This window comes from Ursus arctos, unplaced genomic scaffold, assembly GCF_023065955.2.
Source record: "Ursus arctos isolate Adak ecotype North America unplaced genomic scaffold, UrsArc2.0 scaffold_5, whole genome shotgun sequence".
NCBI classification, from domain to species: Eukaryota; Metazoa; Chordata; class Mammalia; order Carnivora; family Ursidae; genus Ursus; species Ursus arctos.
In genome coordinates this window covers 7,872,017-7,930,601 of record NW_026623067.1, presented here as the reverse complement: position 1 = coordinate 7,930,601, position 58,585 = coordinate 7,872,017, and the positions used below count along the sequence as shown (strand labels likewise).

The following is a 58,585-nucleotide window of genomic DNA, read 5'->3' as shown; positions in this document are numbered from 1 at the left end:
CCCCTGCCAAAGCCCTCAGTTTGTTTCCCAGAGTCCATAGTATCTCAGGGTTCATTTCCCCTTTTGTTTACCCCCGTTTCTTCTTCCTTTTCTTCTCCTACCAATCTTCTTACTTCTTATGTTCCATAAATGAGTGAAACCATATGATAATTGTCTTTCTCTGCATGACATATTTCACTTAGCATTAATCTCCTCCAGTGCCGTCCATGTTGAAGCAAATGTTGAGAACTTGTTCTTTCTGATAGCTGAGTAATATTCCATTGTATATATGGACCACATCTTCGTAATCCAGTCATCTGTTGAAGGGCATCTCGGCTCCTTCCACGATTTAGCTATTGTGGACAATGCTGCTATGAACATTGGGGTGCATATGGCCCTTCTCTTCACTACGTCTGTATTTATGGGGTAAATACCCAGTAGTGCAATGGCTGGGTCATTTTTAACTTTTTTAAGGGACCTCCAAACTGTTTTCCAGAGTGGCTGTACCAACTTGCATTCCCACCAACAATGTAACATGGATCCCCTATCTCCACATCCTCTCCAACAATTGTTATTTACTGCCTTCTCAATTTTTGCCATCCTAACTGGCATAAGGTGGTATCTCAGTGTGGTTTTGATTTGAATTTCCCTGATAATTAATGATTTTGAACATTTTTTCATGTGTCTGTTAGCCATTTGTTTGTCTTCATTAGAAGTGTGTCTGTTCATATCTTCTTCCCATTTTTTGATTTGAAATCTTGTTTCATGTGTATTGAGTTTTGGAAGGTTTTGGCGATCTTGGATACCAGTCTTTTATCTGTAGTGTCATTTGCAAATATATTCTCCCATTCTGTGGGCTGCCTCTTAGTTTTTTTGACTGTTCCCTTGGCTGTGCAGAAGTTTTTATCTTGATGGAGTCCCACAGGTTCATTTTTTCCTTTGTTTCTCTTGCTTTTGGAGATGTGTCATGAAAAAAGTTGCTGTGGGCGATGTCATAGAGGTTGCTGCCTATGCTTTCCTCTAGGATTTTGATGGATTCCTGTTTCATATCGAGGTCTTTCATCCATTTGGAGTTTATCTTTGTGTATGGTGTGAGAGAGTGGTCAAGTTTCATTCTTTTTCATGTAGCTGTCCAATTTTCCCAGCACCATTTATTGAAGAGACTGTCTTTTATCCACTGGATGTTTTTTTCTTGCTTTGTCAAAGATTAGTTGCCCAAAGAGCCAAGGGCCCATTTCTTGGTTCTCTATTCTGTTTCATTGGTCTATTTGTCTGCTTTTGTGCCAGTGCCATGCTTTCTTTGTGATCACAGCTTTGTAGTATAGCTTGAAATCTGGCAACGTGATGCCCCCAGCTTTGTTTTTCCTTTTCAACAATTCCATGGCGATTCAGGGCCTTTTCTTGTTCCACACAAATTGAAGCACTATTTGTTCCAGTTCTTTGAAAAATGTCATTGGTATTTTGATTGGGATGGCATTGAAAGTGTAGATTGCTCTGGGCAGCACTGACATTTTAACTATGTTAATTCTTCTGATCCACATGCATGGAATATTTTTTCATCTTTTTGTGTCTTCTTCTATTTCTTTCTCCTGAAGCTGTTTCAAAAAATAGAAATAGAAGGAAAACTACCAAACTCATTCTATGAGGCCAGTGTTACCTTGATCCCCAAACCAGGCAAAGACCCCATCAAAAAGGAGAATTACAGACCGATATCCCTGATGAATATGGACACCAAAATTCTCAACAACATCCTAGCTAATAGGATTCAGCAGTACATTAAAAGGATTATCCATCATGACCAAGTGGGATTCATCCTGGAATGCAAGGGTGGTTCAAATTTGCAAATCTATCAATGTGATACATCATATCAACAAGAAAAGAGTCAAGAACCATATGATCCTCTCAATAGATGCAGAATAAGCATTTGACAAAATACAGCATCCTTTCCTGATTAAAACACTTCAGAGAGTAGGGATAGAGGGCACATTCCTCAATTTCATAAAAACCATCCAGAAAAGCCTACAGCAAATATTATTCTCAATGGGGAAAAGCTGGAAGCCTTTCCCTTAAGATCAGGAACAAGACAAGGATGCCCACTCTCGCCATTATTATTCAACATAGTACTAGAAGTCCTTGCAACAGCAATCAGACAACAAAAAGGGATAAAAGGTGTCCAAATCAGCAAAGAAGAAGTCAAAATATCTCTCTTCACAGATGACATGATACTCTATATGGAAAACCCAAAAGAATCTGCCCCCAAACTACTAGAGGTTATAGAGCAATTCAGTAATGTGGTGGGATACAAAATCAATTCAGTTGCATTTCTATACATGAACAATGAGACTGAAGAAAGAGAAATTAAGGAATCCATTCCATTTACAATAGCACCAGAAATCATATGTTATCTCGGAATTAACTTAACCAGATACGTAAAGGATCTGTATTATAGTCATTCTGACTTATGTGACGTGGTATCTCATTGTGGTTTTGATTTGTATTTACATGATGCTGAGTGATTTTGAGCATTTTCTCATGTTTCTTGGCCATTTGTATGTCTTCTTTGGAGAAATGTCTCTTCATGTCTTCTGCCCATTTCTTAACTAGATTTTTTTGTTGTTGTTATTTTTTTGCGTGTTGAGTTTGATAGGTTCTTTATAGATGTTGGATACTGCCCTTTATCTGATAAGACATTTGTACTTGGTTTATTTTATAAGTTATAACTTCATAATTTATTTTTATAATCTATCCTTTATATGTGAGTTATTTTGAATTGTCTGTTTCCTCATGCATATCATATATAGGACAGGTAATTTTGGTTCCTCCTTTCCTATACTTACATTTTGAGTTTTTTTCCTCTAGTTTTATTAAGGTATAATTAACAAAATAAATTATTTATATTTATGGTCTGTATAAATAACCATGGAAATCAATGTAATTAACATAGCCATCACCTCACAGAATTACTTTTTTTTGTCCTTTCTTTTGTGATGACAACACTTGAGATATGTTTTCTTAGCTAATTTCAAGTATACAATAGATTGTTATTAACTATTTACCATGCTGTACATTACATCCTCAAAACATCATCTTGCTTACCAGAAATTTTGTATCCATTAACCAATATTTGTCATCTCCTCCTCATCTCATATTCCCAGAACCTGGCAACCACCATTTTTATGTGATGCTTTGATGAATTTGACCACTTTAGATTTCACATATAAATGAGATTATAACATTATTTGTCTTTATGGGTCTGGCTTATTTCATTTAGAAAAATGTCCTCCAGATTCACCCATTTTGTCATAAATATCATGATCTCCTTGATTTTAAAGGCTAACCTATCTATATCTATATATCTATATCTGTATCTGTTTCTTTACCTAATCTATCAGAATGTCTTTAATTTATCCAACTCTCCATAGATAATTAGGTTGTTTCCATATCTTGGCTATTGTGAATAATGCTGTAGGAAACATGGGAGTGGAGATATCTCTTTAAGATATTGATTTTATTTACTTTTGAGGTATACTTAAAAGTGGGATTGCTGGATCATAAGGTCATTATGTATTTAATCTATTGAGGTAACTCCAAATTGTTTCCCACAATGTTCTTGATATTGGTTTGGCAGAGATTTTTGGATATGACACCAAAAACAAAGACAATAAGAGCAAAAATAGACAAGTAGGGTAGCATCAAACTAAAAAGCTTCTTTACAGCAATAGCATGTCAACAGCATGAAAAAGCAACCTATGGTGGGAAAAGTACTTGCAAACCATATATGAAAAGAGTTAGTATTCTGTGTATATATAAGGCATGAAAAAGAAGTCCATGAAAAAATATTTGCAAACCACATATGAAGAGAGTTAATATTCAGTATATATAAGGAAGTCTTTTTGTTAAAGGTTTTATTATTTATTTATTCATTTATTCATTTATTTATTTATTTATCAGAGAGAGAGAGACAGAAGGAGCGAGCACAAGCAGGGGGAGAGGCAGGCAGATGGGGAGGGAGAAGCAGGCTCCCCGCTGAGCAGGGAGGCCAATGTGGGACTGGATCGCAGGATGCTGGGATCGTGATCTGAGCTAAAGGCAGATGCTTAACCAACTGAGCCATCCAGGCACCCTATATAAGGACGTCTTACAACTCAAAAACAGAAACAAACAAACAAATCCTAATTAACCCAATTTAAACATGGGCAAATGACCATAATAAACCTTTCTCAGAATACATACAGATATATGGAAGTGTGTTCAACATCACTAATCATCAGGATCAGTGCAAATCATATTAATGCAAATCAAATTAATGCAAATCAAAACCAGGGTAAGATATCATCTCATTCCTGTTAGGATGGCTATTGTCGAAAAGACAAAAGAACAATTGGTGACGAAGTAGTGGAGAAAAAAAGGCCCTGGACCATGTAAGCTTTTTAAATATTTTCAATATTTTTTCTAATCTTCAGAGTAAAGAAAGCTTTCCCATGAAATAAATTATGATTATTTATCTTTCTCATTTATGATAAAATGTGATATAGGCAAATATACTGAGTGAAGAATCAGAGCCAATAACAAAAAGGGAACCTCTGTGGCTTTCATTAATGCCATGAGTAGTGAGTTATTATAACAGTTTAATCTGGAATTCAGAATTACTCTGTTAACACATTTGTTTATAGGTTTTCTGTTTGTTAGTTTTATTTCATTTTATTATTTTATATTATATTATTTTATTTTATTTTATTTTATTTTATTTTATTATTATTTTATATTCTTCCTTCTGCACTGGCTAGATTGTCCACTATATGTTGAGTAGAACTGATGATAATGAGTAGCTATTTTTTTTTTCTTTATTTCCTAATCCCACAAAAACTTTTCAGGTTTCAAAATCAAGCATGGAGTTTTCTGAAGGGTTTGTTTAATTTTAACTTTATCAAATTAAAAAATTTTACTGTTCAAGAAAGTTGAGTTTTATCAAATATTTTAATTCATTTTTGAGACCACTCAAACTGCTTTAATTTGTTCTATTAATGTTGGAAATTATACTGGTTGAGTTATAATGCAATGACAAACTGGAAAGAGCTGAGCTGTCCATTAACAGATGAATGGAATAAGAAGATGTGGTTCATATATACAATGGAATTTTACTCAGCCAACAGAAAGGATGAATACTTACCATTTACATTGATGTGGATGGAACTGGAGGATGTCATATTGAGCGATAAAAGTCAATTGGAGAAAGACAATTATCATATGGTTTCACTCACATGTGGAATATAAGAAACAGCTCAGAGGATCATAGGGGAAGTGAGGGAAAATGAAATGGGAAGTCATCAGAGAAGGAGAAAAACCATGAGAGACTCTTAACTATAAGAAGCAAACTGAGGGTTGCTGGAAGGGAGGTGTGTGGGGGGATGGGGTAATTTGGTGATGGGCATTAAGGAGGGCATGTCATGTGATGAGCACTGGGTGTTATATACAACTGATAAATTACTGAACACTACATCTGAAACTAATGATGTACTATAATTTGGCCAGCTGAATGTAAATTTTAAAAGAATCCAACGGTGAACTGTATTACTAAATTGAAACCGACAGAGCATCATCACATATTTTCCATTTCAAATATTTCTAGATTTGCTTATGAATATGTTTATTTATGTATTCACTCATATTTATTTTTGTTATTTATGCTCTTCATATACGATTTTTATTCCATGTTCACGCCAATCTCATTCAATTAGTTGGAGTGTGTTCCCTAAATTTCATTCAATTAGGAAGATTTTGGGAGAGCTAAAAAGGTGGGGTAGTGGGAGGATCTTAAGCTTGTCTTGTCTCTAGAACACAAAGAGATAACTGTCAAATAATTCTGAATACCCAGGAAATTGAGGGAGAGAAGAAGCCACATCCAGTAAGGTAGGATGTGTGAAGACATGGTTTTAGGAAGAAACTGATCACAGGTATTGCAGAGGGGAGGGATCCCTGTCACAAAGAAAGGCAGGAGAGAGAGAGGCACACAGTGGAATGTACAGGATAACATTTTCCCAAAACCACTGGCTGGGAAAATGAGAAGGGATGATTTTTACGATTTTTTTTTCAACCAGTGGGCTCAAAGACTGGAGTTTTAAAGGTCAGAAGGTTTGGATGGAATAGAGCCCTGAGAGTTCCGCCCCATTCCTGTAAAAAAGGCAGGCAAACAACCCAAGGTAGACAGCATGATCTGAATGCCTGAGGCCCATGGGGGAGAGAGAGTTTGCTCTTTTTGGAGTGCAGCTGTGATACGTGGCATTCACAAAGATAGCTCTCCAAGGACAATAGAGCCTTCTGGTGCCATTTCCCTCCCTCAACCTTCAGAGTAGGTACAGAGACACCAGCTGAGGGCTTCTTGCCCCAAAACTGGCTGCCTCAACTGAATGCTCCAACAACCACGTCCCTGAGCTCTGGTGTGACTGTCCTTCTTGGTCAAACCTCTTTCAGTCCCAGTGTGCCAACAGCCTCTCACAGAAGTCACATCACATAGTCACAACATTTCCCTACGTTTTGGGAAGTTTTGAATTTTGACTTTTAAAAGTCAGCAGGCTTTGCTGGGATAAAGCCCAAAGTGCACTGCATTGCCCCAGGCAGACAAGGAACCCAGAGACAGAAGGCATGGAAACTGTGATTTGAAAAATGTTGAGGAGGCACAAGGGGATTATTCATTCTTTTGGAAGTACTTCCCTTAGACTATCAAGCACAGAGGCCCCTCTCCAGGAACAAAGGAGCAGACTGGTGTCATTTCCTCCCCCCACCCATCAGCAAAAACCAGCTTCATTAAACAGCACTGTGATAACACTGGCTGCCTAACTTGCTTACACCAAGTCCCACCCTTCTGCTTTTTGTTGCTACTGCTTTTCTCAGGCAAGTGGGCCTAAGTCCCCAAGCAGTGCATCCCTTCCCCAGAAGACCAGCAGAAAGCTGTGCACACACCATGTCTCCCAATCAGTGAGTTCTGAAAGGCTTCATTTCTACTGAAATGGTATCAGGTCTCATTTAACAAGCAGACCAGAGCAAACATAGTTGAAACTCACCACATTTTGGCCAAGGTCCAAACACTGGGCACTGCAGGTAACGAGAGTCCCTGCAGATGACTGGCCTGAAGGATAGAGCAGCTAAAACACAGCAGCAGAGTGCTGACAGCACAAACTGGAGACACTCCCTGTAATGCTAGGCCCTAGACACTATATGACCTCTTCATATAGCCATTACGTTCAGAAGCAGGAAATATAAAGGGCTTTTCTAAAAAGAGAGAAGAAAGCAGAGACTTAGACAAAATACCAAGATGGAAGGATTCACCCTGAAAAAAAGAACAAGAAATGGTCATACCCAGATATCTAATTGAAAGGGATATAAGTAATATGCCTGATGGAGAATTTAAAGCGACAGTCATAAGGATACTCACCAGGCTTCAGAGAAAAAAGGAAGACATCAGGGAGATCCTTACAATAGAGACAAAATAATTTCTAATTATAATAATGTTTTTATTATATTATGTTAGTCACCATACAGTACATCCCTGGTTTTTGATGTAAGGTTTGATGATTCATTAGTTGCATATAACACCCAGTGCACCATGCAATACATGTCCTCCTTACTACCCATCACCAGCCTATCCCATTCCCCCACCTCCCTCCCCTCTGAAGCCCTCAGTCTGTTTCTCAGAGTTTTTTAAATAAAATTTATAAAAGGAAATCAATTAGAAATTAAAAAGCAACTGACGTACTAAACAGATTGGATGTAATGACCAGAAGGTTAGAAGAATCAGATGAATGAATAAATGATATAGAACACAAAGTAATGAAAAATAATGAGGCTGAACAAAAGAGGGTAAAAAAGAACTATGGATCACAAGAATAGACTTAGGAACTCAATGACTCCATCAAACATAATAATATTTGTATCATATAAATTCCAGAAGAAGAGAGAGCAAAAAGGACAGAAGGTTCATTTGAGGAAATAAAAGCTGAAAATTCCATAATCTGGGGAATGAAAGAGGCATTTGAATCCAGGAGTAGCAGAGAGCTCCCGTTTAAGAAAAAAAAAAAAAAAAGCAGGCCAACACAGAGACACAATGTACTTAAACTTGCAAAATATGTGTATAAAGAAAAAAAAAATCCAAAAAGCAGCAACACAAAAGAAGTCCATAACTGAAAAGGGAAAATCCATAAGGCTAGCTGCAGATCTCTCCGCAGAAACTTGGAAAGCCCGTAGAGTGGCATGATATATTCAATGAGCTGAATGGAAAAATCTGCAGCCAAGAATATTCTATCCAGCAAGGTTATCATTCAGAATAGAAGGAGAGATAAAGAGTTTCCCAGAGAAACAAAAATTAAAGGAGTTCATGATAACTAACCCAGACCTGAAAGGAATATTAAAGGGGTCCCTTTGAGTTAGAAAGAATGACCAAAAGTGACAAAGACTAGAAAGGAAAAAAGAAAAACTCCAGAAACAATGACAAAGCAAATAATAAAATGTCACTAAATACATATCTATCAATAATTACTTAAATGTAAATGGACTAAATGTTCCAATCAAAAATCATAGGGTTTCAGAATCAATAAGAAAAAAACCCCATCTATATGCTACCTATAACAGACTAATTTTCGATCTAAAGACAACTGCAGATTTAAAGAGAGGGGATGGAGAAGCATTTATCATGCAAATGGAAGTCAAAAGAAGACAAGTAGCAATCTTTATATCAGACAAACTAGATTTTAAATCAAAGATCAAAGCGAGAGAAAGGCATTATATCATAATAAAGGGGATAATCCACCAAGAGTATCTAACAATTGTAAATATTTATGCCCCTAACATGGGAGTACCCAAAATTATAAAACAATTAATAACAAACATAAAGGAACTTATTAATAATAGTACAATAATAGTAGGGGACTTTAATATCCAGCTTACATCAATGGACAGATTATCTAAGCAGAAAATCAATAAGGAAACAATGATTTTGAATGACATGGTGGACCAGATGAACTTAATAGATATATTCAGAACACTTCCAGGAGGAGACAACTTTTTTTAAAAAGCAGAATACACCTTCTTTTTGTGCACATGGAACATTCTCCAGAATAGATCACAGATGAGGTCACAATCAGGCCACAACAAGTACAAAACATTGGGATCATAGCATGCATATTTCCTGACTAAAATGCTATGAAACTTGAAGTCAATCACAAATACATGGAAGGTATAGAACATGCTACTAAAGAATGAATGGGTCAACTATCTTATCAAAAAAGAAATTAAAAAAAATACATGGAAACAAATGAAAATGGAAACAAGATGGCCCAAAATGTTTGGGATGCAGCAAAAGCAGTCCTAAGAGGGAAGTGTATAGCAATACAGGCAAACCTCAAGAAACAAGAAAAACCTCAAATAACCAACCTAACCTTACACCTAAAGGAGTTAGAAGAACAACAAATGAAGCCTAAAGGAAGCAGAAGAAGAGAAATAATAAATTGCAGAGCAAAATAAATTATATAGAAATTAAAAAATATAATAGAACAGATCAATAGAACTAGGATATGTTTTTTTGAAAAAATAATGAAACTGATAAACCCCTAGTCATATATATCAAAAATAAAAGAGAAATGACCTGGATAAATAAAATAGCAAATAAGAGAGAAGATATAATAATACCACAGAAATAGAAGAAATTTTAAGGTAATATTATGAAAAACTATATGCCAACAAATTGGACAGTCTGGAAGAAGTGGATTAATTCCTAGAAACATATGATTTACCAAAACAGAAACAGAAAGAAATAGAAATCTTGATCAGACTGATAAGCAGAAAAGAAGTTCAATCAGTGATCAAAAATCACCCAAGAAACAAAAGTCCAGGGACAGATGGCTTCACAGGGTAATTCTTCCAAACATTTAAAGAAGAGTTCAAACCTATTCTCAAAATATTCCAAAAAATAGAGAAGGACAGAAAACTTTCATTCATTCTCTGTTGCCAGGATTACCCTCATGCCAATTCAGATAGATGCCACCAAAAAGAGAACTCTTAATCCCTGATTAATATGGATGCAAAAATTCTCAACAAAATTGCTTACAAATTGAATCCAACAGTACATTAAAATAATTATTCACCATGATCAAGTGGGATTTATTCCTGGACTGCAAGGAATTTCTGTGGTTCCATATTCAAAAATCAACTGTGATAAACCAGATTAGTAAAAGAAAGGATAAGAACTACATGTGTTGGATAATTGAATTTAAATTAAAAAAAAAGAACTATATGATCCTCTCAACAGATGCAGAAAAAGCATTTGACAAAGTACAACACCCATTCATGATACAACCCCTCCACAAAGTAGGGATAAAGGGAACATGCTTCAACATAATAAAGGCCACATGTGAAAAACCCACAGCTAATATCCTCAATGGGCAAACACTGAGAGCATTTCTTCTGTGGTCAGGAACATGGCAGGGATGTCCATTCTCACTATTGTTATTTAACAGAGTACTGGAAGTCCTAACTTCAGTAATCAGACAAGAAAAAGCCACCCAAATTGGCAAGGAATAAGTCAAACTTCAACTATTTGCAGAAAATAGACACATATATCAATGGAACACAATAGAAAATGCAGAAATGAACCCATAACTATATGGCCAATAAATCTTTGTCAATGAAAGAATATCTAATGGAAAAAGACGATTGTTTCAACAACTGGTGTTGGGAAAAATGGACAGCAATATATAAAAAATGAAAATGGACCGATTTTTACACCACACACAAAAAATAAATTCAAAATGGATGAAAGACATAAATGTGAGACAGGAAACAAAATTCTAGAGGAGAACATAGGCAGTACCCTCTTCAACACTTGCTGTAACAACTTCTTACTAGATATGCCTCAGTGTCAAGGGAGACAAAAGCAAAAATAAACTATTGGGACTTCATCAAAATAAAAACCTCTGTTTAGCAAAGGAAACAATCAACAAAACCAAAGGGCAAACTATGGAATGGGAGATGATATTTGCAAACTGAATATCTGGTAATGGGTAAATATCCAAAATATACAAAGAACTTATAGAACAAAACATCCAAAAACCAAATAACCCAGTTAAAAAATGGGAGAAGGTATGAATAGACATTTTTCCAAAGACATACAGATGGCCAACAGTCACATGAAGACATGCCTACCATCAGGGAATTACAAATCAAAATTATAATGAGATATCGTCTCACCTGTCAGAATGGCTGAAATTGACAAATGTTTTATATAGGTGGATGTCTCTAATGTGTCTTGCATAACAAACTACAAGGACCGGCATGTACACAGGTAAGGTAATGAATGTAGTTCCTGACACTTGTGCTGCAAGAATGACCTTGGGAGCCTGATTATTTGAAATTGGTATCTGGCCTCCAGGTCAGAACGGGCCTTTTTTTTTTTTTTTTTCTGGACACCAAGAGCTATAAATTTAATTCACATCCATCCTGCTCCAGGCTGGGCTGCCCCCCAGAATGAAATCCAGGAGGGGAGGCAGACACACGTAGCTAGGCTCCCTGACAATATAAAAACATGATATCACAGAAATGCTGCTCACTCCAAACTGCATATAGGTGAACAAATGTTTAACTTCAAACCCTGTTATTTGTCCTGTAAGTGGGGATGGTTCACCAGGCCTCTCAATCGGGAATCTAGCCAGGCTGTATCAACGGGGCTTCCCCAGATACTGAGGTTGGATGTTGTAAGTACCTGATCTGATGTAACTTTATCTCATTCTCATTTACTCCTTGCTATTGCCCTGACCTATGTGTAGATTTCCCTTTTATTCTGTTTCTAGCAGTTTCTTTTTGTTTTTTATAATATCAATAAAGTGTTTTGTTTTGTTTTGTTTTCTCCTTCAAAACCAAAAACATGGCTGTTGTATAAATCTTTTTCCCTGATCAACAACACAATAAACCACAGGTGTTGGTGAGGATGCAGAGAAAGGCGGACCCTCTTACATTGTTGGTAGGAATGCAAAAAGGTACAACCATTCTGGGAAACAGTATGGAATTTCCTTAAAAAGTGACTGTAGAACCATGCTATGATCTAGCAATTACACTAATAAGTATATATCAAAGGAATGCCAAAAATGATTCAAAGGAATACATGCACCTGGATGTTTATAGCAGCATTATCAACAACAGCCAAATTTCAAGAAGAACCCAATTGTCCAAGTACTGATGATTAGATACAGAAGTGGTATACATGCAGTGGAATATTACTCAGCCATAAAAAATAATAAAATCTTGCCATTTGCGATGAGGTGTATGAAGCTAGAGAGTATTATGCTAAGTGAAATAAGCCAGTCAAAGAAAGACAAATGCTATATGGTTTTACTCATATGTGGAATTTCACAAGCAAAACAGTTGAACACAGAGGAAAAAGACAAAAAAAGAGAAGCAACAGAAAACAGGCTCATAACTGTAGAGAACAAATTGAGGGTTACTGGAGGGGAGGTGGGCAGGGCTGTGGGTTGAAAGATAGGTGGGTACTGAGGACAGCACATGTGATGAGCAATGAATGTTGTATGTAAGAGAGGAATCACTAAATTCTACTCCTGAAAAAAAAAATTACACTTTATGTAAACTGACTGGAATTTAAATAACAATTTAGAGAAGAAAAAGGAAAAAAATATTATGGAAGATTTGAATATTCATTTTGTATTACAGTTCTTATTGAAATCATTTAACCTGAAATTTTCTCCATAAGTTTCCATATTTGTTGCTTATTTCAACTTTCTTTCTTTCTTTTTTTTGTTTTACTTGTTTATTTTATTTATTTATTTTTATATAATAATTTTTACTAGATTATGTTAGTAACCATACAATATCTCTCTAGTTTTTGATGTAAAATTCCATGATTCATTACTTGCGTATAACACCCAGTGCAACATGCAATACAGGCCCTCCTTAATACCCATCACCAACCTATCCCAATAACCCACCCCTCTCCCCTCTGAAGCCCTCAGTTTGTTTCCCAGAGTCCATAGTCTCTCATGGTTCATTCCTTCTTCTGTTGACCCCCCCCTTCTTCCCTTTCTTCTCCTACCGATCTTCCTACTTGTTGATGTTACATAAATGAGTGAAACCATATGATAATTGTCTTTCTCTGCTTGACTTATTTCACTTAGCATTATCTCCTCCAGTCCCATGAATGTTGCATCAAATGTTGAGAAATCGTTCTTTTTGACAGCTGAGTAATATCCCATTGTATATATGGACCACATCTTCTTTATCCAGTCATCTGTTGAAGGGCATCTCTGCTTCATCCACAATTTAGCTATTGTGGACAATGCTGCTATGAACATTGGGGTGCAATGGCCCTTCTCTTCACTATGTCTGTATCTATGGGGTAAATACCCAGTAGTGCAATTGCTGGATCATAGGGTAGCTCAATTTTCAACTTTTTAAGGGACATCCACACTGTTTTCTAAAGTGGCTGTACCAACTTGCATTCCCACCAACAGTGTAAGAGGGATCCCTTTCTCCACATCCTCTGCAACATTTGTTGTTTCCTGCCTTGTCCATTTTTGCCATTCTAACGGACTTAAGGTGGTATCTCAATGTGGTTTTGATTTGAATTTCCCTGATGGCTAATAATTTCAAACATTTTTTCATGAGTCTGTTAGCCATTCGTATATCTTCATTGGAAAAGTGTCTCTTCATATTGTCTGCCCATTTTTGATTTGATTATATGTTACACATTTATTGAGTTTGAGAATTTCTTTGTGTATGTTGGATACTAATCTTTTATCTGTAGTGTCATTAGCAAAATATCTTCTCCCATTCCGAGTGCTGCCTCTTAGTTTTCTTGACAGTTTCCTTGGCTGTACAGACACTTTTTATCTTGATGAAGTCCCACAAGTTCATTTTTTTCTTTTGTTTCTCTTCCCTTTGGAGATGTGTCAACAAAAAAGTTGCTGTGGCCAATGTCAAGGAGGTTGCTGCCTATGTTCTTCTCTAGGATTTTGATGGATTCCTGTTTTATATCGAGGTCTTTCATCCATTTGGAGTTTATCTTTGTGTATGGTGTGAGAGAGTGGTCAGGTTTCATTCTTTTGCATTTAGCTGTCCCATTTTCCCAGCACCATTTATTGAAGAGACTGTCTTTTATCCAGTGGATGTTTTTTTCTTGCTTTGTCAAAGATTAGTTGCCCAAAGACCCGAGGGCCCATTTCTGGGTTCTCTATTCTGTTCCATTGGTCTATTTGTCTGGTTTTGTGCCAGTACCATGCTGTCTTTGTGATCACACCTTTGTAGTACAGCTCAGAATCTGGCAATGTGATGCCTCCAGCTTTGTTTTTCCTTTTCAACAATTCCTTGGCAATTTGGGGCCTTTCTGGTTCCACACAAATTTAAGGGCTCTTTGTTCCAGTTCTTTGAAAAATGTGATTGGTATTTTGATCAGGATGGCATTGAAAGTGTAGATTGCTCTGGGTAAGATAGATATTTTAACTAAATTAATTCTTCCGATCCATGAGCATGGAATATTTTTCCATCTTTTTGTGTATTCTTCAAAGTCTTTCTAGAGTGATTTGTAGTTTCTAGAATATAGATACTTTACATCTCTGGTTAAGTTAATTCAGAGATAACGTTTGATTTTTGGTGCTATTGTAAATGGAATGGATTCCCTAATTACTCTTTCTTCAGTCTCATTGTTCATGTATAGAAATGCAACTGATTTCTAAGCATTGATTTTGTATCCTGCCACAGTATTGGAGTGCTCTATAACTTCTACTATTTGGGGGTGGAGTCTTTTGGGTTTTCCATATAGACTGTCATGTCATCTGTGAAGAGAGACAGTTTGACTTTTCTTTGCCAATTTGGATAACTTTTATCCCTTGTTGTTGTCTGATTGCTGTTACACGGACTTCTAGTACTATGTTGAATAATAATGGTGAGAGTGGTCATCCTTGTCGTGTTCCTGATCTTAAGGGAAAGTCTTCCAGCTTTTCCCCATTGAGAATTATATTTGCTATAGGCTTTTAATAGATGGTTTCTATGAAATTGAGGAATGTACCCTCTATCTCTACACTCCTAAGTGTTTTAATCAAGAAAGAATGAAGTGTTTTGTCAAATGCTTTTTCTGCATCAATTGAGAAGCTCATATAGTTCTTGACACTTTTATATTGATATGATCTATCACACTGATCGACGTGTGAATGTTGATACACCATTGCATCCCAGGGATGAATCCCACTTGGTCATGATGGATAATCCTTTTAATGTACTATTGGATCCTATAAGCTAGGATCTTGTTGAGAATTTTGGCATCTATATTCGTCATGGATATCGGTCTGTAATTCTCCCTTTTGATGGGGTCTTTGCCTGGTTTGGGGATCAAGGTAATACTGGCCTCATAAATGATTTTGTTAGTTTTCCTTCTGTTTCTATTTTTTGAAACAGCTTCAGGAGAATAGGTAGTATACCTTTTTGAATGTTTGGTAGAATTCCCTGGTGAATTCATCAGGCCCTGGACTCTTGTTTTTCAGGGGTTTGATTACTGCTTCAATTTTTTCATAATTATTTGGTATGTTTAAATAATCAATTTCTTCCTGTTTCAGTCTTGGTAGTTATAGGTTTCCAGGAAGGCATCCATTTCTTCCAGCTTGTTTTATTTATTGGCATAAAGCTGTGGATAAAAGCTTGTAATGTTCCTTCCTATTTCATTGGTGTTGGTTGTGATCTCTCCCCTTTCATTCATAATTTTATTGATTTGGGTCCTTTCTTTATTCTTTTGAATAAGTCTGGCCAGTGGCTTGTCGATCTTATTTATTCTTTCAAAGAACAAGCTTCTAGTTCTATGATCTTCTCTACTGTGCTCCTGGTTTCTAATTCATTGATCTCTGTTCTAATTTTCATCAACTGTTTTCTTGTGCATGGGTTAGGCCTGTTCCTCTGTTATAGCTCCAGCTTCTTGAGGTAAGAATATAAAAACAGCATTTTAGATTTTTCTATTCTTTTGAATGAGGCTTGGATGGCTATGTATTTTCCCCTTAGGACTGCCTTTGCAGTGTCCCATAGGTTTTGGACTGGTGTGTTTTCATTCTCTTTGGTCTCCATAAATTGTTTAAATTGATTTGTAATTTCCTGGTTTACCCAATTATTCATGAACAAGATTGTTCTTAGTTTCCAAGTGTTTGAGTTTCTTCCAAATTTTTCCTTGTGATTGAGTTACAATTTCAAAGCATTGTGGACTGATAATATGCAGGGAATAATGTCAGTCTTTTGGTATCAGTTGAGACCTGTTTTGTGACCCAGAATACGGTGTATTCTGGAGAACTTCCATGTGCATTCGAAGAGAATGAGTATTCTGTTGTTCTGGAGTGTAGTGTTGTATATATATCTATGAGGTCCATGTGGCCTAAATGTTATTCAAAGCTCTTGTTTCTTTGTTGATTTTCTGCTCAGGTGATCTGTCTATTGCTGAGTGTGGAGTGTTGAGCTTCCCTACTATTAACATATTTTTATCTTTATGTCTCTTTATTCTGGTTAAGAGTTGTGTTGTGTATCTAGTTGCTACCCTGTTGGGGACATAGATATTTATAATTGTCATATCCACTTATTGGATACATCCTTTAAGAATAATATAGTGTCCTTCTGTATCTTTAACTACAGGCTTTAGTTTAAAATCTCATCTGTCTGATATGAGAATTGCTACCCCAGCTTTCTTTTGAGAACCATTGGCATGAAAAATGGTTTTCCATCCCTTCACTTTCAGTCTGTTTGTATCCTTAGGTTCAAGATGAGTCTCTTGTAGACAGAAAATGGATGGGTCATGTCTTTCTATCCAATCTGCATCCCTGTGGCATTTATGGGAGCATTCGGCCATTCACATTGAGAGTGATTATTGAGAGATATGATTTTTTAAATATTTTTTATTATATTATGTTAGTCACTATACAGTACATCCCTGGTTTCTGATGTAAAGTTCGATGATTCATTAGTTGCGTATAACACCAAGTGCACCATGCAATAAGTGCCCTCCTTACTACCCATCACCAGTCTATCCCATTCCAACACGCCCCTCCCCTCTGAAGACCTGAGTTTGTTTCTCAGAGGCCATAGTCTCTCATGCTTCATTCCCCCCTCTGATTACCCCCACTTTCTTTATCTCTTTCGTTCCCTACAGATCTATCTAGTTCTTATGTTCCATAGATGAGAGAAATCATATGATAGTTGTCTTTCTCTGCTTGACTTATTTCACTTAGCATTATCTCCTCTAGTGCCGTCCATGTTGTAGCAAATGTTGAGAACTCGTTCTTTCTGATAGCTGAGTAATATTCCATTGTATATATGGACCACAACTTCTTAATCCAGTCATCTGTTGAAGGGCATCTCGGTTCCTTCCACGTTTTAGCTATTGTGGATAATGCTGCTATGAACGTTGGGGTGCATATGGCCCTTCTCTCACTACGTCTGTATCTTTGGGGTAAATACCCAGTAGTGCAATGGCTGGGTCATAGGGTAGCTCAATTTTTAACTTTTTAAGGGACCTCCACACTGTTTTCCAGAGTGGCTGCACCAACCTGCATTCCCACCAACAGTGTAGGAGGGATCCCCTTTCTCCACATTCTCTCCAGCAATTATGTTTCTTGCCTTGTCAATTTTTGTCATTCTAACTGGCGTAAGGTGGTATCTCAGTGTTGTTTTGATTTGAATTTCCCTGATGGCTAATGATTTTGGACATTTTTTCATGTGTTGTTGGCCATTTGTATGTCAACATTGGAAAAGTGTCTGTTCATATCTTCTGCCCATTTTATGATTTCTTTATTTGTTTCTCGTGTATTCAGTTTGAGAATTTCTTTGTAGATCTTGGATACCAGTCTTTTATCTGCAGTGTAATTTGCAAAAATCTTCTCCCATTCCGTGGGCTGCCTCTTAATTTTTTTTGACTGTTTCCTTGGCTGTGCAGAAGCTTTTTCTCTTGATGAAGGCCCACAAGTTCATTTCATCTTTTGTTTCTCTTGCCTTTGGAGATGTGTCATGAAAAAGTTTACTGTGGCCGATGTTGTAGAGGTTGCTGCCTATGTTCTCCTCTAGGATTTTGATGGATTCCTGTTTCACATTGAGGTCTTTCATCCATTTTCAGTTTATCATTGTGTATGGTGTGAGAGAGTGGTCAAGTTTCATTCTTTTGCATGTAGCTGTCCAGTTTTCCCAGCACCATTTATTGAAGAGACTGTCTTTTATCCACTGAATGTTTTTTCTTGCTTTGTCAAAGATTAGTTGCCCAAAGAGCCAAGGGCCCATTTCTGGGTTCTCTATTCTGTTTCATTGGTCTATGTGTCCGTTTTTCTGCCAGTACCATGCTGTCTTTGTGATCACAGCTTTGTAGTACAGCTCAAAATCTGGCAACGTGATGCCCCCGCTTTGTTTTTCCTCTTCAACATTTCCTTGGTGATTCAGGGCCTTTTCTGGTTCCATACAAATTTAAGGACTATTTGTTCTAGTTCCTTGAAAAATGTCATTGGTATTTTGATCGGGATAGCATTGAAAGTGTAGACTGCTCTGGGTAACATGGACATTTTAACTATGTTAATTCTTCTGATCTTGAGCATGGAATATTTTTCCATCTTTTTGTGTCTTCCTCAATGTCTTTCAAGAGTGATTTATAGTTTCTAGAATATAGATCCTTTATGTCTCTTGTTAAGTTAATTCCAAGTAAGTTATGGTTTTTGGTGCTATTGTAAATGGAATGGATTCCTTAATTTCTCTTTCTTCAGTCTCTTTATTCGTATATACAAATGCAACTGATTTCTGAGCATTGATTTTGTATCCCACCACATTACTGAATTGCTCTATAACTTCTAGTAGTTTGGGGTTGGTGTCTTTTGGGTTTTCCATATAGAGTATCATGGCATCTGCGAAGAGAGACATTTTGAGTTCTTCTTTGCCGATTTGGATACCTTTTATCCCTTTTTGTTGTCTGATTGCTTTTGCAAGGACTTCTAGTACTATGTTGAATAATAATGGCGAGAGTGGACATCCTTGTCGTGTTCCTGATCTTAAGGGAAAGGCTTCCAGCTTTTCCCCATTGAGCATGATATTTACTGTAGGCTTTTAATAGATGGTTTTTATGAGATTGAGGAATGTACCCTCTATTCCTACACTCTGAAGGGTTTTAATCAGGAAAGGATGCTGTATTTTGCCAAATGCTTCTTCTGCATCTACTGAGAGAATCATATGGTTCCTGAGTCTTTTCTTGTTGATATGATGTATCACACAGATCAATTTCCAAATGTTGAACGACGCTTGCATCCCAGGATGAATCCCACTTGGTAATGATGGATAATCCTTTTAATGTACTGTTGGATTCTATTAGCCAGGATCTTGTTGAGGATTTTGGTGTCCATATTCATTAGCAAAATGGGTCTGTAATTCTCCTTTTTGATGGGATCTTTGCCTGGTTTGGGGATCAAGGTAATAATGGCCTCATAGAATGAGTTTGGTAGCTTTCCTTCTGTTTCTATTTTTTGAAATAGCTTTAGGATAATTGGTATTATTTCTTCTTTGAATGTTTGGTAGAATTCCCCAGGAAAACCATCCGGGCCTGGAGTTTTGTTATTTGGAAGGTTTTTTATCACTGACTCAATCTCGTCATAATTAATTGGCCAGTTTAAAAAAATCAATTTCTTCCTGTTTCAGTCTTGGTAGTTAATAGATTTCCAGGAAGGACTCCATCTCTTCCAGATTGCTTAATTCTTTTGGTATAAAGCTGTTGATAACAGTTTCTAATAATCCTTCCAATTTCATTGGTGTTAGTAGTGACCTCTACTTTCTCATTCATAATTTCATTAATTTGGGTGCTTTCTCTATTCTTTTGGATAAGTCTTGCCAGTAGTCTGCCAATTTTATTGATTCTCTCACAAAACCAGCTTCTAGTTCTGTGGTCTGCTCTACCATACACCTGGTTTCTAATTCACTGATTTCTGCTCTAATCCTGGTCAACTGCTTCCTCGTGTGTGGATTAGGCCTCTCCCTCTGTTGCTGTTCCAGCTTCTTGAGGTGAGAATATAAAAACTGCATTTTAGATTTTTCTATTCTTTTGAGTAAGGCTTGGATGGCTATGTATTTCCCCCTTAGGACTGCCTTTGCAATATCCCATAGGTTTTGGACCAGTGTGTTTTCATTCTCGTGGGTCCCCATAAATTGTTTACATTGGTTTTTGATTTTCTGGTTTATCACATCATTCCTGAGCTAGATGATTCTTAGTCTCCAAGTGTTTGAGTGTCTTCCAAATTTTTCCTTGTGGTTGGGTTCCAATTTCAGAGCGTTGTGGTCTGAGAATATGCAGGGAATAATTTCAGTCTTTTGGTATCAGTTGACACCTGTTTTGTGACCCAGAACATGGTCTGTTCTTGAGAATGTTCCATGGGCATGAGAATAGAATGAGTATTCTTTGGTTTTGGGGTGTAGTGTTCTATATATATCTATGAGGTCCATCTCATCGAGTATGACATTCAAAGCTCTTGTTTCTTTGCTGATTTCTTGCTTAGGTGATCTGTCTATTGCTGATAATGGAGTGTTGAGGTCTCCTACTATTAGTGTATTTTTATCTATATGTCTCTTTATTGTGGTTAAGAGTTGTCTTTTGTATTTTGCTGCTCCCATGTTGGGGGCATATATATTTATAATTGTCATATCCCCTTTTGGATACATCCTTTAAGAATAATATAGTGTCCTTCTGTGTCTCTAACTATAGTCTTTAGTTTAAAATCCAATATGTCTATCTTCCGATATCTGTGCACGGTTTACAGCTACCCTCTTCGTACCTCAATACCAATGGAACAGAATAGAGCCCAGAAATGGACCCTCAGGTCTTTGGGCAACTAATATTTGATAAAGCAGGAAAAAACATCCGGTGGGAAAAAGACAGTCTCTTCAATAAATGGTGCTGGGAAAATTGGACAGCTACATGCAAAAGAATGAAACTTGACCACTATCTCACACCATACACAAAAATAAACTCCAAATGGATGAAAGACCTCGATGTGAGACAGGAATCCATCAAAATTCTAGAGGAGAACATAGGCAGCAACCTCTACGACATCGGCCAAAGCAACCTTTTTCATGATACATCCCCAAAGGCAAGAGAAACAAAAGATAAAATGAATTTATGGGACTTCATCAAGATTAAAAGTTTCTGCACAGCCAAGGAAACAGTCAGAAAAACTAAGAGGCAGCCCACGGAATGAGAGAAGATATTTGCAAATGACACTACAGATAAAGGACTGGTATCCAGGATCTACAAAGAACTTCTCAAACTCAATACACGAGAAACAAATAAACAAATCAAAAAATGGGCAGAAGATATGAATAGACACTTTTCCAATGAAGACATACAAATGGCTAACAGACACATGAAAAAATGTTCAAAATCATTAGCCATCAAGGAAATTCAAATCAAAACCACACTGAGATACCACCTTACGCCAGTTAGAATGGCAAAAATAGACAAGGCGAGAAACAACAAATGTTGGAGAGGATGTGGAGAAAGGGGATCCCTCCTACACTGTTGGTGGGAATGCAAGTTGGTACAGCCACTGTGGAAAACAGTGTGGAGGTCCCTTAAAAAGTTAAAAATAGAGCTACCCTATGATCCAGCCATTGCACTACTGGGTGTTTTCCCCAAAGATACAGACGTAGTGAAGATAAGGGCCATATGCACCCCAATGTTCATAGCAGCAATGTCCACAATAGCTAAATTGTGGAAGGAGCCGAGATGCCCTGCAACAGATGACTGGATTAAGAAGTTGTGGTCCATATATACAATGGAATATTACTCAGCAATCAGAATGAATGAGTTCTCAACATTTGCTACAACATGGACGGCACTGGAGGAGATAATGCTAATTGAAATAAGTCAAGCAGAGAAAGACAACTATCATATGATTTCTCTCATCTATGGAACATAAGAACTAGAATGATCAGTAGGGGAAGAAAGGGATAAAGAAGGGGGGGTAATCAGAAGGGGGAATGAAACATGAGAGACTATGGACTATGAGAAACAAACTGAGGGCTACAGAGGGGAGGGGGGTGGGGGAATGGGATAGGCCAGTGATGGGTAGTAAGGAGGGCACATATTGCATGGTGCACTGGGTGTTATACACAACTAATGAATCATCGAGCCTTACATCGAAAACCGGGGATGTACTGTATGGTGACTAACATAATATAATAAAAAATCATTATAAAAAAAAATCCAATCTGTCTGATATGAGAAGTCCTACCCCAGTTTTCTTTTGAGGTTCATTGGCGTGAAAGATGGTTTTCCATCCCTTTACTTTCAGTCTGAATGTATGTTTAGGTTCAAAATGAGTCTCTTGTAGACAGTAAATGGATGGGTCATGTCTTTTTATCCAATCTGCAACCCTGTGGCATTATGGGTGTATTTAGGCCATTTACATTGAGACTGATTATTGAGAGATGTGATTTTAATGATGCCATGTTGCCAGGAAAGTCTTTGTTTCTATAGATTGTGACTTTCTGTTCTGTATTACTCTTGGGGCCTTTTTACTCTTATAGAACCCCCCTTAATATCTCCTGTAGGGCTGGTTTCGTGGTTACAAAATTGGTCAATGACTGGTGATTCTGGAAGGTCCTTATTTATCCATCAATTCTGAATGACAGCCTTGCTGGATAAAGGATCCTTGGCTGCATATTTTTCTCTGAAAGAACTTTAAAAATGCTCCCCCAACACTTTCTCTCATTCCAGGTCTGTGTAGACAGGTCTGACATAATTCTGATATCTTTGCCTTGGTACGTGAGAAATTTCTTTGCCCTGGCCGCTTTCAATACTGTATCCTTGGATCTAATATTTGCGAATTGCGCTATGATGTGACATGGTGTAGGTTTGTGTGGTTGAGCTTGGGAGGGGTCCTCTCTGCCTCTTGGACACGATGTTTGTTTCCCTTGCTAGATTAGGGAAGTTTTCAGCTATAATTTGTTCAAATACCATTCAAGACCTCTGTTTTTCTCCACCCCCTCAGGGATGCCAATGATTCCAACATTGGAAAGTGTTAGTCAGTAATCTCCCGTAACATACACTCCTGAGCGTGGAATTTTTTGAGTCCAGATTCTATATTAGTTTTCTCTTCTACTAACCCATTTTCCAATTTGCTGATACGTTCTTCTGCCTCCTTCACCCTGGCCATCAGAGCCTCTAGTTTTGACTGCATTTGGCTCATAGAATTTTTAATTTCTGCCAGATTCGCTCTCTTTTCTGCCCTTAGAGACTCTACATTCTCATTAATATTTTCGTTAATACTTTTTTCAAGTCTACACATCATCTTGGCCATTGTTACTCTGAATTCCATTTCTGATAATTTGGTTATATCCATATCCATTAGTTCTGTGGCAGAGGGCACAGACTCATTGTCTTTTCTTTGCTGTGGGGGATTTCTCCTTCTCGTCATTCTGATGAGGAGAGGTTGTGGGGTTGTCCAGAGCCCAAATTATTGCTGGGACCCAGGCCGTGCGCCTTTGTTTTATAGGAATCTTAGGGATGTGGGCTTCATGATTTTTCAGCCTGCCTTCTGGGGGAGAGGCCTGCCGCACTGATACTCAGGCAACCCTGTTTTTGTAGAGTTTCTGTGTCCCCTGCGAGGGGGGATAGGGATAGGCACACTGCGAGCCAGTATTTCCAGGCTTTTGTTCTCTGGTGGCTTTCCCTGGCAGTTTGCTGTGCCTCTTCTGAGAGTCAGAGCAGCAGTGGCCGAATCTCAGCCTCTGTCTCAGAACACAGGGATCGCGGAACCTTCTCCACTGATGTTCTGGCCACTTTAACTCTGTTTCTGTTGGTGCTGCTCAACCCTGCAGCATCCCTGGATGTGCGCCCCACACCCGGCGTCCCAACCCTCGCTTCCAGGCCTGGCACGTCTCTGTCCTTTGTGTTTCTAACACCGCCAGCCACCAGCCACCAACCACCCCCGCACGCTCCCAGAGCTCCTGGTCTCAGTCTGGTTCCTTGAGTGCACCGGAGCTCTGTTTCAGTCTGTTCGTGCGCGTTCCCCGGTTCACGGTCTCAGTCTCCTCTCTCACGGGTGCTGGTCTGGGAGTCCGCCCAGTCCCCCCATGCAGGTGGCTACCACTTCCTGGCGCCCGAACATGGTGGCTCCCTCCCCCTTCCATTTATCTTCCAATATCTGTGCGCGGTTTCACAGCTCCCCACTTCGTACCTTAATACTCAGCGCTGGAGATGTTCATTTGTAGAGATCCAGATGTATCTTCCTGCATCTCAGGCTGATTCCGTGGATGTTCAGGCTGTTCTGGTACCTATCCAACTCGACTCAGGGGACCGACTGAAAAAGGGGTCCCCTACTCCTCTGCCATCTTAACTCCTGAGCAGTTTCTGCTGATTCTAGAAGATCCTTACCTCTGCATCAATTTTGAATGACAGCCTTACTTCATAAAGGATATGTGGCTGTATGTTTTTCTTGGATAGTGCTTTAAAAATATACTGCCAGCCCTTCCTCTCATTCTAGGTCGGTGTAGACAGGTCTGACATTATTCTGATATTTTTGCCTCTGTACATGAGAAATTTCTTTTCCCAGGCCACTTTTAATACTGTATCCTTGGATATAGTATTTGTGAATTGCACTATGACGTGACGTGGCATAGGATAGTCGAGGTTGACCTTGGGAGGAGATTTCTCTCCCTCCTGAACATGAATGTTTGTTTCCTTTGCTAGATTAGGGATGTTTTCTGTTACAATTTGTTCAAATATCTCTTCTAAACCTATCTCTTTCTCCACCCCCTCGGGATTCCGATGATTCTGCCATTGGAACATTTCATTGAGTCAGTAATCTCCCGTAACCTACATTCCTGAGATTGGATTTTTTTTGAGCCAAGTTTCTGTTTTAACTTTCTCTTCTACCATCCCATCCTCCAATTCACTAATTTGTTCTTCTACCTCATTTACCCTGGCCGTCAGAGCACCTAGCTTGACTCTATTTGATTCATAGCATTTTTAATTTCTGCCAGATTCGCTCTCATTTCCACCCTTAGAGATTCTATATTCTCATTAATATTTTTGTTAATATTTTTTTTATGTCTACCCATCATCCTGACCATTGTTATTCTGAACTCCAATTCTGATAACTTGGTTATATCCATATCCATCAGTTTGTGGCAGAGGCCACAGTCTCATTATCTTTTCTTTGCTGGGGGGGGGATTTCTCCTTCCCATCATTCTGATGAGGAGAGGTTTCCAGGTTGCCCGGAGCCCAAATTATTGACCAGGACCCAGGCAGTGATTACTTGTTTTATAGGCACCTTAGGGATGTGGGCTTCTTGATTTTTCAGCCTACCTTCTGGGGGAGGAGCCTGCCATGCTGATATTCAGGCAACCCTGTTTGGGTAGAGTCTACCTATCCCCTGTGAGCGGGGATGGGGTTTGGCACAATGTGAGCTGGTATTTCTGGGCTTTTGTTCTCTGGCGGCTTTCCCTGGCGGTTTTCTGTGTCTCTTCTGAAAGTCAGAGCAGCAGTGGCTGAATCCTTGGCTCTGTCTCAGAACAGAGAGATCGCAGTCTGCTCTCCACTAAGCTCTTTTGGCCTCTTTAACTCTGTTTCTTTAGGTGCTACCAAAAACCCTGCAGCATCCAGGGTTGTGCACCCAACAGCCAGTGTCTCAGCCCTCACTTGCAGGGCCCACAGGTCTCTGTCCTTTGTGTTTCTAACACCGCCAGCCACCCTGGTTACCACGCACGCTCCTGAGCTCTCTGTTTCAGAGTGGTTTGCACACACTCCAGAGTGCAGGCTTTCAGTCTGGTCGCGCACATGTGCTCCCGAGCTCCCAGTATCAGTCTGGTTCCAATGAGCCCTCCGGAGCTCCGGTTTTTCAGTCAGGTCGCACGCACACTTCCGAGTCCCGGTTTCAGGCTAGTTCAAGTGTGTGCTCCAGAGCTCCAGTTGTCAGTCTGGATGCGCGCTTGCTCCCAAGCTCCCAGATTTAGTCCAGTTCCAGTGAGCGCTCTGGAACTCCGGTTTTCAGTCTGGTCACGCGTGTTCCTGGGCTCACGGTCTCAGGCTCCTCTCTTGTGGGTGCTGGTCCATGAGTCCAGCATGCTCCCCAGTGCAGGTGGCTACTGCTTCCTGGTGCCCGAGTGCAACGGCTCCCTCCCCCTTCCATTTTTCTTCTGATATCTGTGTGCGGATTCACGGCTCCCCACTTCGTACCTCAATACTCAGCACTGGAGGTGTTCATTTGTAGAGATCCAGATGTATCTTCCTGCATCCCAGGCTGATTCTGTGGGTTTTCAGGATGGTCTGATACATATCCAGCTCTGCTCAGGGGCACAGCTGAATAAGGGGACCCCTACTTCTCCACCATCTTTTCCCTCCTGCTCTATTTCAAGTTTCATCATAAAAATAATTATTAGTACTATATTTACCATTATTGCCCAATTTTTTATTTTAAAAATACCATCAGGGTGCCTGGGTGGCTCAGTCTCTTAAGTGTCTGCCTTGGGCTCAGGTCATGATTTGGGGTCCTGGGATCCAGTCCTTTAACAAGTTCCCTGCTCAGCAGTGAGTCTGCTTCTCCCTTTCCCTTTGACCCTCCCCCCCATTCATTCTCTCTCTCTTTCTCACCCCCTCTCTCTCTTTTGAATAAATAAATAATCTTTAAAATATACAGTCATAGTTATACTATCATGTATTTTATACTCGTGTTGCATGCAGCATAATCTTCAGAAACTGATACATATTAATTGAATTGCAATAATTAGAAACACACTTTTCATTATTTTCATTAATATTTCCCTTAACTCTATTTTATATCTTTTTCCTAAACTCTATTCTTCTTATATGATATTCATATATCCATAGCATTTTTGTTTTCGTAATTAATCATGCATATTTAACCTTTCCTCAGACTTCCTCCCTCAATTTTTGTGTTGCTTATTTTTATCACATTTTATTGGATTCTTTTGGTCTGTTGTTGAGTTATATCTGCAGCATTTCATAAATGTAAATTTGCCATTATTTTTTTAAAGATTTATTTATTTTAGAGAAAAAGTGCATGACTAGGACGAGGGCCATGGGGGGGGGGAGGCAAGGAGACTCCCCACTGAGCAGGGAGCCAAACACAAGGCTCAATCTCAGGACCCTGAGATCAGGACCTGAGCTGAAACCAAGAGTTGGACACTTAACCAACTGAGCTACCCAGGTACCCCCAAATTTGCCATTATTTAATGTTTAAGTTATAAACCTAGCTTAATATTTTCCTATCTTAGTCCTACATGTACTCCTTTCTTAACTTCAATTGTAGTATTTTACCTTTAATATGATATAAAACTGTATTAAATTATCAATTTGTTCTTGCAAAAAGCAGGGGTCTCAAGTATAATGTTTCTGTATAATTTCAAGCATAAATCCAATTAAGAGTAACTAGTGAAGTAAGGAGATGTCTGAGCTCTCCAGTGCTGCTTTGGAGGTCATTTCCTGTCACATCAGCAGGTTTTCAGCTCATTTTGATACGTGAGTATCTGATGAATAGGTGCAACCAAAACAGAAAAAGAAATCTTTTATATAATGTTAATGCTTAGTTTGTTTGCCATTAGCATGTTCACAAGTCTGAGAGAAATTATTTCTATTCCTTCTTTATTATGGCTTTTATTATGAACAGGTATTATTTTTTTTCCAAATATTTTCTGCATTTATTTAATTGATTAATGCATGTTGCTTTTCTTTATCAAAAATACTGGTATGCAACAATATATTTTTTTCAACTGTACAGCATAATAACTTAACATTCATCATAATTGTGAAATGGTAACCACACTTAAGTCTAGTATCTAGACTTAAGTGGTATCTATCTAGACTTATCTGGTATCTATCACCATACAGTTACGTTTCTTTTTCTTGTGATGGAAATAGTTAAGATTTTCTTTCAAATTTACAATACGATATTTTTTACTATAGTCAACATGTTGTACATGACATAGCCTTGACTTATTTATTTTATAATGATAAGTTTCTTCCTCTTGATTCTCTTCACACATTTTTTTTAAAGATTTTATTTATTTATTTGACAGAGAGAGAGACAGCCAGCGAGAGAGGGAACACAAGCAGGGGGAGTGGGAGAGGAAGAAGCAGGCTCCCAGCAGAGGAGCCCGATGTGGGACTCGATCCCGGAACGCCGGGATCACGCCCTGAGCCGAAGGCAGACGCTTAACCGCTGTGCCACCCAGGTGCCCCATCTTCACACATTTCTGAACATTGTAAATTCCTCCCAGAGTATTGTTACATACAACCATGAGTGATGCAAAAGTTTATAATTAAAAAAGATATTTACATATTGTGCAATTAATGAATCATGGAACCTTACATTAAAAACTAGGGATGTACTGTATGTGACTAACATAATATAATAAAAAAATATTATTAAAGATATGTACAATTCAAATGAATATTACAGATTTTAAAAGTATAATGTTTCAGTTGTAACTAACTGAAACATACATAATTGAAACTTATTTAGCCAGGAGTGGAACACAAATGAATAACACAGTCACCATTAATATCCTCTTCTGAAAACTCTATCTTCTATGAAATAAAAATCACCAGCCAATTGCAACAGGGAGGGAAATACATACTCAAAAGAAAGAGAAGGGGTCATTTAGGGTAGGAGGGCCCAGGAGTTGCAATACACAGGGAATGTGAAGAAGTCTGCCTTTTCTGAGGCTTATGATGGAAAAGGAGTGATAGGTTTCTAGGAGCCTGTACACTGTGAATGAGCTCCATGTATGCCCTAGAAGACTTGTTAGGACATGAGGGGGTACTAATTGAGAATAAATAGATGAGCACAAGTACTGTTTTTTGTTGTTGTTATTGTTTTTTTTTTCTAAAAGTCAAAATTTTAAAGGAATCAGAAGAAACAGATTGGAGAAAAGCTGGGAATAATTAACAAATCAAACTGTAGCTTTTTATATCTGTGACAAAGCACAGACTAAAGCCATGCTTGGAACTTTCACGGAGTATTTAATGGTCAGAAAATGCTATTGTACATGAAAAGAGTATCTTTATGATTTGTGTATTTAAAAAACCTTCCTATGGCACAGAATATTGTTGAAATTACTTGTTCCTTATGAAAGAATTTAGTTTCTGTGAAATATATAATTCATAGTAACAATGATAGATGATAGTTTATGTTAGTCTAAATACTAAATTTGGAGTGATTTCTTCACTTATATCTAATTAAGGTATTTTGACTGCCCTTTCAAATAGTGAAAAAGTAATGCAATCTAATTATTCCAAGGTCATTATTAGTATTAGTTTTTTTAAAAAAACACCCTCTTACTATAATTTCTTTTTATGTTCAAAGTTTAGTAGCTAAAGTAATTTCCTACTATTCTGAAAAACTGTATATATTGTAACTAGGCCAGTATGATATATTTTTGCTACTTGCCTATCAGTTATCTGGATAATTAACGGAGGCCTATAAGTTCTGATAAATTTATTTGCCACAGATAGATACAACCTCATACTCTATAGCAGAGAATTGGGAACATAATTGCTAAGGACTGTAACAGACATGGAGCCATGAATAGATCGGTCTACAAAATCAAAATTTAAATAACAGCAGATAATTTATATGCAATATTTCAATGTGGAAGTCAGATCATGTTTAATATTATTTTATTCTAAAATTAATCACATGCATCAAATGCAAAATGTAAATTAATATTTAAAAATGGAGAAAATTACGCAAAACTAAGAACATACCAAAGGCGGAAACACCTAATACTAGCTGTGTGAATTCAAATCACTAGATTGTACAAAAATTTTATTTATTTTCTTAAAATATTTTAATTATTGATTTATGTGTTTGTCAGAGAGAGAGAGAACAAGTGAGAAAGAGAACAAGTGAGAAAGAGCACAAGCAGGGGGTGTGACAGGCAGAGGGAGAAGCAGGGTCCCCACTGAGCAGGGAGCCCATTATGGGACTTGATCCCAGGACCCCGGGATCATGACCTGAGCTGAAGGCAGATGCTTAACTGTCTGAGCCACCCAGGCATCTCGACAATTTTATTTTTAAAACACTGGATGCACAGAAAAAAAAAAAAAAAAAACAGGGGACAATGATAATTACTTACACATATATATCTGTCTACCTATCAGTATGAGTGTATGTATTAGGAATGCATGTACATATTTTTAGATCTATTTGCATTACTCTTAAGTAAACCTGGATAAGGATTAGGAAGTAATATATGTTCTCCTAAATTTCTTCCTTATGCCAGAATATTAACTTTTAGTTACATGGTAAAATAACTTTATCACCAGATATGAAGATATCTTTGTTGTAAAGATACTAATTTTCAGATCTTAAAGATCTTGAATTTGCCTATATATTTATTGAAGGCATCTCTCAGGGATTCTTTGACTTTCTCATTTCAAAGACTATAGATGAAAGGGTTCAACATTGGTGTTACAATGGTGTTGAGCACTGTGGCAAATTTGTTAACATCCAGCACATTGCCCTTTTTTGGGCGGACATAGATAAAGATGGAGCTTCCATAATAAAGTGTCACTACAGTAATGTGTGAAACACAAGTGGAGAAAGCCTTCTGTCGTCCCTGGACAGAGGGAATTCTAAGGATAGTAATGATAATGTACATGTAAGACACTCCTGTCAGGAGCAAAGAGCCCAAGAGCAACACAGCAGAAGAGATAAAATCAGGCAGTTCAGCCAGAGAGATGTCTGCACAGACCAGCTTTAGCAAAAAAAGTGATTGATTATATTTGGCCCACAAAAGGGCAGAGACCCAGTTAAGATTGATGGTGCTAAAATGGACAAAAATGCACCCATATAAGATCCCAGAAGCAACAATATGCATGTTTGTTTATTCATGATGATGGCATACCTCAGTGGGTTGCAGATGGCAATATATTGATTAAATGACATGACAGCAAGAATGAAGGACTCTGTGGATCCCAGAAGGAAGTAGAAGAAAGACTGAGTAAGACATCCCACAAAGGATATTGCTTTGGTGTCGGAAAATGTGTTAGCTAACATCTTAGGCACCACTGTGGAGGTGATGGCAACTTCAAGGAAAGAAAGATTGGCTACAAAGAAATACATGGGTGAATGCAGACGGTAGTCACCACACACCAAAAGGATGATCATGGTGTTGCCAATCAGAGATGTCATGTACATGAGCAGGAATGCAGAAAAAAGAAGAATTTCTACTTCTTTCTCATTCTGAAACCCTAGAAGAATAAACTCAATGATTCTGGTTTTGTTTCTGTGATCCATAATGTTGCCACTTCCACCTGACATAATAAAAAAGATAAGTTCATGGTCGGTCGTTGCATCTCAACTTTAGAACTACCCTACCTATAGCAATTAATCATCTTTCTCTTTGTGGAGGGATGATAATGGAAAAAAATAAATAAATTACTTTTTTCTAGTGTATAAAGAAGTCTTGGAGGAGATTATGCTATGTGAAATAAGTCAAGCAGGGAAACACATTTATCATATGGTTTCACTCATTTATGGAACGTAAGAAATAGGGAGATCAGTAGGAGAAGGAAGGGAAGAATGAAGGGGGGTAAACAGAAGGGGGAATGAACCATGAGAAACTATGGACTCTGGGAAACAAACTAAGGGCTTCAGAGGGGAGGGGGTGGATGATTGGGATAGGCCAGTGATGGGTATTAAGGAGGGCACATGTTGCATGGTGCACTGGGTGTTATATGCAAATAATGAATCGTGTAACACTACATCAAAAATTAAGGATGTACTATATGATGACTAACATAACAAAATAAAAAAATTATTATTAAAAGAAAAAGAAACTAAAAATAAATTATTTTTTCCCCAGTGTATAAACAAGTCTTAAGATGAACTGTGGAAGACAGTTCTACAGTAAGATTGTGACAACTGTTCTTTTGAAAGACCAGTGAGACTCCCCTCTGCATAGGGACTCTAAGACTGAAGTTAGCTGTTCACCAGTCACATGATCAGATAAGTAGTGCCCTTTGGTATAGACACATCACAGTGACCTTAATCCATTCCAATATAAAGGCATTCATTCAGAATAATGGGAGATTTGCAATCAATATAATTCTATATTAATATATATGTACAATAATAGCATTTAAAAGCTATTTTATTATCATAAGAAGAAAATGTATCAAAAACAAGAACAACAACAAAAACTATAAATGATCAGAAATAGGTACATGGGGGCACCTGGGTGGCTCAGTCGTTAAGCGTCTGCCTTCGGCTCAGGGCGTGATCCCAGCATTCATGGACTGAGCCCCACACCAGGCTCCTCCGCTGGAAGCCTGCTTCTCCCTCTCCCATTCCCCTCTGCTTGTGTTCCCTCTCTCAATGGCTGTCTCTATCTCTGTCAAATAAATAAGTAAAACCTTAAAAAAAAAAAAGACATAGGTACATGACTCCTGAGTTACAGGTTCCAACCTCTGTTACAGTTAACCTGATCACCAAAGAAAGTAAAGTCAGTCTCATGTAATCGCTATATAGGATCACATTTCATAGTGAAGATGTTCATAGGTCTTTATGAGTAAGAAAAAGAATCAAACATATTACTTTATTACTGTTGACTATATTTATCTTGAATTCAAACACAGCAAACAATAGGAAAACAGGATGAAAGAACTGAATTTTTGAATTTGACTAAGAGAAGCAGCAAAGACTAATTTTGTACATTTCATAATACAAATCAAAAATAAAAAGTACAGAGAAACAGGACCATTCTTGGAGAGGAGTTTTGTTGTTGTTGTTGTTAAATAAAAGTTTGAATTAGGGAGTGATTTCAAATTTCAGAATATAAGAAACACAAATTTGTTATTGATAGGTGTTGGAAAGGCTAATTTAACTGGGAATTTCTACTGCTACTCTTCAATAGATGTAATGGGTGAATGTGATAGAGATTAGCTAAAATTTACATTATGGAAAGGTCAATGTTAGAAATAAGACAAGATCTTGTGTCTTTTAATTTATGTTTTGCTTACTTTTTTCTGACCCAAAATATTTATTTATTCCTTAGCTAACGTTATTCTTATATATTTACTTCACAATGAGGAAGCAAATGAGACACAGATAAATTTCTGAATTATGTGTTTATTCATTTTATGATAGAAGAAAAAAATGGATCAACATTGGGGGTTTGCACTGTGATTCTTTATGACTATTCCTTTTTTTTTTTTTTTAAAGATTTTATTTATTTATTTGACAGAGATAGAGACAGCCAGTGAGAGAGGGAACACAAGCAGGGGGAGTGGGAGAGGAAGAAGCAGGCTCCTAGTGGAGGAGCCTGATGTGGGGCTCGATCCCATAATGCCGGGATCACGCCCTGAGCCGAAGGCAGACCCTTAACCGCTGTGCCACCCAGGCGCCCCTCTTTATGACTATTCCTAATATAATAACACAAATTCAGCATTTTAGTTAATAGGAACTAAATTTCTTGATGTGGTCACATGGTATGAAGGGCTACAGTTTACCTTCCTATAATAACAGAAAGGAAAAATGAAATATTGGTGGATTTGTGGAAAAGAAAAAAAAAGTAATTGTGGAGTAAGGTGTATTATGTGAAAGAGTCTTTCCTGGATCTGCTAAATATTTGGTTTGACCATAGACAGTGGATGCCTTGAGGGCACTAGCAATGTAAAGCAAACACTAAACTCCCAAGTTGGGACAATAACAATCCTTTCAGTCAATTCCAAAATTTTGCATAAGGTTGTCAGTAAGTGAAAAATGGAGATGAAAGAAGAAAATCAGTGATGGGGAAAATAATAAATAAATAAATAAATAAATAAATAAATAAAGGCATATATATAAATGGTGAGTATGTATATATGTGTGTTTGTCTGTGTGTGTGTGTGTGTGTGTGTGTGTGTGTATGTGTGTGTATGCAAGGAAAGACCATCAATTGAAAGAGGAGAATGTTGTAAATTCTCTACTTACCTGCTGAGGTATACCTCAGAATCTTTATGAATGTGCAAGTGCATGGCTTCAGAGTATTCCTCATTTATAACTGCATGGTTTGGGTGCCACCCATGATTGTAATCATTTTTTTTAAAGATTTTATTTATTTATTCTACAGAGATAGAGACAGTCAGCGAGAGAGTGAACACAAGCAGGGGGAGTGGGAGAGGAAGAAGCAGGCTCATAGCGGAGGAGCCTGATGTGGGGCTCGATCCCACAATGCCGGGATCATGCCTGAGCCGAAGGCAGACGCTTAACCGCTGTGCCACCCAGGCACCCTGATTGTAATCATTTCTATGGATTATGTTCTCCTGAAACTCTCAGAATGTTAAGAAACAATGCAGAGGGATATACAACCATGGTTATAGGAGATCTTATAAGGACTCTGTAAGAATGAATGATTCAAAACTATGAAGTTTCAATGATCACATGTGCAGATTATTGGAACTTAGAAACAGGAGGGAAGCCTGCCTTCATTATTGCTGCTTCTCTAGGGGCAGGGCTTCTACTTAACACTCCAGAGAATAATTTATGACAATTCTAATTAAAATAAAAGTTCTCCAAATTAGAAAAGTACGTGTAAACACAACTTCTATAAGAAACAGATTGAGTCTAAAAACAAAAACAAATCAGCAAAATCATTGCTGATGCTTTTGTCATGAATCAATCCTTTAATTGCATTATAATGTCATGTGTTTTCATCTTCATCATCAACACCATCTACATTTATTTAATACTCACTTTGTCTTATGTATTTTCTAAAAAGTGCAGTTTTTTTAACTTTACAAAACCCATCTGATATAGATTATTATTGATATCAAACTAATTATTGATTATCGAAATGAACTGTAATTACTTCATAGTTAATAATCAAAAATATAAAAATGTAAGAAAACTATAATAGATGAATTTATCTAATATATATTGTTTTTTCAAAAAAGATATTACCACCACTTTATGACTGAAATGTACTTGATTCACTGAGAAAACACATCTAATCCATGCCATCAGAGGCATATAAGGTAGTCACGAATGAAAAATGAAGTTGCATAGTTTTATATAGTAAACAAAAATATTAATTAGGAAACAAAAACAAAAGAATGGTGCATTCAAGAGAAAATTCCAGGAAACAAAATGTTTGGCTTACAAATCAGGAGCAAATTGCTTATTAAAACAGAAATTTTATTATTCTTAAATGATGTATCCAACAAGTGGATATGACAATTATAAATATCTATGCCCCCAACAAGGGAGCAGCAAGATACACAAGCCAACTCTTACACAGAATAAAGAGACATATAGATAAAAATACGTTAATAGTAGGGAACCTCAAGACTCCACTATCAGCAATAGACAGAGCAACTAAGCAGAAAATCAACAAAGAAACAAAAGCTTTGAATGACATACTAGACCAGATGGCCCTCATAGATATATATAGAACACTACACCCCAGAACAACAGAATACTCATTCTTTTCAAATGCACATGGAACGTTATCCAGAACAGACCATATACTGGGTCACAAAACAGGTCTCAACCGATACCAAAAGACTGACATTATTCCCTGCATATTCTCAGACCACAATGCTTTGAAATTGGACTCAATCGCAAGGAAAATTTTGGAAGAAACTCAAACACATGGAAACTAAGAACCATCCTGCTCAAGAATGATTCAATAAACCAGGAAATCTAAAACCATTTTAAACAATTTATGGAGACCAAAGAGAATGAAAACACACTGGTCCAAAACCTATGGGACACTGCAAAGGCAGTCCTAAAGGGAATATACATAGCCATCCAAGACTCACTCAAAAGAATAGAAAAATCTAAAACGCAGTTTTGATATTTTCACCTCAAGAAGCTAGAGCCGGAAGAGAGGAAAAGGCCTAACCCGTGCATGAGAAGGCAGTTGATCAAGATTAGAGCAGAGATCAATGAATTAGAAACCAGGAGCACAGTAGAGCAGATCAACAGAACTAGAAGCTGGTTCTTTGAAAGAATAAATAAGATTGATAAGCCACTGGCAAGACTTATTAAAAAGAATAGAGAAAGGACCCAAATCAATAAAATTATGAATGAAAGGGGAAAGGTCACAACCAACACCAATGAAATAGGAAGGATCATTAGAAACTTTTATCAACAGGTTTATGCCAATAAATTAAAAAACCTAGAAGAATTGGATGCCTTCCTGGAGACCTATAACTACCAAGACTGAAACAGGAAGAAATTGATTATTTAAACAGACCAATTAATTATGAAGAGATTGAAGCGGTAATCAATAACCTCCTGAAAAACAAGATTCCAGGGCCTGATGGATTCCCTGGGGAATTCTCCCAAACATTCAAGGAAAAAAAATAATACCTATTCTGCTGAAGCTGCTTCAAAACACAGAAATAGAAGGAAAACTACCAAACTCATTCTATGAGGCCAGTATTACCTTGATTCCCAAACCAGGCAAAGACCCCATCAAAAAGTAGAATTATAGACCTATATCCCTGAAGAATATGGACACCAAAATTCTCAACAAGATCAGAGCTAATAGGATCGAACAGTACGTTAAAAGGATTATCCATCACGACCAAGTGGGATTCATCCCTGGGATGCAAGGATGGTTCAACATTCACAAATCAAACACCATGTGATATTTCATATCAACAAGAGAAGAGTCAAGAACCGTATGATCATCTCAATTGATGCAGAATAGGCATTTGACAGAATACAGCATCCTTTCCTGATTAAAACCCTTCAGAGTGTAGGGATAGAGGGCACATTCCTCAACTTCATAAAAACCATCTGTGAAAAGACTACAGCAAATATTCTCAATGGGGAAAAGCTGGAAGCCTTTCCCTTAGATCAGGAACACAACAAGGATACCCACTCACACCATTATTCAACATATTACTAGAAGTCCTTGCAACAGCAATCACACAACAAAAAAGGATAAAAGGTATTCAAATAGGCAAAGAACAGGTCAAATTGTCTCTCTTCGCAGATGACATGATACTCTATATGGAAAACCAAAAAGACTCTACCCCAAATTACTAGAAGGTATAGAACAATTCAGTCACGTGCTGGGATACAATTCAGTGCTCAGAAATCAGTTGCATTTCTATACACGAACAATGAGACTGAAGAAAGAGAATTAGAGAATCCATTCCATTTACAATAGCACCAAAATACTACGTTATCTCGGAATTAACTTAACCAGAGATGTAAAGGATCTATATTCTAGAAACTACAAATCACTCTTGAAAGACATTGAAGAAGACAAAAAAAGATGGAAAAATATTCCATGCTCATGGATTGGAAGAATAAACATAGTTAAAATATCTGTGCTACCCAGAGCAATATACACTTTCAATGCCTTCCCAATCAAAATACCAAAGACGTTTTTCAAAGAAATGGAACAAACAGCCCTTAAATTTGTGTGGAACCAGAAAAGGCCCTGAATCGCCAAGGAATTGTTGAAAAGGAAATATAAAGCTGGGGTCATCATGTTGCCAGATTTCAAGCTGTACTACAAAGCTGTGACCACAAAGACAGCATAGTACTGGCACAAAAACAGACACACAGACCAATGGAACAGAATAGAGATCCCAGAATTGGGCCCTCGGCTCTTTGGGCAACTGATCTTTGGCAAAACAGGAAAAAACATCTAGTGGAAAAAAGACATTTTCTTCAATAAATGGTAGTGGGGAAATTGGACAGCTACATGCAAAAGAATGAAGCTTGACCATTCTCTCACACCAAACAATGATAAACTCCAAATGGATGAAAGACCTCAATGTGAGACAGGAATCCATCAAAATCCTAGAGAACATAGGCTGCAACCTCATTGACATCGGCCACAGCAAATTTTTCATGACACATCTCCAAAGGCAAGAGAAACAAAAGAAATACAGTACACTTCAAGTCAGAGTGAGTGGGGAAAATTCTCTTTTTTTTTTTTCTGTCCCAGTGCCTTAGTAATCCTGCCACACCAGTGCCAACAGCACATATAAAATGGGATACAAGCAGAACACTTCTCTTAGACTACAGGATCTCTGATCTCAACAGTATGGCAAGCAAGCATTCCTGTTGGTCTTTTGTTCCACTTCCTTTCATTGCTTGGAAGGGTGACAGACACAGTCATGGGAAGTGCACATCAGAGCACGGTAACTAAAGTCTCAATTATTAGTAAGAAGACCAGGAAAAGACCCCCTAGAAACATAAAAATGGTGCAGAGGTAGCTGAGGTAAGTAAGCAATCTCATGAATTTGTGTATAAACTAGGCTCATATCCAGGCTTCAGATGCCTGAATCTAAAAGTAAGGAGCATATCCAAATCTTTGAGAACAAAAGTATACAGTAAACTGCCACAGAGATTCCAAACCACCCACACTGATGCATGGGTGGGACAGACACCAACCACACTGGAAATATTTTAAAACTGAATTGATGTACAAAGCAAAACCCATAGGTGTCAGGTAGGACCTACAGCTGAACCTAATAAAGTCAGATACAAACTCAAAGATCATCTTTATCCATAGGATGTATTCAAACACTAGAGTCCCATATTATTCAGCTGACCAGAATATAATGCCACACTGTCCGACAAATAAAAGAAAATGGAAAATCTTAAGAACTCAAAAAAAAAAAAAAAAGACAGTTAATATATGTCATTAAAATATGTTTTCAAAACGTGGTGAAAAATGAAGAGGTCCATCTCAACAAAGTGGAACACCTACCAGTAATATTAATAAACCATGCTTCTCTAATTGTCCTCAGGCAGTAAGAAGCCAATGCTATGTGGGGGCTTGTTCCCAGTTAAATTAAGGTCATTAGTAAGGAAAGCAAGAATGGACAATGAGTAGTCAACTAGTAGTCTCTGCCCCAATCCCTCATATTCCCCAGTTGAGTGGTCCTAAATTAAAGATATTTGTATCTCGGGGTGCTTGGGTGGCTCAGTCTTCAAGCATCTGCCTTCAGCTCAGGTCATGATCCCAGGACCCTGGGATTGAGTCCGGCATCCAGCTCCCTGCTCAGCAGGAAGCCTGCTTCTCCCTCTCCCACTCCCCCTGCTGGTGTTCCCTCTCTCTTTGTGTCTCTCTCTATCCAATGAATAAATAAAATCTTAAAAAAAAAAGATATTTGTATCTCTACACAGATGAAGGTATTGAAGACAGACAATAGATTCTTTACCATAAAATATATCATATATGCAAAAAAGTATATATATGTAACATGAATGTATGGATTAAAGCAAAAATCAGTATTTCACTTGAACTATAATGCTATCAGTTCAAAAGATATTATTTTATGCATAACAAATAAAAGAGTTGCCAACTAATATAATGATTTATTGTTATTGCAAATTTTATTTCATACTCATTAAAAGTTATCCTTCAGACTAATTTTTGACACATATTACTCTTGTAACTACATGAAAACTAAAGCTACTAAAATAAATTGGTTATTTCTAAGGCGATGATAACCATATCACTTAGGGATCATCCTGCTTTCAGAAATGTTAAAATATAAAAATTAAATACCTGTATATCCAAAACCTTATTTATGAAATAGGACAATTTCCAACATTGTTGAACGTCTTGTGTATATTTCCCAGAGGACACCTCTTTTCCACCACAGAGATAACTTTCTCAAGGGAAACTACCAAATATGCAGTCATCTCTTGTTTGGTCTCATTTTTAAACCATTCTATAAATGAAATTCTAATTTTTAACTTGCTTCTTTTATTCAGCAGTGTGATTCATCCATTGCAATGTGCACAGCTGCCAATGTGGTGTAGTATCCCACTATGTATATACCATAATTTATTAATTCTTTATTTGATGAACATGGGAGATATTTCTTGTGCTTTGCTTCAGAATTCTCATAGTTTCCTTCTGGAATATATGTTGGAGTTTCCTCAGGGTATTGACCTAGATGTGAAATTGCTACCTCTAGATGATTGTATTTATTCTTATTACTGAAAGATGTGGCTGTACTCTTCCTCCCCCACCCATGAATATCCTGAGTGGACACAAGTCCCATTCTTCCTTAGTCTAACAGATGTAACATCTCTGATAGCTGACCTTCAGAGGGATGAGAATGAGGAAGGAGAAATGGAGGTGCTTCCCAGCCAACAACATGTGACTTTCAGTATAGCCCAAGGAACCAAAGGCAGACAGTGCTTAAGGCAAGGAGCAGCACTCCTGTTGGCTCCATTGAGCAAAGGTGTGAGTAGAGCTGTGCAGGAAACTAGGGTCTTGGGCTACAGCTTAGTTGAAGTCACAAAATATTTTGAGGTCATTACTGTGGAACATGTAAATGAAAAAAGACAATAGTGTTTTATTGTGAAAAGGCAAGTCTTATTTATTCAATGCAAAAAGGAAGCTATCTCGAAACAGCTTTCTTTCCATGACCCAGTATGTCTTATAATGGACTCCCACAGTTATAGATGTGGCCTCCTTGGTCACAGATGTTATGGTACCAGTGATGACAAGGCCCTCAGCATGCTCTGCTGACTGCATGACAGTTTCCATGCTACTCTCCTCCACACTGCTCCTACCTTACCTACAGTGGGCTTTATTTCTTAGTAAAGAGCCTATCTCACTGAAACTTTTACTTTCAGAACCTTGTAAGGCTGTATGTGCATTATGGAGAGCCTTGAAGGTCTGAACACAAAACCATTTGGAGGGCTCAATTTTAAGTTCCTGAAAATGAGTCAGGATGATACACAATGAAGGTATCCCACAGACAATGAGGAAAGGAAGAGATTCTTAATTTTTACCCTCACTTAATACACCGACGGATTCTGATCCAAAAACCTACTGAACATACCATTCCTTGCCTTAAAAAAAGAAAGAAAGAAAGAAAGAAAGAAAGAAAGAAAGAAAGAAAGAAAGAGAAGAAAAGGCCTACAATCAAATACAAACTTCTAACCAAGGTATTTGAAGCATGTGGCAATATGGACCCACCCATTTTAACCATCTTATCGTCTCCTTCATGGGCACACTGTACTTCAGCCAAACTTGACTAGTGACTGTCTCTTGAATATGTTTCTTCTTTTCCTCTAGGATGTGGTACTGGAAAAGCACTGCTCAAATTCTGCTCCATGTTGTAGTTTTTATACCCTTAATACAACCCATCTCACTACAGAAACTGTGAGCTCCCTATGGGCTTTGTTCACCAGGCTGCAGACCTCACCCTGCCCTGTCCAGAGCAAAGAATGTGACACACAGTAGGCACGAAGTCAATGTTTACTTAAAAAATAATGAGTCAGGGGCATCTGGGTGGCTCAGTAGATTGAACATCCAATTCTTGGTTTTGGCTCAGGTCCTAATCTCAGGGCCATGAGATCAGAGACCTGTCAGGCTCCGTGTTCCTCGGGAAGTCTGCTTGGGATTCTCTCTCCCTCTCTCTCTGCCCCTCCCCCGCTTGCGCTCTCTCTCTAAAATTAATAAATAAATCTTAAAAAAATGAATCATCAGATATTGTCCAATCAAACTGGAACACCCTGAAATACAAAGACCAAGTCCGATCTGTCCAAACTCAGTTAATTAATACTGTATTTGCTCATCCTTTTGTATCTCCCTACCTCTGTGAACAGCACTACCATCTATCCGTCAAGTAGAAAACCTGTGTGTCATTTCATATTATCTATCATCCCTCACTCATTTGTCTAATCTTTCACCACGTTCTATGGTGTCTATGCCCACGTCCCTCTACATGTTGTTCAGGCCTTTTATCATCTTTCCCCTGCATGGCCACAGTCCTAACTGGCTTCTCTGATTCCAATTGTCCTATACTCACTTACGCAGTGACCATTCTAAGCACAGGTGTGGTCAAATCACTCCTCTGTCTCCCAGATCTCTACAGGTCCAGTCCCATGACTACCTGACCACATCTTACCCTTGCATCTCCTGCTCCAATTACACTGAGCTGTGAGCTTCCTAAACTCACCCAGCTATCTCCACGCTATGAGACTGTATAAGCTATACCCTGTGTCTCAGCATGTACTCCCCACTACCTAATTGTTTATATATACCAGTTATTATCACAGGGTACATAGTAAGTATTTAATTGTTTCAAGAAATGAATAAATTGACCCACTTTAAGAAAATTATGTTTCCCTATCTTTGAAATGGGTGGGTGAACTGTGTTGACATTTGAGATTCATTCTAGTTGATATCCTTGAGTTCCATGAATGGGTAAAGTATGTTGCCTCGGAGACTAGGAGAAGCTGCACGAGAGTGGTTGGGACAAGGAAACCAATCTCTGGATTATGATACCCTACCTGACCTAGTTCTAGACAAGCTCCTCCTCAATTTTTGAGATAACCTGAAAAATATAATAGAACAACCCTAGTCAAAACAAGTACCATGTAGTGACAATATTTTGTCATATTAACACTATTTTCCCATAAAAAGAGCTGGAACTCCCTGGAGAAGCAGTTGATTACAAACAAAGCTGGGACAGGGAAAATATGACCTTGGAATATCTAGAAGTGCCAGAAATGCTAAAAGAAAAGATGGGGCCTGTTGAAGGAACACAGGAAAAAACATAAAGGAGTTTGTACTGACCTTAGTTAGAATAATCAAAGCAAAAAAAAAAAAAAAGTTGATTATAACCCATAGAATAAATATCCATGTCATAAATAAATAATTGAATAAAAGCATAAGTGAGGGAGAAAGAATACTTCTTTCTAACAGTGGATTAGGCAAACACCACAAGAATAACTACTTCAGACAAAATCCACTGATGGATGCTAAAAGCAGGGTGCGAACAATTAAGGGAAAATAGGTTTGTGCAAAGAAATAACCAGTAAATGCAGTGTGGGATCCTGGAACCGAAATGCCAATGCAATTCAAATGTTTATCTGAGTCATGATTACATAGTAATGTTAATCCCCTGGCTCTGATAGAGTGTTACTATGAGAGGGGGCTGGAGGGGAAATATACGGAAACTGTACGATTGTTTGGCAATTTTTCCACAAGTCTGAATTTTTTTAAGAGTACTAATTTTTGTCTTTCAAATTAATGATTAGAATAATTCCCAAGTGCTGAGGAAGAACACAGGTTAGATGCAAGAAAGACAGACTGAAATCCACACTGTACGCTCATCAGTGTGTGCATCTTTGTCCAAGTTACTCATGTCCTCCATGAACCCCCTCCGTGTCCTCTTGAACCCCCATTTCCTTCCTCTGTAAAACTAAGATCAGTAGGACTTTACTGTTTCTGGTTGTGAGAATCAGATGTGTGCACACAGGGCCAGCACAGAGGAGGTAAGAAATAAGACTTTCAGTTTCCTTCCTCAGGTGCCATGCATGTCCCTGTCCTCTCAGAGCTCACAGTTCAGAGAGGGAAACGACCAGACCATATCAAACTCATACTATCCCTTTCTGATTGTCCTGCTTGTTTGCCTGTACCATCCAGTATTTAGCACGTGCAATTCTTTGCAGCAAGTGAAGAGGATGAGTAAAGGAGTGTGCAACCCCTTCTACTGGACTGCAAGCTCCTTAGGGAGAGAACTAGTGTTTCACTCATCCTGATTCACCACACACACCTGAGTACTGGGCATCTGAAAAAGGAAAATAGAATTAAGGCCAACAGAAAGCAGGGAGGGAGAGAAATCTGGCCACCCACCTGGACTTCTTTTGGGTGAAGCTGAGGTTTATGTATTCCTGGAGTAGGGATCCATATCCTCGCTCCTTTACACTGCTCTGTTTCTCTCTTTTCTCTCTCTGAGGGGTTCCATGTGATTTCAGGAATGATTTGCCTTCCCACATCCTATTGAGATGGTAAACCCTTTTAGTGGGAGTCCTCGCCTTTTCCTTACTCTTCCTTGGGGCTTCAGCCTGGACTGGGGAGATTCTCTGGCTTCCATCCCGTTTGCTCATGTTGCCTTTACTCTGAAAGGCTGAGACGGAGGGTCCCACTTCTGGACATTCAGTGGTGTCCATAACAGGTCTGCGGATTGTCTCCCCTCCTGTAACCACACTCAGGCTGTCCTGGGGAGTTACTGCTGCTCCTGGTGCTGCCCCTTGGTCGGGCCCTGCAGACGCTGGGATTAGGACAGACGGTGTGTTCCTACGCAGACAGTATGAAGTTTGTTGTCGGTTTCCTTCCCCACCAGTATAAGCTGGAGACATGGCCCCAGACACATCAGTGACCATGGAAAGGCTCCTGGTGCTGACCTGATCTTGGTCCCCTTGTCCATGGAGCTCCGCGGCCTGTGCCGAGAGGAGAAACAGGGAAGTAGAGAAGAAAGTAAGTGAGACTAGAAGGGGCTGTCACTTGCCTTCTTGAAGCTGAACCACTCCAGAGCTTATAATTGGGAGACACTTTGAGGTCATCAAGTCCAGTGGATGCAGGAATCCCCTCTACGGCACCCCCATAATGGTCACTCAAGTTTTGTGCAGATGGTCCCAGTGCCAGAAGAGCACTATTGCCATTCAGTGAGCATCCTCATACTTATATTTTATACACTTGTAAGCTTTTCTGCAAAATAGATTCCTAGGAGTGAGACTGCTGGCCAAGAGCTATGCTCATTTTACATTCTCATATTTAGTAACAAATTGTGCACATGTGCACAAAGCATGCTGCCATGCTACAGATGGTAGAAAAAATCAGTGCCCAGCTCCAGTTAAGGAAGGACTTTCTCACACTTGAAAGGGTCCCACAACAGATGGGACTGCCTGGGTTTAGGAGCAATTGCTCCAGAGTGGCCTGGGCAGGGGGGTGCTGTTGAGGGCATTACAACATTGGCTGTGAGATCAGAGGAGCTGACATCTAAGGGGCCTGGATATTCAGGAGCACTTGGGACCTTTCCAGTGTGGCAAGGTCTAGACACGGTGCTTTACTTGGCCTGAGTTCTTCCAATGGCAATGCTTTCTCCTCCTGAGCCTCAGAGAACAGCCTGAAAAAGCCTTAGCTGCTCTTCCAAATCACCCTGGCCCCATCTCCAAGACTCTATGCAAAGGCTTACTGCTGGGCTCTTCCTGTCCTCTGCCTCCAACCCAGGTATTGAGATCATGTCACCAGCAGGTTGGGCCTGGGTCCCACTGTAAGCCTCCACTGGAGGTCTCAGCAGGTATACTAAGTCTTCCCAGCATGCAAACAGATCTTCTTTTGCATCTGAAGGAAGGCACAGCTGGAGGTAAAAAGAGCGGCCAGTGGCAAGCTTCAAGTGGAATTGTTTTTTTTCATGATTATAGATGGATAACTTTACAAACTTCAAAGGAAGCAGCCTGTTGGGGAGCAAAGAAGTGGGGGATTAGGTTGAGACAAATGGGAAGAGGGAGGGAGTCTTTTGGGCCAGTCAGAATCTATTTCTCTCCTAAAGGATTTGCGAAATCCTGTCCACTAGAGTTCATCTCTTATGTCCACCTCCTCATTACTGATAGGTGCAGCCTTAATTTGGAGTACAGCACTTAGCTCGCTGGACCTCAAACAACACCACTATGGCTGCTGACCACCTCCCAAGACCGCCCCTCACTCTGCCACAGAAGGCCTGCGGTTATGTGTTCCTGTCTTTCTTCCTGCTCTTAGTTCCACAACCCTTCTCCTATAAGTGATAGCCAGTTTCCCCACAAAGCCTTCTCGGCTCCTAGAGATGTGTCTGATTTCTCCTCCTCTGAATCCACACCACAGTTGCTGGCCGTGCAGGGGAAGCTCTCTCGCTCTGGGCTCTGTGTTATGGTGAATCAGGTGCTTGCTGGTCTTGCCCCTTCTGCATATGTCCTATATTCCCGGACTCGCCTGGTCAGCTCCAAGCTCTTTGTCAACCTGAGGTCCTTTCTCTGGGTATCTTGGTCATTTCTGGCATTGACCATGCAGCTCACAGCCGGCTGTGCCAGCAGCATGACGTCAGGCATTGTGAGGTGGTGGCTGGTACAGGCAATGCCCACCGTCACCACTTGCACAGTGTTGTGCACATCAATCACTTCTCCTCTTCTGTTGATCTGTTGTTGGAAGAAAGAGGAAAGCGGCATTGTCTCACACGCTCTTCTATCTGTTCTCCTCTGCTCCACTCCTAAATAAAGTGGCTACCACAGTTCTCGGTGTGCGGCAAAGACCAGCGGGATGTAGTTCAAGCCACGTGCCATACCAACAGAACGGATTCATACCTCCCTCTCCAATCTGACCTCTCACAGGAGCCAAACTCCCTTTCCTCAATGTGCCTGCGATCACGTGCTTTTGTACTTAGAAGCGCTCATGTCCACCATTAAAACAGTAAGTGCAGGCACAGCCTAAGACCCAGCAATCCAACCTCTGCAAATGTGTTCTGCATTGACATGCACAGGCCCACATGTGATGGACAAAGTTGCTCACCACAATTTCAGTTGCAACAGACTGCACAACGCAAGTACCTCCCAGTCTTGGAGTAAACAAACGTAGTTTGTTTGTTTTTCTTTTTCTTTTTTTTTTTTTTGCAAAATAGACATTTTATTAAAACAAAAAACAGCTTTTCACCTCAAAAATACCAATGCAAAAAACCATGAAATGCAAAGGGATCATTCTGGCCTCAAGGAGTAAAAAGTTGTTACAATCAAGTGTAATACATGATCCCGGATCGGGAAATACAGCTACATTATTGGGAGAACTAAGAAAATGTAAACACTCACTACTATGATAGCTAGCATTCTATCAACAGCAAATTTCATGAAATTGTGCCATGGTTACACAAGCAAATGTCCAAGTTCCTAAAAGATTCACGAAAAATTTAAAGATAAAGGGGCGTAACCCCCGTCACTTACACCTAACTCTTGAGCGAGAATAGTTGAGCGAGAACAATAATCTACGTCTTGTGTCTATGTGAGTTTTCTGGCTCTGAATCCTGCCTACACATTTCAATAAACTGGGAGCTCTGCAGCATCCTGCTGCCCAGACTGCCCAGGTCATTACACCAGAATCTTGAGAGTGGGTCTCCAGAAAACGCTGGGCATCAGTGTTTTCTACACTTTCCAGGTTAATTCCAAGGACCGGCCAAGGTTGAGAATCAGTGACAAGTACAGTCGTGGAGCTCCCGGGTTGATTCTCATGTGTCTGCTCTCATCAACTCTTCTGTCACACTCACAAGGTGTGTGGTTGCTCACACTAAAGTCTGGTTCGTACTGCTATGCCACAACCCACACCATCATCCTGAAAGCCGTGTAGAGTAGAAACTCCCTAAGCTGAAAGCCAGAAACCTGGGCCCTCAGCCACTTGACAGTCTGGGAAAGTCACCTCACTCTCTGGAACTCAGTTTGCTCCTGAGTAAAATGGGGATCTCTGTTCTGCCTACATAAGTAGGTTGTTGTGAGGCTCACAGGAAATGGACACCAAATTTCTATGGATACTGGAGAGAACCATATAAATACGGTTTCAGGATATCTGGAGCCTCACGTTCCTACAAAACACAATGAGGGAGAAAAAGGAAGCCGCATATGCCCCAACCAGCAGGACATCATGTTCCAAGTCCACACATCCAATTCAAGACCATACTGCATCTCCAAGAGTCATAAAATGTTTAATAAGTACACACGAAGAAACAAAACCTGCATGAGAATAATGACCACAAGTATGGCAAAGGGCAACCACCTGATAAAACTTGGTGGATAAATCAGGAAGTGCAAAAACAAAACAAAACAAAACTTTTGCTTTCCTCTACTGGGTTGCAATGTCACCGAAGACATCTTGGCACAATCAGCACATAACAGGTCTTTGATAAGTTGTTGTGGGAAGGAAAGAATGAAAGGGATGAAAGAAGCGGGGGGGGGGGGGGGTACACACATGAATCAGGGAGAAGGAGGGAGAAGGGGGCACACACATGAATCAGGGAGGAGGAGGGAGAAGGGGACACACACATGAATCAGGGAGAAGGGGGAGAAGGGGGACACACACATGAATCAGGAAGAAGGGGGAGAAGGGAGACACATACATGAATCAGGGAGAAGGGGGAGAAGGGGGACACACACATGAATCAGGGAGGAGGAGGGGGAAGGGGGACACACACATGAATCAGGGAGAAGGGGGAGAAGGGGGGACCAGATACATAACTCGGGGAGAAAGGGGAGGATGGGCTAATTCACCTGGATAAAGTCACTCTCAAATATGGGTATGTTCTTCAGTAGCACATACTCTCCATTGCCCAGAAGCTGCTGCAGCTTCCCCACCGAGCTGTTGAACATGGGAAGAATATGGCAGCTTTGGCAGCTGGGATCTGGTGACTCCATGCTGCTGTCCATGGCTCCCTTGCACTAAGACACCTGAAAAGAAGAGGCAGGTTATTTCTTGTCCCTGTTACTTAGAATGTTTCCCCAGCACTGCCGCACAACCCCTGGCACAGTTAGCATACGCATCCTGCCATGGAGTGATTAAGACACAGGGGTACTCTGGGCAGATATGCCCTCCACCCCGCCTGCCCAGGGTTTGCTAGCAGTTAGCAGACAATGCCCATCTGGGAATGGGAGGAAGGCACCCTTTCCTCTTAGCTGAGGCGGACCAGCACCAAGATAACTGCACAACTCAGTAAACAGTGCAGGCCAGAGTGTGGACCCTCATCCTCACTCCTCAGCCAGCTGCCTTGTGCAGTGAACAACCTCTACAACTTTGTGGAGAGGCCTTGCTGACTCCTGACTCTCAGAGACCCCAAACTTTCACACACACCCCACCCAGGCTGACAACAGTTGACTACTTTCACCGTGGATTCACTGCATCCAAAAAAAAAATGGCCATCACGTCTATCCAAGCAAAGACAAACCACTGGATCTGAGCTTTTCACTTTTTCTACCTTCTGGAAGGCTTTCCATTTAGACCCCTGTTCCCTCCCTCCTTGGTCAGGGTCAGGATCAACCCCACCCTGACCCCAGTCGAGGTCCCTACTCTGGTCCAGAGTGTCCCATGTCCTGGTCAGAGTCCGTCCTGTAAGGTTCTCTCCAACAGCCTTCCTGCGCTCGCCTCCTGGGGCTTTCCACCCAGAATCCCAGTCCTGATGAGGTTCTCCCCCACCCCTTTCCAGGTGTCTCCTCCTGGGCTCTCCCACGAAGGGGGACACCTAACCCAGGGTCAGGCTCACCTAACCCTGGTCTAAGTCACAGTCTTGGCGTTGCCACCCCATTGTCATTACCCCACGCAGGGTACCCCCTCCCTGGGCCCCGCAGCCCCGTGGAGAAGACTGCGGACTGACGACTTGGCCTCTGGATAGGCACCGCCAGGCAGCACCAGACCCGACCTCTGATATCCGAGGTGGAGCGGCCGCCCCAGCTGCCCAGGCGCTCCCACCTTTCCCCTGAACACACTCCCCACCAGCGTGTCCCCTGGAACTCCCGCCTCTCCACCGCCGCACGGGCTGCCTTTCAACCGTCCATTGTGACCTGGAGCCATCATACAACACTGTGTCCTCATTCCCACAGCCGCCCCCTCAGAAAGGGACATCATTCCGCACAAACACCTCCAACCCAAGACGGAAACCACAGCAAAAGACGCGCAGACCCAGTCCCTGCCTCCGCAGAGAAAGGGCAGCCCTCGGCGGACAGGCAAGGAGAGCGCATGCGCGGACACCACCTGCGCAGGGTCTGTGGACTAAAGGAAACTGGAGCGCTTGCGCAAATGCGGCCAGCACAGTGCACGCCCCTTTAAGGGCGGGCAGCAGGAGCGCAAGCGCAGTCACTGCCTGCCTGGAGCCTGGCAGCCAGAGAGCGCTAGGTCGGTGACGCATACACACAAGTAGACTGCACAAGAAGCGGGTCGGATGTTTGGTGCTGGAGGGAGCACGAATGGGAAAGTGAGCCTTCTTGGCTTTACAGAAAAGGTGGCAGAAAGGTGTCCCCGCCCGTCTTTGTCTTCTGCTAATTTCCATCTCCTTGCATTGTGCACTAAAACTGCAGCAGGTAACTGACTTCAGCCTTCTGTGACTGTCTCAGGTCAGGTAAAGGAAATCTGGAAATCAGGGAGAACCAGAAAACCAGTTAAGTGAAAGCATGCAAACGGTGCTTTTTGAACAGATAGGATAGAAACATAGTGTGTTAAGATGACTTCAGGGTCTTTCGAGTGTCTATGTGGAAATCAAAAACCCTTATTTTTTAGACTGAACAAATATTACCTTGTGAAGAGCAAGTATTTGGAGAACTGCTAGCAAGAACTCATTAGGTCTTGTCCATTTGAATTCATAATCCCCTCTAGCTAACAAGTTTCAGCAGCTCTTCACAACGTTCTGAAAGTGTGTCTCTGTGGCTATAGTCCTCAGCAAATGAAGGAATAAACCATCCACTGACCTACTTTGAGGTTGACTTTATTTCAGTGGACAGCAGGGTCTCATCTACCAACACACAGTCTAGTCTAGAGGATGACAGACCCATGGTGGAGTCCCAGTGCAAATCCGCCCTACAGAAAAACAGTGACTCCTAGGGGACTGTGCAGAGTAAATCCAAGGAGCATGGCTTCTCCTCTCACCAAGGAATGACAAATATAAAGATAGAAGTAGTCCAGGCTCAGGCTACCTCTGTCAAAGAGCTTTACCCTGTAAGGACTCTTCAGTCTCTTTAGGGCTGGGACTGCCTATTGGTGAGGAGTGAAGTTGTCCCCACTGTGCCATGTCCTAGCCCTCCCTGGATCTTCCTCCCAGGCACACCTAGCTGGGGTGGAGGGCAGGACAAGATGACACCTTAAGAGCTGGGCCTTCCTTGATTTTCTTTATTCTACATTCTCTATTTTATTCATCTTGGTTATAATATTTTATTATTCCCTTCCTTCTGCTTGTGCATTAGTTTGCCAGAATTTATTTACTACCCGTTAGGAGTTTGTAGCCCTTAACATCTCCTTACCACCCCATCCCACCCATGTTTGTTTTTTTTTTCTTTTAAGATTTTATTTATTTTGACAGAGAGAGACAGCCAGCGAGAGAGGGAACAAAAGCAGGAGGAGTGGGAGAGGAAGAAGCAGGCTCCCAGAGGAGTAGGGAGCCCGATGTGGGGCTCGATCCCAGGACTCTGGGATCACACCCTGGGCGGAAGGCAGAGGCTTAACGACTGAGCCACCCAGGCGCCCCCATCCCACCCATGTTAATCATCATTCTACTGTCTGGTTTTACAAATTTGGCTTTTTTAGATGTCATATATAAGTGATGTCACACAGTGTTTGTTTTTCTCTCACTTATCTCACTTAGCATAATGCCCTTAAAGTACATCAGTGATACCCCAAATGCTTTCCTTTTCATACCCCAGTAATATTCCATCACATGTAAACACCACATATTCTTTATCCATCCATTCATTGAGAAACACTTATGTTGTGTCCATATCCTAACTGTTGTGAATAATGCTTCAGTGAATGTAAGAGTGAAGTATTTTCTTTGAGATACTGACACCATCTCCTTCCTCTATATTCCTCAACGTATGATTACTGGATCATATGGGAGTTCTTTTTCTTTTTCCTTTTTTTAAAATTGTTTTAGGAACTTCCAAACTGCTTTCCATATTAAATGAACCAATTTACATTTTACTAACAGTGCACAAGGGTTCCATTTTCTCCACATTCTCCCTGACGCTGATTATCTCTTGTCTTCTTCATGATAGCCTTTCCAACATTCCAGTTGTGTGAAGTAATATCTCATGGTCATTTTGATTTGCATTTCCCTGATGCTTGGTGATGTTGACCATCTTTTCACTTATCTGTTGACTATTTGGATACCTTCTTTAGAAAAAAAATTCTGTTGAGTTCCTGTACCAATTTTTTGATCAGATTGTTTGCTCTTGTTATTGAGTTGTATTATAGATAGATAGATAGATAGATAGATACATACATATTTCATAGGTTGTGTTTTTTATTTTGCTGATTGTTTCTTTTGCTGTGCAAATGCTTTTTAGTTGGATGTAGTCCCACTTGTTTTTACTTTTGTTACTTGTACTTTGGTGTCATATCCAAAAAATCCTTGTTAAAACCAGTGTCAGAGAGTGTCTTTCACGTTGTTGTTGTTGTTGTTGAAGAAGAAGTTTTAAGGTTTCAGATCTTAGGTTATGTCTTTAATCTGTGTCATATAATTTTTGTGAGTGATGGAAGATAGAGGTACAAATTCATTTTTCTGTATATATGGCTATCCAGTTTTCCCATCACCATTTGTTGAAGAGGCTATCCTTTCTCCATTTAGTTTCCTTGGCTCCCTTGTCAAATATTTAGTTGACTGTATATGTGGGAGTTTATTTCTTGGGTCTCCATTTGTTCCTTTGACATCTACATTCATCAGGGACATTGGCTTATAGTTTTATTTTTCTTGTAGTGTCCTTATTTGGCTTTGGTATCAGGTGATGTTGCTCCAGTAGCATTCTGGAATCTCCCTTTGGTGAGTTTGTATGGCTACAAATTCTTTCTTATCCATGGGTGTCTGTCCAAGTCAGCAGTCTCTAGTATTTTCCCAGCTACATCTGAGAGTGCTTGGGGCAGGTTTGTTGAATCTTGCTCTTACTAACACCTATACCTAGGTCTGTCTACCTGTAAGCAGATGTACAAGTGGGTGAGACTTCTCCCACATCCCTTGAAGTTTAGTAGTGGGTCCGACCACTTCCACAGGGTATGTCTGTGTATTAATCTCATTATTAATAATAAAGAGAGGGGTGCAAAGGAGGGAAATCTCATGCCACCACAATGCTGACTTACATTGAATATATATTTAAAATTATTTTAATGTGCTTCCATTTTAAGTCAAAATAAATAATAAGTAGAGTTAAATACCAAATTATACTACTGTGTTCTATGTTTCTCTTTATTAGAGATCTTTATAGTTTCATATGACTTAGAGATACTAACTATCTATCATCCTTTCATTTCAACCAGAAGGAATCCCTTTAACATTTGTTGTGCATGTCTAGTGGTAATAAACATCCTGGGCTCTGCATGTTGAGAGGAAAAAAAAGAGTATTTATACACATATAAGAGACTTCAGAACACCATGATCATCATTTGTGCATCAAGTGGAGAATTGGCTATATGGTTCTGGAGCTTAAAGTTGTGGCTGATCTATAGTTAAAATTTTGCAAGATTTTAACATATAGATGATATTTGAAAATATGGGGATAAATAAAATTTTTCAACAAGAGTGTGTAAACACAAATGGATAAATGAGCAAGCACAGAAGGGATTCAAAACATAAATTTTAAGTGATGGAAGAGGAGCCCAAAAAAGGGGGAAATAAGAAAGAACAGTCACAGAGTTGGGAGAACATTTATAAGGTGGTTAAGCAGACTCTAATAAGGGATGAAGGGTCTCAGAAGGAAGACACATTAAATGTGGAAAGTGAGAATTAAGAATTTTCCATAAAAGTTCTCAACACAGATTTACTGTTTTCCTGAAAAGGGTGGATTATTTGCTCTAGGGATGGTACACACCATACAAGTGACAGTGGGAGAGGAAAATGGTTTTGTAAAGAATTGGAAGCAATTGTACATGCCAAAAATTACCCAGAAGCACATTTGTGAAGAGGTGAGAAAAGGTGTGATGTTCAAAGGCTATGTGTGTTTTTGTTAGATGGAAGATTTTATTGTCTAGGTGAGTTTGAACACTTGTGGTAAGTATCCAATTGTGAACAAAAATATGAATGTACGATACAAAGTGTTTACTGATAGCCTGAGACTGAAAAGGAAGGGAACTAGGAAAGATGTGGAGATATCCAGATTCAATAGGAAAAGTATTTACTGTAGGAGGGAAAGAGGATCATTGCAATCTGATGAGCATTTAAAGAAATGGAGGCAAGATAACGTGCCAGATCTAACATGGGAACTTATGTGGATTACACTTCATCTTCCAATTCTGAGATAATGTCCTCAGCTCTTTTTACTATACAAAAGTGATTATGGGGTTTTAACAAAATGGCAAAGGCATTTCATACTCCTTTTGGAAATTGAAATTGACAACTAACTAAAGACAAAGGTGGATTTGGCATCAAAAGTAAGTGTGTAGAGAGTAGGATATGATCAACTTATTATGACCCTGTCCTACCTGTTTGTGTACTTTTGTTTAAGATCACTCAGCTGTTGTTTGGACTCTGATGCGTATGTTGGAAGGCAGGTTGAGTTTGCATTGAGGCTTAGCTCTGTCAGCATAGTTGGACATAAGGGCAAAGGAGTGACGGTTGTTAGTGTCTCAGATTATAAAGAGCAAACAATGAGATATAGGTTAAAATTTAAAACTGCTATTGTCATAGTTATTTCACCCATAGGGATTGATAAAATGTGATATTTAGTAATTTAGCTATCCAATTTAGTAATTTGAAACATGGTTCCATTATGGATGACAACAGGGTCCAAAATATGGCTACAAAAAATGAGATAAAAAAAAAGACAATACAGAAAAGAGTCAAAGAAATGAGAACTAGATGTCTAGATGGACTACCAAATGGATGAGGCCAAATAGCAGACTTAAATTTGGAAGGAAAAAAAATCATTATCCTGGTGTCATCTATAAGGGAGAGAAGCCAGTCGTTAAGTGAATAGCCACAATGAGGGATGGGTTAGTTTGTACTTCCCTAATTTGAAACTTCAAAGATGTTTTCATTTCTTTAATAATAATTTTCTATTATGTTATGTTAGTCACCATACAGTACATCCCTAGTTTTTGATATAATGTTCCATGATTCATTACTTGCGTATAACACCCAGTGCACCATGCAATACGTGTTCTCCTTAATACCCATCACCAGCTTATTCCAATCCCCCACGCCCTGTCCCTCTGGAGCCCTCAGTTTGTTTCCCAGAGTCCATAGTCTCTCATGCTTCATTCCCCCTTGTGTTACCCCCCCCTTCATTCTTCCTTTTCTTCTCCTACCAATCTTCCTATTTCATATGTTCCATAAATGAGTGAAACCATCTGATAATTGTCTTTCTCTGCTTGACTTATTTCACTTAGCATTATCTCCTCCAGTCCAATCCATATTGCTCCAAATGTTGTGAAATCGTACTTTTTTATGGCTGAGTAATATTCCATGGTATATATGGACCACATCTTCTTAATCCAGTCATCTGTTGAAGGGCATCTCGGCTCGTTCCCCAATTTAGCTATTGTGGACAATGCTGCTATGAACATTGTGGTGCGTATGGCCCTTCTCTGCACTACGTCTGTATCTTTGGGGTATATGCCCAGCAGTGCAATGACTGGATCATAGGGTAGCTCAATGTTTAACTTTTTAAGGGACCTCCACACTGTTTTCCAAAGGGGCTGTACCAACTTGCATTCCCACCAACAGTGTAAAAGAGATCCCCTTTCTCCACATCCTCTCCAACATTTGTTGTTTCCTGCCTTGTCCATTTTTGCCATTCTAACTGGCTTAAGGTGGTATCTCAAGGTGGTTTTGATTAGAATTTCCCTGATGGCTACTTTTTAAAAGTCATTTTATCATGTGTCTGTTAGCCATTTGTATGTCTTCATTGGAAAAGTGTCTGTTCATATCTTCTGCCCATTTTTCAATTGGATTATTTGTTTCTTGTGTATTGAGATTGAGAAGTTCTTTGTAGATCTTGGATACCAGTCTTTTATCTGTAGTGTCATTTGAAAATATCTTCTCCCATTCCGTGGGCTGCCTCTTAGTTTTTTTGACTGCTTCCTTGGCTGTGCAGAAGCTTTTTGTTATTAATGCTCTTCATATATACTTTTTATTCCACGTTCATGCCAATCTCATTCAATTAGTTGGAGTGTGTTCCCTAAATTTCATTTAATTAGGAGGATTTTGGGAGAGCTAAAAAGGCAGGGTAGTAGGAGGATCTTAAGCTTGTCTTGTCTCTAGAACACTAGATAACTGTTAAATCATTCTGAATACCCAGGAAATTGAAGGAGAGAAGAAGTCACATCCAGTAAGGTAGGATGTGTGGAGACATGTTTTGGGGGAGAAACTGATCACAGGTGTTGCAGAGGGGAGGGATCCCTGTCATAGAGAAAGGCAGGAGAGAGAGGCACACAGCAGAATGTACAAGGAGAACACTTTATCAAAACCACTGGCTGGGGAAATGAGAGGGGGTTATTTTTATGATTTTTTTTTTTTTTTTGTAACCACTGGGCTCAAAGACTGGAGTTTTAAAGGTCAGAGGGCTTGGCTGGAATAGAGCCCTGAGGGTTCTTCCCTATTCCTGGAAAGAAGACAGGCAAACAACCCAGGGTAGACAGCATGATCTGAATGTGTAAGGCCCATGGGGGAGAGATAGTTTGCTCTTCTTGGAGTGCAGCTGTGATACGTGGCATTCACAAAGATAGCTCTCCAAGGATAAAAGAGTCTGCTGGTGCCATTTCCCTCCCTCAACCTTCAGAGTCGGTTCAGAGACACCAGCTGAGGGCTTCTTGCCCCCAAACTGGCTGCCTCAACTGAATGCTCCAACAACCACGCCCCTGAGCTCTGGTGTGACTGTCCTTCTTGGTCAAACCTCTTTCAGTCCCAGTGTGCCAACAGCCTCTCACAGAAGCCACATCACATAGTCACAACATTTCCCTAAGTTTTGGGAAGGTTTGACTTTTGACTTTTAAAAGTTAGCAGACTTCTCTGGGATTTTAAAGCCCAAAGTGCCCCGCGTTCCTCCAGGTAGACCAGGAACCCAGAGACAGAAGGCATGGAAACTGTGATCTGAAAAATGTCTGGGATGCACAGGGGGATTATTCATTCTTTTGGAAGTGCTTCCCTGAGACTAGCAAGCACAGAGTCCCCTCTCCAGGAACAAAGGAGCAGACTGGTGTCATTTCCTCCCCCCACCCATCAGCATAAACCAGCACAGTGCTAACACTGGCAGCCTAACTTGCTTACACCAAGTCCCTCCCCTCTCCTTTTTGTTGCTACTGCTTTTCTCAGTCAAGTGGGTCTAAGTCCCCAAACAGTGCATCCCTCCCCCAGAAGACCAGCGAAAGCTGTGCACATACCATGTCTCCCAATCAGTGAGTTGTGAAAGGTTTCATTTCTAATGAAATGGCATCAGGTCTTATTTAACAAGCAGACCAGAGCAAACATAGTTGAAACTCACCACATTTTGGCCAAGGTCCAAACAAACACTGGCCACTGCAGGTAATGAGAGTCCCTTCAGATGACTGGCCTGAAGGATAGAGCAGCTGAAACACAGCAGCAGAGCGCTGACAGCACACATTGGAGACACTCCCTGTAATGCTAGGCCCTAGGCACTATATGACCTCTTCATATAGCCATTACATTCTGAAGCAGGAAACATAAAGGGCTTTTCTTTTCTTTTCTTTTTTCTTCATAAAGGGCTTTTCTAACAGAGAGAAGAAGGCAGAGACTTAGACAAAATGTCAAGATGGAAGGATTCACCCTGAAAGAAAGAACAAGTAATGGTCATGGCCAGATCTCTAATTGAAAGAGATATAAGTAATATGCCTGATGGAGAATTTAAAGCGACAGTCATGAGGATACTCACCAGGCTTCAGAGAAAACATGGAAGGCATCACGGAGATCCTTACAATAGAGATAAAATATATACACACATATATATATATATATATATATATATGTGTATATATTTTAAATTTTTAAAAAGGAAATCAATCAGAAATTAAAATGCAACTGTTGTACTAAACAGATTGGATGTAATGAACAGAATGTTAGAAGAAGCAGATGAATGAATAAATGGTATAGAACACAAAATAATGAAAAATAATTAAGCTGAACAACAGAAAAAAAGAACTATGGATCACAAGAATAGACTGAGGAACTCAGTGACTCCATCAAACATAATAATATTTGTATTATATAAATTCCAGAAGAAAAGAGAGCAAAGAGGGCAGAAGATTCATTTGAGGGAATAAGGAAATAAAGGCTGAGAATTCCATAATCTGGGGAAGGAAGAGACATTCAAATCCAGGAGGAGCAGAGAACTCCCATAAAAAAAAAAAAGGCCAACACCAAGACACAATGTACTTAAACTTGTAAAATGTATGTATATATATAAAAAAAAGGAATCCTAAAAGCAGTAACACAAAAGAAGTCCCTAACTTAAAAGGGAAAATCCATGAGGCTAGCTGTAGATCTCTCCACAGAAACTTGGAAAGCCAGTGGAGAATGCCATATATTCAGTGTGCTGAATGGGAAAAATCTGCAGCCAAGAATATTCTATCCAGCAAGGTTATCATTCAGAATAGAAGGAGAGATAAGGGGTTTCCCAGACAAACAAAAATTAAAGGAGTTCATGATCACCAACCCAGACCTAAAAGAAATATTAAAGGGGTCCCTTTCAGTTAGAAAGAAAGACCAAAAGTGACAAAGACTAGAAAGGAAAAGGGAAAAACTCCAGAAACAATGACAAAACAAATAATAAAGTGTCACTAAATACATATCTATCAATAATACTTAAATGTAAATGGACTAAATGTTTCAATAAAAAAACATAGGGTTTCAGAATGTATAAAAAAAACAAGACCCCTACTATTATTTTACTATTAATAAGTTCCTTTATGTTTGTCATTAATTGTTTTTTATAATATCAATAAAGTATTTTGTTTTGTTTTGTTTTCTCCTTCAAAACCAAAAACATGGCTGTTGTAAATCTTTTTCCCCGATCAACAACACAATAAACAATAGGTGTTTGTGAGGATGCAGAGAAAGGGGGACCCTCTTACATTGTTGGTAGGAATGCAAACAGGCACATCCATTCTGGGAAACAGTAT

At 39.4% G+C, this 58,585-nt stretch overlaps 1 protein-coding gene across 5 annotated transcripts; it reads right to left on the bottom strand.

The window, feature by feature from the left end:
- Nucleotides 1-28,039: 28,039 nt before the first annotated feature.
- On the bottom strand, nt 28,040-49,520 carry LOC113261514 (Golgi-associated RAB2 interactor protein 6-like). 5 transcript variants are annotated; one of them, XM_057307270.1, is made up of 6 exons: nt 49,226-49,486; nt 48,034-48,210; nt 45,722-45,924; nt 44,949-45,210; nt 43,607-44,193; nt 28,040-32,402 (listed from the first exon to the last, which is right to left on the bottom strand). In XM_057307270.1, exons 2-6 carry the CDS (start codon nt 48,187-48,189, stop codon nt 32,384-32,386), a joined length of 1,227 nt encoding a protein of 408 aa, XP_057163253.1. In that variant the 5' UTR covers nt 48,190-48,210; nt 49,226-49,486; the 3' UTR covers nt 28,040-32,383. The 5 variants fall into 5 exon arrangements, with proteins under 5 accessions (XP_057163253.1, XP_057163252.1, XP_026363415.4 ...); XM_057307269.1 differs by having other exon boundaries at nt 49,395-49,486; XM_026507630.4 differs by lacking the exon at nt 28,040-32,402 and adding an exon at nt 39,299-42,302 and having other exon boundaries at nt 49,395-49,520.
- Between the last annotated feature and the right edge of the window lie 9,065 nt (nt 49,521-58,585).

What these genes read in the sequence shown, in the direction of transcription:
- LOC113261514 (XM_026507630.4), bottom strand. Translation starts at nt 48,189, where the DNA reads ATGGACAGCAGCATGGAGTCACCAGATCCCAGCTGCCAAAGCTGCCAT. An exon ending in TTGAGAGTGACTTTATCCAG is followed by an intron (nt 45,925 to 48,033) that starts GTGAATTAGCCC and finishes TTCCAACAACAG; the next exon opens with ATCAACAGAAGAGGAGAAGT. An exon ending in TTCACCCAAAAGAAGTCCAG is followed by an intron (nt 42,303 to 43,606) that starts GTGGGTGGCCAG and finishes TATATTTTTCAG; the next exon opens with GTTATCTCAAAAATTGAGGA.